Source organism: Vombatus ursinus, unplaced genomic scaffold (assembly GCF_900497805.2).
Source record: "Vombatus ursinus unplaced genomic scaffold, bare-nosed wombat genome assembly UNPS02010284.1, whole genome shotgun sequence".
NCBI classification, from domain to species: domain Eukaryota; kingdom Metazoa; phylum Chordata; class Mammalia; order Diprotodontia; family Vombatidae; genus Vombatus; species Vombatus ursinus.
The window spans coordinates 7493667-7565755 of NW_020950062.1; the positions used below are offsets into that span (position 1 = coordinate 7493667).

The 72089-nt window shown below is 36.1% G+C and overlaps 1 protein-coding gene across 1 annotated transcript; it reads right to left on the minus strand.

Annotated features, from left to right (window-relative positions):
• Window positions 1-19521: 19521 nt before the first annotated feature.
• Window positions 19522-52556, minus strand: MED30 (mediator complex subunit 30). The gene is made up of 4 exons (XM_027854051.1): window positions 52107-52556; window positions 43666-43824; window positions 42135-42245; window positions 19522-19886 (listed from the first exon to the last, which is right to left on the minus strand). Exons 1-4 carry the CDS (start codon window positions 52278-52280, stop codon window positions 19791-19793), a joined length of 540 nt encoding a protein of 179 aa, XP_027709852.1. The 5' UTR covers window positions 52281-52556; the 3' UTR covers window positions 19522-19790.
• Window positions 52557-72089: the final 19533 nt, after the last annotated feature.

A 72089-nucleotide genomic window follows, 5' to 3' on the forward strand; every position in this document is an offset into this window, starting at 1 on the left:
CCAGGGCCAGTGCTTTATCTACTGTGCCACCTAGCCTCCCCCACAGTATCACTATGTCTAAATTAGGTACCCATTTTGACCATATCTTGGTATACGGTGTAAGATGTTGGTCTATGCCTAATTTCTGCCATACTATTTTCCAGTTTTCCCAGCAGTTTTTGTCAAATAGTGAGTTCTGATCCCACAGTCTTTGGTTTATCAAACAGTAAATTACTATAGTCATTGACTGTGCTTGTGTACCTAATCTATTGCACTTATCCACCACTCTATTTCTTAGCCAGTACCAAATAGTTTTAATGATTGCTGCTTTATAATATAGTTTTAGATCTGGTACATCCAGGCAACCTCCCTTTGCTTATTTTCCCATTAATTCCCTTTATATTCTTGACCTTTTGTTCTTCTAGATGAATTTTGTTATTTGTCCTAGCTCTATAAAATAGTTTTTGGTGTTTGCTGTGATAATGAATAAGTAAATTAATTTAAGTAGAATTGATATTTTTTATTATATCAACTTAGCCCACCCACGAGCAATTGATATTTTTCCAATTGTTTAGATCTGACTTTATTTGTGTGAAGTATTTCTTAATTGTGTTCATATAGTTCTTGGGTTTGTCTTGGCAAATAGACTCCCAAATATTTTATATTGTCTACCATTATTTTAAATGGAATTTCTCTATCTCTTCCTGCTTGGCTTTGTTGGTAATAGACAGAAATTCTAATGTTTTATATGGTTTTATTTTATATCCTGTGACTTTGCTAAAATTGTTCATTATTTCAAATAGTTTTTTAGTTGATGCTCTAGGGTTGTCTGAGTATATTATCATATCATCAGCAAAGAGTGATAGTTTTGTTTCTTCATTGCCTATTCTAATTCCTTTAATTTCTTTTTCTTTTCTTACTGCAAAAGTCAACTTTTCTAGTACGATTTTGAATAATAGTGGTAGTAATGGGCATCCTTGTTTCAGCCCTGATCTTATTGGAAAGGCTTCTAGATCATCCCCATTATAGATAATGCATGCTGATAATTTTAGATAGATACTACTTATCATTTTAAGGAAAGCTCCATTTATTCCTATGTTCTCTAGTGTTTTTAATCAGAATGGGTGCTATGTTTTGTCAAAAGCCTTTCCTGCATCTATTGAGATAATCATATCATTTCTGTTGGCTTTGTTATTGATATGGCCAATTATGCTAATAGTTTTCCTAATATTGAACCAGCCCTGAATTCCTGTTATAAATCCCACCTGGACATACTGTATTATCTTGGCGACAAATTGCTGTAATCTCATTGCTAATATTTTAATTAAATTTTTTGCATCAATATTCATTAGGGAGATTGGTCTATAAATTTCTTCCCTTGTTTTGGCTCTTTCTGATTTAAGTATCAGCACAATATTTGTGTCATGGAAGGAATTAGGTAAGACTCCTTCTTCACCTATTTTTCCCAAATAATTTATATAGTATTGGAATTAACTGTTTTTAAATGTTTGGTAAAATTCACTAGTAAATCTATCTGACCCTGAAGATTTTTTCTTAGGGAGTTCATTAATGGCTTGTTCAATTTCTTTTTCTAAAATGGGGTCATTTAAGTATTTTATTTCCTTTTCTGTTTATCTGGGCAATTTATATTTTTGTAAATATTCATACATTTCACTTAGATTGTCAGATTTATTGGCATATAGTTGGGCAAAATAGCTTGTAATTATTTCTTTAATTTCCTCTTCCTTGGTGGTGAATTCACCCTTTTCATTTTTGATACTGGTAATTTGGTTTTGTTCTTTTTTAAATCAAATTAACCAAAGGTTTATCTATTTTATTGTTTTTTTTTCATAAAACCAGCTCTTAGTTTTATTTATTAGTTCAATAGTTTTCTTAGTTTCAATTTTATTAATCTTTCCTTTGATTTTTGGAATTTCTAATTTGATATTTAATTGGGGATTTTTAACTTGTTCTTTTCCTAACTTTTTTAATTGCATGCCCAATTCATTGATCTGCTTTTTTTTCTCTATTTTATTCCTATAAACATTCAGAAATATAAAATTTCTCCTGAGTGCTGCTCTGGCTGCATCCCATAAATTTTGGTATGTTGTTTCATTACTGTCATTCTCCTTGATGAAATTATTGATTGTTTTATGATTTGTTGTTTGACCCACTCATTCTTTAGAATTAGATTATTTAGTTTCCAATTAATTTTTAATCTATCTTTTTATAGCCCTTTATTATGTGTAATTTTTATTACATCATGATCTGAAAAGGATGCATTTAACACTTCTGCCTTTCTTCATTGGATTGTGAGGTTTCTATACCCTAATACATGGTCAATTTTTGTGTAGGTGCCATGTACCACTGAGAAAAAAGGTATATTTTCATCTTCATTCAATTTTCTTCAGAGGTCTGTCATATCTAACTTTTCTAAAATTCTATCCACCTCATTAGCTTATTTCTTATTTATTTTGTGGCTAGATTCATTTAATTCTGAGAGAGGGAGATTGAGATCCCCTACTAGTATCGTTTTGTTGTCTGTTTCTTCCTGTAACTCATTTCATGGCTCCTCTAAGTGGATGCTATAATATTTGGTGTATATGTGTTTAGTATTGATAATAATTCTTTGTCTATGGTTTGTTTTGGCAAGTTGTAGTTTCCTTCCTTGTCTCTTTTAATTAGATCTATTTTTGCTTTTGCTTTGTCTGAGATCAGCATTGCTACCCTGGCTTTTTTTTTTTTTTACTTCAGCTGAAGCATAATATATTCTGCTCCAGCCTTTTTACCTTTACTCTGTGTGTGTCTCTGTGCTTCAAATGTGTTTCTTGTAAACAACATATTGTAGGTTCTAGCTTTTAATCCACTGTGCTATTTCCATTTTATGAGCTTATCCCATCCACATTCACAGTTATGATTATTAACTGTGTATTTCTCCCCATCCTACAATCCCCATTTATACTTCTCTCTCTCTCTCCCTCTCTCTCTCTCTCTTTTTACCCTGTCCCTCCTCATCAGTATTTTGCTTCTGACCACCACCTTCCTCAGTCTGCCCTCCCTTCTGTAACTTTCTACTTTTCTCCTTCCCCTCCTACTTCCTTATGGGATAAGATAAATTTCTTTACCCAACTGAGTGTGTATGTTATTCCCTCTTTGAGCCAAATCTAATGAGAGTGAGGTGCACACAGTGCTCACCCTTTCCCTTCTTTCCCTTTCATAGATCTTTTATGCCTCTTCATGTGATATAATTTCCCCATTCTGCTTCACCCTTTCCTCTTCTCCCAGTACAATCCTTTTTCCTACCCCTTAATTTTTTTTATCATCACATCAAAGTCAACATACTCATACCTTCTGTCTAAGTATACTCCTTCTGACAGCCCTAATAGAGATATAGTTCTTAAGAGTTACAAGTATCATATTCCATGTAGGGATGTAAACAGTTTAACCTTATTGGATAACATGTTTTTTTTTCCTTTCTTGTTTACCTTTTTATGCTTCTCTTGAGTCTTGTATTTGAAGATTGAATTTTCTATTCAGCTCTGGTCTTTTCATCAGGAAAGTTTGAAAGTCCTCTGTTTCACTGAATGTCCATCTTTTCCCCCTAAAGATTATGCTCAGTTTTTCTGGGTAGTTGATTCTTGGTTGCAATCCAAGCTCCTTTGCCTTCTGGAATATCATATTTCAAGCCCTCAGGTTCTTTAATGCAGAAGCTGATAAGTCATGTGTAATCCTGACTGTTGATCCTTGATATCTGAATTGTTTCTTTCTGGCTGCTTGCAGTATTTTCTCTTTGACCTGACAGTTCTGGAATTTGGCTACACTATTCCTTGGAATTTTCATTTTGGGCTCTTAAGAAGTGATTGGTGGATTCTTTCAGTGACTATTTTATCCTCTGATTCTAGGATATCAGGGCAGTTTTCCTTGATAATTTCTTGAAAGATGCTTCTCAGGCTTTCTCTCTCTCTCTTTTTTTTTTTTTTTTTTTGGTCATGGCTTTCAAGTAGTCCAATAATTCTTAAATTATCTCTCCTGGACCTATTTTCCAGGTCAGTTGTTTTTCCAATGAGGTATTTTACATTTTCTTCTGCTTTTTCATTCTTTTGATTTTGTTTGACTGGTTCTTGATGTCTCATAGAGGCATTAGCTTCAACTTGCCCAATTCTAATTTTTAAGGAATTATTTTCTTCAGTTGGTTTTTATACTTCCTTTTCCATTTGGCCAATTCTACTTTTTCTTTTTTGCAAGGCAATGGGGTGAAGTGACTTGCTCAGGGTCACACAGCTAGTAAGTATCAAGTGTCTGAAGCCAGATTTGAACTCAGGTCTTCCTGAATCCAGGGCCGGTGCTCTATCCACTGTGCCATTTAGCTGCCCCCCCAATTCTACTTTTTAAAAAGTTGTTTTCTTCAGTGGATTTTTTTTTCTTATTTGACCAGTTCTATTTTTTAAGAAGCTGTTTTCTTCAGTCAATTTTTGTGCTGTCTTTTCCAAGCTGTTGACTCTTTTTCCATAATTATCTTGCATAATTCCCATTTCTTTTCCCAATTTTTTTTCTACCTCTTACTTGATTTTTTTAAGGCAATTAGGGTTAAGTGACTTGCCCAGGATCACACAGCTAGTAAGTGTCAAGTGTTTGGTCTGAGGCCGGATTTGAACTCAGGTCCTTCTGACTTCAGGGTTGGTGCTCTATTCACTGCGCCACCTAGCTGCCCCCTTACTTGATTTTTAAAATTCTTTTTGAGCTCTTCCAAAAGGACTTTTTGGGCTTGAGACCAATTTATATTCCTTTTTAAGACTTCACACGTAGGCATTTTGACATTGATGTCTATTTCTGAGATTCTGTTTGGATCTTCCCTGACACCATAGTACCTTTCTATAGTCAGGGATCTTTTTTTGTTTTTATCTCATTTTTAAAAGTTGAGCTCTGCTCCTGTGGTGCAGAGGACACTGTGCCAAGCTTCTTGTAACAGGGACCAGGAGCTTGGTCACTGGCATTCTGTCCTTAGGCCTCTGGGGCTGGTGGCTTGCTCATTGTCCTAGGATGGCCCAGCCAATTTAGGCCTATTGTGCCCTGGACTCTGGGCCTGGCAGTTGGCATGTTGTACTTGATCTGGAGGCCTCACAGATGGCCTGCTGTACCACTGGCTGAACCAGGACCATGGGGACTCGGGTGCTGATCTGTGCTATGGCTAAGAGTCTCCTGCTAGCTTGCTCAATCACCACCTGCATTGGGCTCTGCTTCCTTTTTACCCAAGTGAGACAGACCTCTTCTGAAGCCCTTCTAAGTTATCTAGGGCTGGAAAATTATTTCACTCTGTCTTTTTGTGGATTCTCCAGAATTGTGGTTGCTCCAGAATTCTTTTTGAGGCTTGATTTAATGTTGTTTCTTAGGGAATTTGCTCCCCCATCTTGGCTCTGCCCACCAAAAAGCAATGGTTTTAATTTTAAATTGCTTTTTGCATTATTTTAAAAAATAGTAGGAGGGGAAGAAGAACAAAGTAAAAAGTGCATAGTAGAGAACAAAAGAAAACTTGCAAGGAAGCAAAGAAAAGATGGACAGCTCTCAACACAACATGTAGTGTTTATTACTTAGATTTTCCTGAAGTGGAAATTTATTGCTATATATTTTGAATCTTCTCTCACATTGTGCTGTGCACATAACATGCTTTTTTTCTTTTCTTATTTTTTCTTTAAGTTTTAATATTTAAGTTTATAATATGTATCTTTATCTTTTCTTATTGTGTATTTTTTAGTATTTAAGTCTAAAATTAAAAAAAAAAGATAAAAAAGAATAGTTCCTTGCACATAGTTGAATATTAAATGAATGTTTATTGATTGCCTGATTACAGGTATTGTTATTGTCATTTTATGGATAAGGATACTGAGGCTTATTCTAAGTTACAATTCGATGTCAGAGATAATATCTGAACCTAGGTTATGCCTTATTCCAAACCCAGTACTCTGCAGTACACACCAGTACAATATACCCACTTCATTGAGGAATCAAATTAACAAGTCCAGCTGAACTACATCTTAGGATACTCAGAGAACTTTATGAATGGGGCACTGGAGTTTGAATCCTGCTTCAGATATTCACTAACAAGACCCTTCACCTCTCAGCCCCTTACCTAACCTGCAAAATGGGGATAAAATAATAGCACTTCACAGAATTGTTGTGAGAATCAAATAAGACAATGTATGTAAAATGTTCGTAAACCTTCAAGTACTGTATAAATGCTAGCTATTCTAATGCTGATGATGTGATTACTATTAATTTTTGAAAGAGCTTGGAGAAATATTACAAGAATGGAGAAAATCAAACATTGTCCCTAATTTTTAAGGGAAAAAATAATGGAGATTGGACACTGTGGGCCTATGAGCTTGACTTCAATTACTAACAAAATTGAAGATTTTATAAAAGAGATAGTGAACACCTAAAAAATGATGTGATTATGAGGAGTTAGCATTGCTTCATTAAGAATGTCATTTTAGGCTAACACCATTTCCTTTTTTGACAGTTTTAGTAGATAGGTGAATTAGGAGAATGTTAAGAAGGTTGACCTAGATATTGGAAAAAAAACATTTGACAATATTTCTCATACTACTCTGCTTGACAAGATGGCTATATGTAAACTAAATAATAATAGTAGTATTGTAGTTGTATTCAAGTTACATACTTGAAAAGTTTGACTAAAAAATAGTTAACTTTTGATTTTATGTCAACTTGGAAGGAGTGCCCCAGGAACTTTTGCTTAGCTTTGTGCTGTTTAGTATCTTATCAATAAATTGAATAAAGGTATAGATGGCATAATAATTAAACGTGCAAATGACACAAAAGCTACTATATACTGAATAACAGTCAGCAAATAAAAGACACAGAAAGATGTTGAACTGAACTGAATAAACTTAGATTTAATGGCAATGAACACAGTCTTATACTTGTGTCCAAAAAAATAAACTTCACAAAAACAAGACAACAGCAATTCATCTGAAAAATAATTGGAGGGTATTGAGTAAATGGTAAGCTTAATGTGAGTTATGACTGTGATATGGAAATGGAAAACATAATGCAATATTAAGACGAGAAGAAGCATAGTGTGCAAGGATGAGAATATAATTTCTTTGTATTTTTACCTTAATCAGACCACATCAGCAATATCACATTCAGTTCTAGACACTCCATCTTAAGTATATTCTTATGCTAGAGAGCATCCAGAAGAGGGCAAATGGAGTGAAAAGCCTTGAGGGATCTACCATATGAAGGAAGGTTGAAGGAATTAGGAATATTTTCTCTATAAAATTATCTTTTTTTCATATAACCTTCATCTCACAATATATCCCTTTGTTTCCCTACCACCTAGGGAGGCAATCTGTTATTACCAAAAATAAATAAATAAATAAATAAATAAATAAACAAACAAACAAACAAACAAATAAATAAATAAATAAATAATAAACAAACAAACAAATAAATAAATAAATGAATGAATAAATAAATAAATAAATAAATAAACAAAGAGGTGGAAAAAACAACAAATTAAAATATCAACTAAGTATATGTCAGTCAACTAAGTATAATCAGTGCTCCACACCCATAGCCTACCACCTGTTCAATGAAAAGAGGAAGGTGCATTCTTATATCTCTTCTTCAGGACCAAACTTAGCCATTATATTAGTGTCTGGTTTTGAATTTGTGCATTTTTTCCATTTGCATTGTTGTAGACATTGTATAGTTTTTCTGGTTCTGTATATTTCACCTTATATCAGTTTATGTCCTGTTATTTTGATTCTTCATTGTCATCATTTCTCACAGGCATTAATGCTCCATTATATCCATGTTCCAAAATGTGTTAAGCATATTCCCATTCAATAAGCATCTAGGAACTGGGTATATTTAGTCTACAAAAATTGAAGCTTGGAGGGTGGGGTGCAAAGGATGATAGCTTCGTAGGATAGCTCTGTCCCTGGCTATGAAGGGCTTTCATGAGGAATAAGGACTTCAATTCTGCTTGACCAGACAGAAGAAATAGCAGCAATGGGTGGAAGTTAAAAGGAAATTTGGGCATTAAAGCTTTCTAAAAATTAAAGTTATACAAAATTGAAAGGGGCTGACTCAGGACATGGTAGATTCCCTCTCTTTGGAAGTCTTCAAGTAAAAATTGTACATTATAAAGGGAATTTTTATTCTTATCTAAGCAAGACTAGATGGCAGATTCTGCATGTGACTCTTTAATATATTAATAGGTCTTTGTCAACCTACAGGTTGACTCTTCTACAGGGAGTCTCTAGTGGAGTTCTTAGCTTTCTTCTATTCAACATGTTAATCAATGATTTGGATGAAATCATTGATAGCATGCTTAATCTAAGGGTTGGGGAAGTAAGAAGAGAGAAGAATGGATGGGTGGTGATACCAACTTGGAAGAGATAGTTAAGAAATTGAACCAGACTGAAATCCTCAAATATTTCTACTTCCTAAAATAAGGATTAAAATTTGCTAAAAGGCAACTTAATATGGATATATAGATTCAATAAATCCCATGCACAAGAGAAGGGAGAGGAATGGCTACACAATAGTTCATGTGAAAAATATTTAGGGATTTTATTAGACTGCAAGGTCAATTTCATCAACAGTATATCATGACAGTCATAAATGCTAATATAATTTTAGACCGCATTAATTTAAGGAGAGTAATAGTCCTGGTGCACATTACCCAGGACAAACAACATATAAAATACCATTTTCAGTTCTGGGAAGTATGTTTAGGGAAAAACATTGACAATTTGGAATTCATCCTAAAGAAGGCACCCAGTATGGTGAAGGAAACTGGAAGCCATACAAGAGCTTATGAAGATAGTTAGTTTGGGGAGTAGATTGAAAAGTGACTGAACACAACTGTCTTCAAGTTGTTAAAGAACTATTATTTGGAAGAGCTTAGACTTAATCTCCTTGGCTCCAACAGGCTGACCTATGAGTCAAGAATAGAGGGTATGTACTTTGTATGAGTGAATGATAAAGCATTTATTAAGCAAAGACAGTCATTGCCCTTATATTCTAATGGGGAAAACAACCCACATGTGAAGTGATGGCTGGGATGGTGAGTGGGGGCCATAGAGGAGTAGATTGATATTTCCATCCAAGAACAATGGAAAAGTGAATTTGATCATAGTTTATAATCTCAGGATTGGGGGGTGGTGGAGTTGAGCAGGAGAGAAAGGATTCGAGAAAAGGCAGTTGAAGAGGTTGGGGAGGAGGTGTCTGGAGGGAAGGAAGTGAAGTGAAGCATGGCTGAAAATGTTTAGGGATAGGCAATGACTAATCAGGACAGTGATATCATAGGTTGTTCATAAGCCACATAACATCATGATATCTATTATTATTATTAATTTATAGAGTAGTATATTTTCACCCAATAATAGGTTAAAAAACAGCAAATAACTAAGGATTAAAACTATTAAAAGATTGAATGAGCTACCATAACGAGTTTTCTCATCACTAAAAATTTAAAATGGAAGCTAGATAGCCTCTTGCTGAAGATATTGTAGAAGGCATTCCTATTTAGGTATATATTGAGCTAAATGACTTCTGAGGTTCTTTGCAATGCTTAAATACAAATGCTTTGAAATAATTTAACTAAACAATATGCATGAAATTAGAGCAACCTACTATCATGCTTAAACCTAAATCCCAGGGATACAAAATAGTTTTTAAACTATTGCTTTTTTTTAATCCAAGACTTGACAATTTCTTGAAAATCACTCTAATGGTGTTTTTAGAAACTTGACAAAATTAAGATAGCAAACTATATAGCCAATATAATTTGGTATCAAAGTTCAAATCACATACAATTTAGCTTAGGATCTAAAACATTCCTCTAATAAATGTTGAGCATTATAGTGCTCTGGCAACTATTATTAAGCATTAGTGGAAATTTTGGGAGACAAAATGAATTATTCAAATTGAAAATGTTTATTTTGGTTTCTTAAAATGTCAAAGAATCCAATGATTAAGTAGTCAAAAACTCAATTTACAAATTGTCTAAAATATAGCATCATTACCAATACGCTAGAGCACTAGGTTCAAACACAATAAAACTTTGTGAATAGCAAACATTGGCATTTAATAACTTATGTCATTGTAAAAAGAAACTGATGGGATGTGAGAATGATGAATGCAATGTGTGGTGCAGAGTGCTGGACAGATTATAGACTTATCCTTTCAAAGCTAAACACTCCCATTCAACAAAAGTGGTGGCCCCAAAGAAAGACAACTACCAGAAGAATTAATGTCAACAGATTAGAGCGTTGTTCCATATGTGAACAATTTGTTACTAACTTGAAGGGAAGGCTGAGCCATCACATGGTTGGAAACAGTGGAGAAGAAAAGGAGTGGGCAGCTTTCAGAGATTTGAAGTACAGAATTGTATTTACTCATCTGGGCCAGAATACTCATAAACATCAAGATTAATTTGATGAAAATGATGGGGAAATTCAGAAACTGATAAATGAAAAATGAGAATTCCACAGAATTTACCAGCAGGATAGTTAATCTGTCTCTAAGAAGACAGTATTTAACTCCATCAAAAGTAAAGTACAAGCTTAGAGAGATGCAAGATTCTTGTTTTAAGCTGGTAGTAATAATCCAAAGCATTTTTATGATGCCCTGAAGGTTATTTATGGGCCAAAGATCTATGGTGCATCTCAACTACTCAACACTGATAGAGCCACATTGTAAGGACATGATCCTACAGAGATGGGCTGAACACTTTCATAGTGTTCTCAATAAACCATCATCAACCGCTGCTGAAGCCATGACCATATACTAATATGCTAGAGCAGGTTGAAGTCAATACCACTCAAGGTGAAGTTACAGCTGAAGAGTTTTGAATGCCATTAGGCTCCCCTTGTGTGACAAAGTGCTTGGTGCTGACTCTATTCCAACTGGGATTTATAAGGCAGGAGGTCCACTGCTCATATAAAAGCTGACTAAAATCTTCCAGATTATGAAAGGGGAGGTTATCCTCTAGAAGTTCAAGGGTGTTTCCATTGTCCATCACCAAGAAAAAAAATAGGCTGTCCAGTGGCAATCATGGCGGGGGCTGGGGGTACTCTCTCTTAGTCATTGCCAGCAAGATTCTTGCCAAAGTCCTCCTTTATCAGCTGATCCTTTGAAGTCCTAGAAGATGGTCATCCACCCAAAAGTCAGTGTGGCTTCAGAAAGGGCTGAAAAATGGTTGGTATGGTGTTTGCTGCCCAGCAACTTCAGGAGAAATAGCAGGAGTAGAACAGAGGTCTGTACACAATGTTTGTAAATCTGATCAAGGCCTTTGACACTGTCAATCATGAAGGCTGGTGGAAGATCATGGAAAAATTTGGTTGCCCAGAGAAGTTCATGAGAATTGTGTGCCAGTTTCATAATGGCATGCTTGTATGGGTTCTGGATAATGGATGATGCTGATGGGCTTTTACAGTCACCAAGAGAGTGAAGCAGGATTGTGTGATTGCTCCCATTCTTTTCAGCATGATGTTTTCAGTAATGTTGTCAGACACCTACAATAAGGATGAAAATGGCATTAAGGTCAGCTACTGCACTGGTGGTAAATTATTTCACTTGAAAAGGCTGCAAACTAAAACTAAAGTGGAGAAAGAGTCAGTGCACAACTTTTTTATTTGCAGATGATTGTGTACTCAGTGCAGCCTCTGGGGCTGAGATGCAACAGAGTATGGAATATGGATCGATTCTCTATTACTTATGCTAATTCTGGCCTGAAAACATCAAGAAAACAGATGCTCCACCAACCGGCACCAACACCATCCCTACATGAAACCATTGGTTACAGCAAATGGAGAAATTTCAAATGCTGTAGATAAATTTACTTGCCTTGGCAGTATACTTTCCAGTGATGTGCCCATAGATGATGGAGTTGACGCACGCATTGCCAGAGCTAGCTTGGAGTTTGGGAGTCTCTGAAGGAAAGTGTGGGAGAGAAGAGAAGAGGATGCCTACCAGACTGAAGGTCTGCAGAGCCATTGTGCAGACCTCATTGTTGTATGCTTGTGAAACCTGGAATGTATATCAGTGCCATGCCAAGAAACTGAATTGCTTCATTTTGAATTGTCTTAGGGAGATTCTGAAGATCACCTGGCAAGATGAGGAACTGGACACTGAGGTACTTTCTCAAACTGAACTTCTGAGCATTCAAACTCAAATTGGAGTGCAACTCTGATGAGCTGGCCATCTTGCTGAAATGCCAAATTTATATTTACCTAAAAGATTATTTTACAGAAAACTCACACAAGGCAAGCACTCACATGGAAGTGAGAAGAAGTGACACAAGGACTCTTGAGGTCTCTCTGAAGAACTTTAGAATCCATTGTGAGACATGGAAAAGACAGGTACAGGGCTGTCCAGCATGGCATGCCCAAATCAAAGAAAGTGCTGTACTCTATGAGCAAAGCAGAATTGCAGTAGCCCATCCTGTGGTAACACATTCTGAACTCATATTGGCCTGATCAGCCACATTGTACCTTGACCCCAACATAGTGATGTTATTTTGGTCACCTTCAAGTATGAAGGACAACTTTTTCATCACTGCCAAATACCACAACTTGTTCAGATATTCCCCCCAATTGAGGGGCAACCCCTCAATTTCCAATTCTCTGCCACCACAGAGTTGCTATATTTTTGTACATATATGTATGTCCTTTCTCTCTCTCTCTCTCTCTCTCTCTCTCTCTCTCTCTCTCTCTCTCCCTCTCTCTCTCTCATATGGACCTAGTAGTGATATTGCTGGGTCAAAGGGTGTGCAGAGTTTTATAGCTATTTGGGTATAGTTCCAAATTACGCTCCAGAATGGTTGGATCAATTCGCAACTCTACCAACTTTGCACTGGTGTTCCATTTTTTTTCCATATGCCCTCCAGCATTTGTTATTTTCCTTTTCTGTCATATTAGCCAATTTGTTAGGTGTGAAGTTGTATGTGAGAGTTGTTTTAATTTGCATTTCTCTAATCAGTAGTTTTTCAGAGCATTTATTCATATGACTATAGATAGCTTTGATTTCTCCTGCAAACTGCCTGTTCATATCTTTTGACCATTCATCAATTGGGGAATGACTTATATTCTTATACATTTGAATCAGTCCTCTATATACTTGAGAAATGAGGCCCTTATCAGAGAAACTTGCTGTCAAATGTTTTCCCTCAGTTTCCTGCTTTCCTTCTAATCTTGGCTGCACTGGTTTGTTTGTGCAAAGACTTTTTAATTTAATGTAATCAAAATTATCCATTTTATTTTCCATGATCCTCTCTGTTTCTTGTTTGGTCATTAACTCTTCCCTTATCCATAGATCTGACAGGTAACATTTTCCAAGCTCTTCTAATGCGTTTATATCACCCTTCAGGTCTAAATCATGTACCCATTTTGACTTTATCTTGGTAAGTGATGTGAGATTGGTCTATACCTAGTTCCTGCCAAACTGCTTTTCAATTTCCCCCCAATTTTTATCAAATAGTGAATTCTTCTCCCAAAAGAATAGATCTTTGGGTTCAGCAAACATCAAGATTATTATGATCATTTACTACTGTGTATTGTGTACCTCCACTGATCTACCACTCTATTTTTTAGTCAATACCAGATTATTTTCATGATGATAATACAGTTTGAGATCTGGCACTTCTAGGTTACTTTCTTTCATTTTTTTTTTCATTGATTCCCTTGATATTCTTGACCTTTTGTTAATTCAGATAAGTTATTTTTTCAAGCCCTACAAAATAATTTTTTGGCAGTTTGATTGGTATGGCACTGAATAAGTAAATAAATTTAGGTATAATTATAATTTTTACCATATTGGCTCAGTCTACCCATGAGCAGTTAATATTTCTCCAATTGTTTACATTTGTATTTGTGTGAAAAGGGTTTTTGTAATTGTGTTCATATAGTTCCTTGTTTTTTTTGGCAGGTAGACTCTCAAGCATTTTATATTGTCTGCACTTATTTTAAATGGAATTTCTATCTCTAACTGCTAGACTTTATTATTAATATATAGAAATGCTGATGATTTATGTGGGTTTATTTTACATCCTGCAACTTTGCTGAAGTCAATTGTTTCAACAAGTTTTTCAGTTGATTCTCTAGGATTCCTTAAGTATACCATCATATTGTCCGCGATGAATGATAGTTTTGGTTCTTCAATCCCTATTCTGATTCCTTCAATTTCCTTGTCTGTTTTATTGCTATGGTTAGCATTTCTAGTACAATATTGAATAGTAGTAATAATGGGCATCAGTGCTTCACCCATGATCTTGTTGGGAAGGCTACCAGCTTATCCCCATTATAGATAATGCTTGCTGATGATTTTAGACAGTTACTACTTATCATTTTAAGGAAAGCTCCATTTATTCCTCTGCTCTCCAATGTTTTTAAGTAAGAATGAGTGTTGTATTTTGTCAGTTTTTTTCTTTCAGTTTTTTATCTATTGAGATAATCATATGATTTTTATTCTTTTTGTTACTGATATGGTTAATTAAGTATGGTGACAATTTCTCTAATATTGAACCAGCCTTACATTCCTTATATAAATCCCACCTAGTCATAGTGTATGATCCTTGTGATGCATTGCTATAGTCTTCTTGTTAGTATTTTAATTTTTACATCAATATTTATTAGAGACATTGCTCTATAGTTTTTTTTCTGCTTTTGCTCTCTGATTTAGGTATTAGCAGTATATTTGTGTCATAAAAAATAATTCGACAGTACTCCTTCTTTACCTTTTCCCAAATAAAAGTTTATCTAATATTGGGATTAATTGTTTCTTAAATGTTTCATAAAATTCACTTGTGAATCGATCTGGTTCTGAGTATTTTTTCTTAGGGAGCTCATTCATGTCTTGTTCAAGTTCTTTTTCTGAGATAGGATTAAGTATTCCTTTCTATTAATCTGGGCAATTCATCCATTTCACCTAGACTGTCACATATATTAGCATATAATTGAGTGAAACAGTTCCTAATAACTGCTTTCATTTCATCTTCACTGATGGTGCATTCACCTTTTTTATTTTTGATAATGGTAATTTCATTTTCTTCTTTTAAATAAACCTAATTAACCAATAATTTCTGTTACTTTTTTTTCATAAAACCAGACCTTAATTTTATTTATTAATTCAAAGTTTTGCTGTGGTTTTTTTTTAATTTCAGTTTATTAATCCCTCCTTTCATTTCAGGATTTCCAATTTGGTGTTTAATTAGGGATTTTAAATTTGCTTTTTATTTTTTTCAATATTGAAATGCTTTTCAGTTCATTGATCTGCTCTTTCTCTTTTATTGATGTTTAGAGATACAAATTATCCCTTAAGTACTACTTTGGCTACATACCATTAGTTTTGGTATGTTGTTATAGTGTTACTGTTCTTCAATTTTTGTTTCTATGATTTGTTCTTCGACTCACTTATTCTTTAGTGTTATATTGCTTCTTTTCCAATTAATTATTGATCTGTTTCCATGACCCTTTATTGAATATAATTTTTATTTCATTATGGCCTAAAAAAGATACTTTTAAAGTTTCAACTTTCCTGCATTTGAGATATTTATGCCCTAATTATACATGGTCAATTTTTTCTGAAGGTAACATGTACAGCTGAGAAAATCATATATTTCTATTTCCATTCAGTTTTCTCCAGAGATTATCTAACTTTTCTAAAATTCTATTCAACTCTTAATTTCTTTGTTATTTAAGGTTAGATTTATCTAGTTCTGAGAGGGAAAAGTTGATGCCCTTGCCCCCACTAGTAGTTTTACTATTTCCTCCTCAAGAATTTGGATGCCATGACATTTGGTGCATATATTAATATTAATAAGTATTAATATATTACTTCACTGCCTATGGCACCTTTTAATAAAATGTAGTTTCCCTGCTTATCTCTTTTAATTATATCTATTTTTGCTTTTGCTTTGTCTGAGGTCATGGTTGTTACCCATGTTTGTCTATTTGTTTTTACATCAGCTGAAGCACAACAGATTCTGTTTCAGTCCTTTACCTCTACTCTGCTTCAGCTGTAATTGTTGTAAACAATATATCATTGAATTCTGGTTTCTAATCCATTCTGCTATCTGCTTCAATTTTATGGGTGAATTTATCCCATTCACATTCATAGTTATAATTACTGTGTATTATTTCCCTCCATCCTTTTCCCATTTATCTTTCTTTTTATTCTATCCATCTTCAAGTGTTTTGCTTCTGACCACTGTCTCCCTTAATTCACTCTCCACTAAATCAGCACTCCTACTTCTTTCAGTTCCACCTCTCCCTACTTCCCTATAAATTTCTGTACTTGAGTGTGTATGTATATTCTTCCCTCTTTGAACTAATTCTGAGACTAACCTTCAAGAGTTTCTGCCACCCCCATTTTCCCCTCCACTATAAAAGCTCTCCTTGTCAGTCTCATTTATGTGAGATAATTTTCCCATTTTCTCTTTCTCCCAGTGCATCCCTCTTTCCCTCCCACCCCCTTTTTTTAAAGATAATCCCATCATAGTCAACTCACACCCATGCCTTCTCTCTATGTATACTCTTAACTGCCCTAATAATGAGAAAATTCTTAGTAGTTACAAGTATCATCTTGCCATACAGGAAGTTTAACCTTATTGAGACCCTTATGATTGCTCTTTCACATTTACCTTTTTTATGCTTGAATCTTGTATTCGATAGCCCCATATCTTTCATCAGCAATGCTTCAAATTTTCACTAAATGTCCATTTTTTCCCCTGTAGGATTATACTTAGTTTTGCTGGGTAGGTTTTTCTTGGTTGTAATCCTAGCTCCTTTGCCTTCTGGAATACCATATTCTAAGTCTTCTGCTCCTTTAATGTGGAAGCTACTAAATCTTGTGTTAGCCTGATTGTGGCTCTACAATATTTGATTTTTTTTTCTTTCTGGCTACTTGCAATATCTTCTCCTTGACCTGGGAGCTTTGGAATTTAGTAGTATTCCTAGGAGTTTTCATTTTGGGATTTCTTTCAGGAGGTGATTGGTGGATTCTTTCAATTTCTATTTTACTTCCTTGTTCCAGGATATCAGGACAGTTTTCCTTGACAATTTCTTGTAAGATGATGTCTAGGTGCTCTCTCTTTTTATCATGGCTTTCAAGTAGTTCAATAATTCTTAAATTATCTTTTCTTGGTCTATTTTCTACATTAGTTGTTTTTCTGATATTTCATATCTTCCATCTTTTCATTCTTTTGACTTTGTTTTATTGTTTCTTGATGTCTCATGGACTCATGACCTTCCACTTGCCCAAATTTAACTTTTAAGGAATGACTTTCTTGAATGAGCTTTTACATTCTTTCCTCTTTTGGCCAGTTGTGCTATTTAAGAAGTTATTTTAGTGGATTTTTGCCTCTTTTACCATTTGGCCAATTTTGTTTTTTAAGGTGATTTTTTTTTCAATACTTTTTTGTATCTCTTTTACCAAGCAGTTAATTCTCGTTTCCTAATTTTCTAGCATCACATTTCTTTCCCCAATTTTACCTCTACCCTTTTGATTTTTTAAATATTTTTTGAGCTCTTCCAGGTGTTCTTGTTGGGCTGGTGTTCAATTCACTTTTTTTTTCCTTTGACGCTTTGCTTGTAGCTGTTTTTGACATTGTTGTCTTCCAAGTTTGACAATCTTCCTTGTCACCATGGCAGCTTTTTATGGTCAGGTTCTTTTTTGTTGTTTGCTCATTTTCCAGCCTATTTCTTGATTTTTAACTTTATGTTAAAGTTGGGCTTTGGTCCTGGGGTTAAGGGGGTACTGTCCCAAGTTTCAAGTTTTTTTGTGGCTGTTTTCAGAGCTAGTTCTGGGGCTGTTCTCAAGTTTCCTGTGCTTCCAAGGTTGTATGATCCAAGGAGAGGTGTGGTCACTGCTTTTCTGTTCTATGCTCTGGTCTTTACTCAGTAAGGGACCTTGCTCCCCTGCAGCCTCAAGTGCTCATGCTTCTCTTGGCCCTAGAACTGACTAGGGTCCCTGTACTCTTGCAGTCATAAGTGCCTGGGCTCATTTTTGCCTCAGAACTGAAATCAGGACCCCTACTCCCTTGTCAGCGACCACAAGCACCCTTCTCAACCCTGGAACTGTGACCAGGGTCCCTGCTCTCCTGTAATCACAAGCACTAGTGCTCTTTGCCCCAGAACTGTGTATAGGCAATGTAACAGGGTCTTGCAACCAGTGCCAGCAAAGGGTCCCCTGTAATCTCTTTCTGACCAGTTGTCTGACCCCTTATTATCTCTGCACTAAGAGTTCCCAAAGCTGCTGTTGTTATTGCAGCCACCTCCAAGGCCTGCTGAGGGTGTTGCTGCTGTGTTCGTTCTTTGTTCTGGGCTGGCTTCCACCCTGGTGTCACAGACCTCTTCTGTCAACCTCCTAAGTTGTTTTTGGGTAAAAATGTCTCACTTCATCTTTTATTGGCTCTTCCACTCCACTCAATTTTTGGAGTTATTTTATAATTCTTTGGAGGGGATTGTTGTGAGCGTTCAGTTGAATTGCTTCGTGTGCTCTCCATCTTGGCTCTGCCCCCATATTGCTCATCTGTTAACAAATCTGCAATCCACTAAACCCCCAAGTCTTTTTCAGATACACTGATATCTATTCCATCTTGCATTTGCGAGACTGATTTTTTTAACTACAACTTTAAGACTTTAGGTTTATTATCCCTATTGAATTTTATTTTATTGGATTCAGTCCACATGTATATCCACCAGGCTACATCTTTTCAAGAGCCTATCAGTCAGTATGTTAATTATCCTTCCTAGCCTTTTGTCATATGCAGATTTGATAAATATGCCACTTAAGCTTCTAACCAAGTCATTAATAAAAGTGTTTAACAGCACAGAGTTAAGCAAAGATCCTTGAGGCACTTCATTTCCTGACACATCTAGTAAAGTTACATTTAGACCATTCCACCGTAACATTGACTATATAGCATTGACTGTAACACTGTCAAAAGAGGAAATAAGGTTAGTCTGGTATGACCTATTCTTTATGAAGTCACTCATATTCTTTGTAATCATTTCCTTCTCTGGGTTCATGAAGCCACACAAAGCCCATAAAAAAAACTGATAATTTCCATGACAAAAGAAAAGTTAAATCAAACTTACAGGTTTAGGTACTTAGGGACAGATTTCTTAAATATACACTAATACCCCCCCCCCAATCCTTTTCTGTTCAATAAAAGACCAACTAAATGTTATGAGGGTCCATTATATCATATAATGATAGTTTTAAATAAACTGTTTGGATACAATAGGCAGCCTCCCAACAAAAATTACTATGTATTTACATTTATACTAATTTGGAGGATTAAGTGTTTATATATTTATATGTATAAATATATAGGGATAGATGGCTTAAACTCATTTTTTTTTCATTTAGAAATAAAGGATGAACTTTTTAACAGTTATTTAAACAAAGGATACTAACAAATGGTTACTAAATTAATCCTTTCAATATAAAAATAACAAAATCAAGAAAAACAATTCAAGAAAAATACATTTTAATAAAAAAATTGGATCTTTTATCTTTTCACCTAATTGCTGAATTATAGAACACTAAAAAAATTAAGAGCTGTCAATAAGTTACTATATTTAACAGGGAGATGTTACATTGCTTATAAACTATAAAGCAAATATTTAATGCATATCTGAGATAATGGAATAATTTATATTAATTTTTGCAACACTGCAATGAAGGCAAGTAAGCTACTGTTAAAAAAAAGAAGGAATCAAAACCAAAGAGAACAAAATAGCTATGCATAGTCATAAAGTATAAATTTAAAATTCAGTTCAGTTCCTCATTGCCAACATGGCATTTATGTCCCAGATGAGATTCCGTAATTGGTCCATAATTTGTTTCAGCTGCTGATTCTTCTGTTTGAGTTTCTAGAGAAAAGAAAGACAAAGTTTATCGGAAATGTTTGATGAAATATATTAACTTACAATATTAATTTAACTAGAGTGATGACTATGATAATAATACAATGAATACTATATAACAGACTCATGCAACTAGGTGAAATAACATTTAATTGTTTGTGGAGGAAAATGAAACACAGAACCTGATATAATTAATTAAACTAGAAATTATAAATAATGAAACTATAAGTAACTAACTCTGACCCACAATATTCCTTAAAACTAAGCATGTTCTACTGACAGCAACATAAAGTTGAGATGCTTAATATAATGGTCTTCATCAAGTAAGAGTTATTGAATGCCCTCCGTGTGTATAATATGGCAATATCTCTATACTCACATGTTTTTTCCCTCTAGAATATGGGATAAAACAAATAGCCTTGGTTTTTACTAGGCTAATAACTTACCTCTAGCACACTAAAGTCACTGGGTTTCCCATCTAAGATTTAATCAATTAAGGATGAGTTCAACACAAACATTTATTAGGGCCAGGTATTATCATTATAATAGTCTAGTAATTCATTGTACTGTTTTCTGTGTAGACCATTATCTTTTTCGTTGGGCAGAGTCAATGCCTGATGTGGACATTCTACCAACAACTGCAGTTCAGCAATCATTTTACATGTGATAGTTCTGACTCACCTGCAACTCTATAAGGTGAAGGAGTTTGTTCTTGGCTATGGGGTTAACATAATCAGCCAAGGGTCTGAGGGAGAACTGGTATTCAGAGCTTCCTGACTTCAAGGCCAGTCTTCTCTTATGCCAAAATGACACACACTTTTTTAAATGTTAAAAGTTTTTACTATCAATTAATACTAGCTTAAATAGCATAGGATATGAGTGGCACATCAATCTTTCCTAATACCTCACTTTCTAAATACTTAGATCTATGGTTTCACTAATGTGGGTATTCCCTACACTGGTGCTTCCTCATCCTGTGAGATTCTTGCCTATTTTTTTCCAATTATCCTTCCTCTTCTCCTCCTCATCCTTCCACCCTCCAAGGATCCACTCAACACTCTGGAAGCCCTTTCCTTGGCCTTGTAATATGCCTGAAGAATTGATGGAACACATGGGTTTCTCATCTGCTATCCCTCATTCACACCAAATGATCAACTCATTCTCTTTTCTAACAAGATATTTCCCCTATGATATCCCCTACACAACTTTGTGAATATAGGTTATCGCTGGAAGTAGGTTAAAGCTTAATCAATACCTACTGTATGTCTGTTTGGGGCCATCTACAACTTTAACTCCTCAAAGACTGAGGTATCTCTACAACTACAAAGGTCTATTTGGAGAATATTTAAAAGTATGTATAGGCATACAACATGAAGCAGTTTAGAATTATGAAAAGCTGTGTAATATCAATTCAATCCACTCTCTTCCTTCTCAATTCTAGGCCTAATTCACTATCCATCTGCACTGCCTATCCCTAAAAGATAAATATATTGAGATACAAATTCAGGGGACTGACCATTTGCCAATATACTATAATCTGAGCAAACAGATATTTTTGTCTTTGTTTTTCCTATTTTAGATGATTAAGCTGATTTTCTTTTGAATAATCATCAATCTCACTGCAGAAACTCTGTAAAATTATGGAACTTGATGCAATCAGCACATTATCATCTACAAACAGTTAGATTAATATGGAGGATCTCATGGTGATGAACACCTTTAGTAAAAATATGCCTCCCTGTTTTAGGCTTCATTTGATACTAACAGAGAGTCACTGAAAGGTTATCTTTGTGATTGCATTTGTTGAGGAATCTTAATATAAACATGAGATACTTCTTGTGGGAGGAGACCTTTTAAGGTTAGTTGTTTGTATTGCCAAATGCTTTTTTGTCATCAGTATACAATAAACCTAGAAGAATCTTATTTTCTCTGGAACTTTTAATCAAATGTGTGGCTAAAAACCTCATCTGCTGTAGATAACTATTTACAAAAGTTCTTTCTCCCTTTGCATATTTTTATCGAGTATATTCCTGGTACACTTATGGTTAATTCTCAGAAACAGCTGCATAAAGCTCAGAAAGTAGGCAGAATCATTAACCTGACAGAATGGAGAAGAGAACTGGAAGAACTGAATTCAAGTCCTGACTCTGACACATGGATATAAGGAAGGTGGGTCAACATTGATGTTCTCTTGAGGAATCATCACTGCACACTTGATTTATATTATTTCAACTACTAGGCCAGTACCTTCTAAGATATACTCCCTTGGGCATAATTGTGAAAATCTGAATGTGTTTTTCTCTTATAAAGAACTATTTTTACAACTCTTGAAACAAAATAATTTTTATTTATAACCTGCACCAGGATTTAAGCTAGAGGCATCCAGATGTGTAACATTAAAAGCATAAATCCATTGTGTCAACCCACTACTAAGATATGTGTTCCTCTCTATACTCTCTCTATATGGTTAAAATTTTGAGGTGCTACCTTAAAAAGTTACCATTGCTCCCAACAAACATTTTTTGATACAGTGATCACATCAGTAGTGACAGAAAGAGGCCAGTCAACTGCTAGAAAAGGGCTGCTTTCCAAGCAAAAGAAATACCCACAGTGATATAAATGTTAATGCTGCTTCAGTAAAACTTGCACTATGCTCAGAATATGACTTATCACAAAGAATTTCAATCTATGTTATACTCTATTGATGAGTTTTTAAAAAGCATAATAAAAACTATCTTCTACAAAGAGTAAACTAACATTCTGTTCACTCCCAAAGAAAAAGATATTTAGGTTACATTTAAGAAGTTATCTTAATTTCTGAATTTCACGAACGTGGTGAATGAGAGTGGAAAGAGGAGTCAGGAACTCTAGGTTCTAAACCTGGTTTGATACTTTAGACTGAGCAAGTCACTTAAGGACTTCAAGCTTCAGTTTTCTCATCTACAAGATGGTGATAAAAATGGCTTGACATGGCTCACAGAGTTGTTATAAGGATAAAAGATAATTATGTGAACATTATTTTATAAAATGAAAGCACGATACACAGTAAAACATTATCGTTACAAATTAAATAAAACTTTTCATACTTACTGCCACTTATTTTATTATTAATCACATGATACTGCCCCTGAATCACTGGGGTACTTCATACCTCTCATATTATACCTTATAATTCTTTGTCTACAGATTTTATCTCCCTCATTGGACTGCAAGATCCAAAAGAACAAGGATTGACTTTTTGTATCCCTCACTGCACACAGATTACATACCATAGATGCTTAATATATACTGAATGACATTAATAACATCTGACTTTGTAAAAAAAAATTCTTTACAAATCTTACTTCTTTTATTCTTAAGAAAAATCCTGAGAAGCATTATTTACTAGCTCATGGTCCCACAATTATGAAATGTCACAGGTAGGAATCAAACCCATTTCACTCCTGATTTCAGGTCCCTTACTCTTAAACATGATTCCAATTGCAACGTTAGCAAAGAATATATTAGATGAGCGAATGGCTGATCTAAAAGAGTACTGAAGTCAGAAGACCTGAATTCAAATCACGAATCTGATATTTACAAATTATATGACTATAAGTGAATTCCTTAATTTATCTGAGCCTCCATTTCCTCATCTACAAAATGGGAATAATAATATTTGCACTGCCTACTTCATAGATTTGTGAGGGGAGGCACTTGGAAAAATACCAAGTACTAAATAAACAGATATTATTACTGGCTACAAATACTGAAAGATGCCCTACTAAATGCCCCAATTCATGGATGTCTAAATTTAAGATCACCTAGTGAGAAAGAATCAGAAGCCCCTAATGATATGATGAGAGTCTTGGCAAAAAAGCCCAAAGACTTATAATCTTCTATAAGAGAGGAACTGGACCTGTAATGTCCTTGGTATAAGGAATTCTCAGGTGAGGAAGATCATACCAATTCATGTATGAACTCTTTATATATAAACATATAAAGGCAAGGCTTTAATATAATTAAGGCAAAAAGACACTATCCTAGAAACATTTAAATTTATTCCTTAGTTATTGACACATTTTTACGCATATATCTTGACGGTTTAGTTACATTTTAGACTTGTCAGCCACACTGTCAGAAATAAAAGCAAAATACTAGCATGTAGAAAAATAAGCTTTTCAATGACAGACAGAAAAAAAAGTAAATTTAAAATCAGATAACATGAAAGGAATCCATGAGAAAATGGTGGATTTTTTTTATATTACTGTAATATGATAGCTTCTAGTATTATGAAAGTTAGTTTATCTTTGAAATATCTTTCTAAAGAGCTTATTTGACAAACATTGTACAATAGCCAAGAGTTTACATCTATCTATTCACCTGTGCCTAATCCTCAGAAGCTGTGAAACCTCTTTCCCCCTCTTAAATCAATCTCTACTCTTCATATTTTGCTCGTTACACCTTAAAGAAAGCTCCCTCCAATAAGTGAGGTCTTCTATTGTGGGCGGAGGTAGAGCCATGGTAAATTCACCTTCTTCCCTATGCCAAAGAGACTCAATGAATCAGAATCCCTGAAATTTCCCTTTCACAAGCCTCTGGAGAAGGCTTCAGGGCACACAACTTCATGCTCTCCACACTTTCCAGCTTATCACCTTGGAAACTCTACCCCAGTATCTAGTACAGAGCCCTATACACACTAAGCACTTTATAAATGTTTAAGAAATGAACAACAGAGGAAACCATTCCCAAAACCCAAATAAGAAGGCTACTGTTTTAAGGAGTTTGTTTAAAATGTGGGAAAATGTGGGACCCCATGTTGTTCCCTGAAAATCAGGACTGCTTATACTTGTGCAATTTATAGGCAGATATTTCTTCAATAAACAGACATTTCCCTAATTATATGAAGAGTACTTTGAAGCAGCTGAAGGAGAAGAGCAATTTTTAAAAGGGTCTTGGAAACTATTCTGCCCTGAACTAGGCACTGCATTATCCTACGAGCAGTCTTCCCAAATCTGCAGTAAATCTGAAACTCTCCAGAACAATGCAAACTCTTCACTGGTTGTTCCATCAGACTGGCCTGAAATAAGAACCTTTTGGAAACCCTATGAATGAAATGAACAAGAGAGCTTTCTGTGCAGCCCAGGACGTTCCAGATGCCAATTTAATGTAAAACAACAAAAAACAGAACAGCTTTTAGGATGAATGGGAAGGAGAAGACAATATACTGGATTATACTACCCTATAGAATTTACACTAAAACTTTATACGAATTAATACACACGTGTAATATTCATTTGTAACCCTAGAGGAAAATAAGCGGCAAGCTTCAAAATCTTAACTACTGATCTTCCTCAATATGACTTTCATGAAAGAAAAAAAAAAATTAACTCCACAATTTGACTCAGAAAGATGCGTGTACCTACTTCAGCATACTGGTACAAAGAGTAAAATGGAATGCAGCTCATGACAACTGCAAACGTGGACAACATCAAAATATTCTGTGGAAAAGTAAAATGCCTATTTTGAGTCTTTAATTATCCTAATGTATAATATGTATTTTAATTGCAAAGCATAAACAAACTAAGAAGAATTACATAAAGCATTGCCATTTATACGGAGAACTCAATTGTTAATGAAGGCTCAAAATAACTTATTCCCACAGAGATCCATATTACAGAGTGACATACGTGAAACCATCTTTTTTTCACAAGGTTCTTTTCAGGACTTTTGAAACATTTTCAAAATCTTTAAAAAACTCCACTATGGCTCGGAGTCAGAATTCTAAAGCTGGAAGCTATCCCAGTGGTCATCTAGTCCAAGTCATTGTGAAAAGAAATCCCCAAAGCAACATATATAACAAACGCTTATTTGGCTTCTGCTAAAAGACCTCCACTAAAGGAGAACCTACCACTTCCCAGGGTAGCCCTTTCCATCTAACTGTTAAAAAGTTTTGTTTGTTTTTATTAACATCAAATCTAAATTTGCCTTGCCACAACTTCATGCATTGCTCCTGACTCTGATTTCTGGAATGACCCGATTCCTCTTTTACAAAATAGCCCTTCAATATCTTGTCATATTTGGAAGACAATTTCCATATCCCCACCTCAATCTTTTCTTTTCCAGGATTTTCTAGTCAAAAGACTTTGTCTTCAATCATGACTTTGTTACTAACTTTTTGTAAGCAGATTATCCTACGAGCAGTCCCCCTAAATCTGCAGTAAATTTAATCAGAAACTCTTTCAAAAGAATCCAATTACACATCATCATCATCATCATCATCATCACCATCATCATAGCTTACATTTAGATGTAACACTTCACTAATAGTCTTATATCAGACTGGCCTGCAGTGGGCACTCTTTGGCCCTCAGTTCTTTCGTTTTTAAATGAAGAGGGTGAAAGTCCCTTTCAACTCACAATTCTAGACCCAACCCTACTTCAGTTTTGTTTTTTTGTTGTTGTTTTTTTTCCCTATAGTGAAAGGAAGTACAGTGAAATTTTGGCACATCATACAATTTCATATATCACACAGATTTTGCTATGTATTAGCTGTATATAAAGCAGGGTGTACATAAAGTAATGAATGCATTTTGTTCTGGATTAGAATTTTTGATAAAGATAGTGACTGGAAACTGAACCTCAAATCCATGAAGTCTCTGTTATAATAGAAACCAATAAACCAACACTTTCCACAGTTATTAAGCATGACAATAAGTTTTTGGATGGGTATAACTTACCCAGATAAAAACCATTAGGAAGAGCTAGTCTTTCTATTTGCTTTTTTTCTATTATATCAAACCAGTTCAGAGTTAGTTGCCCCCTGATCACAAGTCCCTATTTTACTACTGACAGATACGTCATTCCTTTAGAAAAGGATCATTCCAATTACTGCTATTCCCATTCTAATTTTTGTAATAATTTGCATAAACTGGTAGAATTTAAGAAAAGGGAGTGAAGGAAAGTAGAGAAAGGAACACAGTAACAGGGGAAAGAGAAAAAGGGGGTAGGTGGCTAGTGATAAAATACAGATTATAGATTTACAGATATAAAGGACTTTGCAGTGCTTTAGTAGAGTATAACTCCTCTCATTTTTCAGATGAGGAAGTCTGAAGCCCAGAGAGGTTAACTGACTTGTCCAAGGTTACAAAGTTAAGTGACAGAGCTAGGATTTGGAACAAGGCCCCTGGATTTCAAATCCAGCATCACTTTTCACTGTGCTATGCCTTAACATTTTGGAAAGCCTAAAGAAACACAAATAACATCTGATCAAAGAACAGTTTTAAAGGACTTCAGAGGCAATATACAAAATAAAAATAATTTATACAAAAAATACTAAAATTAATGAAGTCATCTAAAAATATTATCTCTTACTTGAGGAAAACTAGATCAACTTGTATTCAAACAAGAATCCTGTCTAGAATATTCCCAAAGAATGGTCATCCAGTTTTTCTTTAATGACCTCAAGTTCAGGGGACCCACTACCTCTTAAAGCAGCCCTTTCTATTTGTAGAGAACTCTAATTGCTAGGAAAAAATGTCATTATATTGAGCTTAAATCCACCCTACAATTTGCATAAATCTATTGGATTTATGGGAGGAGGTGCATTTAGAACTGTATCGAAGAAAAAAACTATATAGTACCTACTATGTGGCATGTACTATGTGTACTAATTTACAGATATCACCTTATTTAATCTTCACAAAAACCCATATGTGCATTTATTATCCCATTTTACAGTCGAGAAAACTGAAGGAAACAGAAGTTAAGTGACTTGCCCAAGGTCACACTGCTATTAAGTGTCTGAGGTGGAATTTGAATTCAGGTCTTCCTGATGCCAGGCTAAGTGCTCTATCCATCGTACCATGTATCCATAGTTATTGTTGAATGAAAGGTAAGGATTAGTTGTATTTTGAAAAAGGAAAAAAAATATATTGGCTACATGGAAATTGCACACTTTGGGCCAAGTTGCAAAAGCTTAGCACTGAATGGAGTGAAACCATAAAACAAATTAATATTTTAAAGTTATCATTATCTTTCCCCCAAACCCTTCCTTCTTCTTACCTTCTCCATTATTTCAGAAGGCAACACCATCCTCTCAGTCCCTCAGGTTCCCAAACTAGGAGTCATCCTAGAGTCGTCACTATTTCTCACCCTTCATACGTCCAAGCTGTTGCCAAGGGCTGACATTTTCACCTTTGTAAAACTGCACAAACACCCCATCTACACTAACACTGTCATCAATCCAGTGTGTGCGGGTCCTCATCACCTCATACCTTGATCATTGCAATAAATAGTCTGATGGTGAGTCTACCTGCCTCAACTCTCTCCCCACTTTAATCCATTCTCTATCCAGACACTAAAGTGACTTTCCTAAAAAAAAAAACAAAAACAAAAAAACAAAAAACAAAAAAAACAGTTCTGATCATATCACCTCACTATTCAATAAACTCCAGTGGTTTCCTACTGCCTTTAGAAGCAAATACAAAATGTTCTTTTTCAAAGCCCTTTATAATCTAGACTCCTATCTTTTCGGTCTTCTTACACTTCACTCCCCAACATATAATTCTTTGATCCAGTGCCACTGACCTCCCGGTTATGCAACAAACAAGACACTCCATCCCTCGGCTTCCAGAATTCTCTATGGCTGTCCTCCATGCCCAAAATGCTCTCTCTCCTCTGTTTCATTTACTGACCTCCCTCGCCTCCTCTAATTCCTAAAATTCTACCTTCTACAAGAAGCTTTCCCCAACTCCTCTTAATTCTATTGCTTTCCCTCTGTTAATTATTTCTGTCATATATATTTGTTTGCATGTTGTCTCTCCCATTAGATTGTAAACTTCTTGAGGGCAGAAGCTGTCTTTTGCCTCTTTTTTGTGTCTCCAGTGCTTAGCACAGAGCCTGGCACATAAAAGGCATTTAATAAATGTTGACTGATTGAACTTATGGCCATGAATTATATACTTTACTTACCTTTGCCTTAGGAATAGATAAATTTGGAAACATTTTCTCAGGAACTATCTTTTGACTTTTCCTACTATTTGCTAAGATTTTTCTTTTCTTCCTTCATTTGCCAAAATTATCTGGGAACTCTTGCTCTCCTTAGTATCTTATGAATATGGAGTAATCTGGGCAACACTCTACAGAGTGTAAATCCAAATGAAAGGTATAACGATTCACACTAAAGGCACATCAAACTGTTATATTTTTACTCTGGTGCTGCTTCTACTACTTTGGGTATAAAAATATACTGCATGTCTAATAAAAGCCCTTCTAAATTGTCACAAAGAATGAAATTCTTTTAACATGAGTTCATTACTTTGTGTCCAATCTTTTCCAAGTTAGGTGAAATATCAAGAATCTTTCAAAACAAAACCTCTTCCCTAAAATTAGAACTCCTTTTCCAGACTTAAAAAAAAAAATCAAACTGAAGTCCTAAATAAGAAATGTAATCATAAAATAATCGTAATTGTCAGAGTCCTTAAATGACCATGAAAAGCAGGGGTTGGCACACAATAAAACTTTATATAAAAAATATAAAAACCATTCTTAGTTTGTGAACTCTACAACAACAGGTATTAAAGCAGGCAATCATGTGGGACGGATACTGATTCTGGATTGAAACGAAGTATAAGTTTTTAAGCGAAAAGACAGTTTTTGTGTGGCGCAAACTAATTCTGGAAGCTGTTCACAAAAATATTCCAAAAACATTTTAATAGTGACAGCATTGTCAGAATAAATAATATAGCCTTCAAAGGTCACGGAATCAAAGTCACAGAATCAGGGTTTTTGTGCTAAAAAGGATCTAAAATATTGTTTACTTTGAAAAACAATGCTCACTTATATATATTTTAAAGCTCTGGTATATGTGAAAATGCTCTTATGATTATATATATGTTAGAAAACATGAAATATTCCAAGAATAGATTTGAGCATTTCACTCTCTTCACTAAGTTCCAGGGGCTTCCTTTAGTCTTCAGGATCAAATACAAACTCCTTTATGGCTTTTACAGCCCTTCATATAATCTGGTCTCTTCCTATACTTTATTCCCTTCCTCATACTGTATGATCCTGGAACACTAGGCTTCTTGCTTTTCCTCAAACAGGACACCCCATACCTTTTCACTGGTGGTCTCCAATGCCTGAAATGCTCTCTCTCCTCACCTCTGTCTCTTGGCATAAAGACTCCACACAAATCTCACCTTCTGCAAGAGGCTTTTGTTCCCCAGTTCCATCCAACTACTAATTCCTTCCCTCTGAGACTACATAAAATTTATCCTGTATTTGCATGCTACATATGTGTGTGCGTGTGTAAGTCTATCTATCTGTCCGTCCATCCATCCTTCCATCCGTCCATTCATCCATGTTTTCTCCCATTGGAAATGAGAGCTCTTTAGGAGCAGGGACCCTATTTTTGTTTTTCTTTATATCCTCAGCATCCTTCATATAGTAAGTGCTTAATAAATGCTTGCTGTATGATGTTATAAAGCTAAGTTTATGTAATTTGTTACTGATGTTCAATTTTGCATCCCACATAGACTTATTTTCCAGGATAACACTTAACTCCACTCAAGTCACACCTTGTTTTTTAAAAAGAAAGGCTTATATTATCATACATTCAATGTGTGATTCTCAAAATATGATTATGGCACAGAGAGTCAAAAAACAAATTAGCATACAAGTAAAATATCAAGAGCCAAAACATGTCATGGAACTATCAAAAGTGAAACTGACAGTTATGCTTATTAGTGGTTAGAAAATGTAAATACATTTTCTTGACTATCTATGATTTAAATATACAGTCTTGCCATTGATTGATTTAACAGAGCTTGACAGTTGCTATTTTAAAAATTCATCAGCTGTGTTTAATTTGATACTTTCACAGGTGAATGTGTTAAGTATAGAAGACACTTTAAAATATATATATGCAAAGTCATGGAAAGCTACTTGATATTCATGCCAAATGTGACACTCCATCCAAATGCTTTAATTCTTAAACATGTATTCTCAATTACACCTCAAGAAAATAAAAACTACTCATACACCTTTTCCATCACAAACAGCAATTTAAAAGAATTTGTAAAATAAAATTGCCTCCATGTGGTTAAGGTTACCTTCATTTAACCTCAGATGACAAACATGCAAGGGGAAGAACAAGGTTAATATGCCAATGACCAATATCCTTACCTATTTATTAAATGTGGACTACATGTTGTCTCCAGTAGATTGTGAGCTTCCCAAGGGCAAGGAGCACGTCTGTCTTTTGCCTTTCTTTCTATCTCCAGAACTTAGCACTGTGCCTGGCACACAGTAGGTGCTTAATAAATGTTTACTGACTGACTGAAATACCTAACCTTTAAAATCCACATTTTTCTATTTTATTCAGGAGAGGGCAAGGTGGTAGAAAATTTTTAACATTGAGCACTACATAGCAGTCTGTTTCAAAGTTTTATTTTCCTCTAATTTTAAATACTTAATAACCATTTAATCTAGAGGTTTAAACACAATCAAATCAACAGGTATTTATTAAAAGTACTTACTATGTGACAAGCACTTTGTTAGGCCCTGAGGATACAAGAACAAATGAAACAATCCCTACTTACAAGTAAAGTATTCTAATGTATGTATATATGCATTTTTGTATATGTTTAAAAAACAACAAAGGAGAAAATAAAAGATTTACAGAAAGGAAAAGAATGTATCAACAAATATGCATGTGCAAAACATTTTGAGGACTAAAAAACAAATTCTAAGAAACTTATAGTTTAGTTAGAAAAATTCTTCTAAGAACTTGGCAAGACCCACCATATTATCATCTATTTTCCTACTTAGTGAAAAACTGAGTATATATGGTTTAGAAGTAAGATATAAGAGGCCAATGTTTAGAGACTATGCTGAAGTCTCACATCTCTACATCATGAATACTTTTTCAAGAAGAGTCAAGAGGCACTAGACATTATGAATACCAAATAACATCACAAAAAAATTAACAGGAAACATGTTACTAACAAAAGAGTCATTTCCAATTGGCCATTTGTATATAATCAGATCACAGAGACATTAGATCAAATAAAAAAATCAATACCAAATTAGAAAATGAAAGATATGGAAAACATACAAGCTGGTGATAGTGAAAAATGGAGAATGAATAAAATAACAAACATTTACACAGTCTATCACCATTTCTGAAGTCTGAAGAAAAAAACGAAAGCTTAGATACTGCCTCAGTCAACCAACTCTTAATCTCTGACAACTGAAGTGATCTGGCAGACCAAGAGCAACACAGGCTTAGAGAGTAAAATCTTACAGAGTAGAATGGTGGAAGAGTATGAGCAGCATTGCCTTATAAAACACGGAGAGGGGGCAGCTAGGTGCCATAGTGGATTGAGCACCGGCCCTGGACTCAGGAGGACCTGAGTTTAAATCTGTCCTCAGACACTTGACACTTACTAGCTGTGTGACCCTGGGCAAGTCACTTAACCCCATTGCCTAGAAAAAACAAAAACAAACAAACAAACAAATAAAACATGGAGAAATGATGAAAGAAAAACAAGCCTAGGAAAGCCCAGTAAGAGATCTAAGTCAAATAATCCCAGGGCATTTATGGATGAAACTCCAAGGAGGCAAAAAAATGTATGGAAAATAGGAACAAAGAGATGTGTAGTGGGTATGAATAGGCTCCAACATACTACTCATTAAAGATAGTATCAAAGATAGAGGGTGTGCTTCCTGGTTTCCACACAATGGGGGGAAAAAAAATCTAGAGCAAGCTCCCAACCAGCTAGGAGGAGTCTCAAGAAATAATTTAATGAGAGAACATGAATGAATAAGTGAATGAATGAAAACGCATTTTTTAAGTGTTCACCGTATGTCAACCACTGTGCTAAGAGCTGAGGATACAAATGCAAAAGCAAAGACAAGCCTTGCCCACAAAGAGTTCATATTATAATAGGGGAATGAATGGACAAGGAGGGGCACTTTAGTCCAAAAAGTTACCAGGATGTGAGTGTGGCCAAGGGAGAGTAGCCTGGCACACTCCTTCCCAATGCAATGGCAGTTTATTTGAACATGGTTACAAAAAAGGAGGGGGAGAAGGGGATGTGGAGATACATGTGTGGCAGCAAGATGTTAGGTAGGCTGTTGAGAAGATGCTGGAGAGTGGTAGGTGGTGAAGCATGACTGGGGCTCACCTGAAATAGTGGGCCAGATGGGGTAGTCCTCAATCAAGTGAGCTCATAGGGAACTTACAGTCTATCTTAAATGTAATAATGCTAACAATATTAATGATAATAAATAACTAAATAAATGATGGAAAAAATAAATGCTATAATAATTCAGAGGAGTTAGAGAGGATTATGGGTTGAAAGAGAATAACATAACCCCTTCATTTTTTACAGATGAAGATTCTGAGGCTCAGAGTGACTTGCCCATTTATTTACACAATCAGTAAATGTCAGTAGTAAAAGATCAGTAATTTGGCTGCCTGGAGAAAAGGGTGTTGGAGTGAGCAGTGTGAAGAACATGGAGGTAGGAATATGCAAAGCCTGTTCTGAATATACTTAGGAGACCAGCTAGGATACAGCAGAGGATTCCTTTTGGTAAAGGTAGTGGGGGATAAAGTTGAAAGGGTAGGACTGTGAATGCTAAGGAATTATGACTAACTAAATGCTAAATTTTGAAGGTTATGAGTAGAAAAATGAAATGATCAAAGCATTATTTTAAGATTATTATGACGATGGCATGTGAGATAATGGTTAAAAAAAATTTAGAAGGTAAGAAGTTGGAAATGAGAGAGCACAGAAGCAGGGTGACAGAACTTGGGGCCAGAGGAGACCTTAGAGATCAACTGATCTAATCCCCTTATTTTACAGAAAAGGAAATGTAAGCCCAAAAAACTTAAGTGAAATTGTCCAAGACTGCATAGGTAGCAAAACAGAAAGTTGCACACTGGAGGAAGATGAAATTTCTACCTCATACCATAGAAAAGAGCAGGTAATATATAGGTAGGTTAGGGGAAAGTAATGTCAGTGTGAAAATGAATCCTTACCTAGAATAAAAGGGAACCCCAATTTGATTATATGAGGGGACAGGAGAGCCTGCTTCCCAGCCCAATGACTATAACTCTGTACTTCTTACTAAAGGAAGGGAAACAAGAGAGTGATGAACTTGTGCACGCACACCCACACACACAGATGTTATCACTGTTCCAGTTGATCAAGGTACATTTTTTCTAATGAAACGGGGACACAGAAGGAAAGAGATCTTATGACTTCTCACTAGCATTTTTAGCACTTGAAAAGCAGTGTCAAAGAGCAGAAAGTACACTCAACTTGGAATGCTTAACTTGGTGTCACTGGATCTGAATTCAGATCCCAGTTCTGCCATGTGCTTGCTACCTATGAGATCTTCAGCAAATCAACTAACTTCTCTGGGTCTCAGTTTCCTCATGTATAGAATGAGGGGGTTGTAAAATGTCTTTTACAACTCTAGAGCTATTATCTACTTGAGGATAATTTCTGAATTTCCAACTCTAAATCTTTTGATCCTATGACCTCTTTATTATTACTCCTGCACTTCAGGTACATTATCGCCAGGGTCACTAAAATGCTACAGGGAAAAATAATGGGCATGTCATGCTTAATACTATTAACTGGCTCCAATAAAATGTTATGTTAAGCAGGACTGTCAAATCAGCTTTTACTCACCACTAATCAAACAAAGGTATTTTTCTACTCTATTTTTTGCTCAATTTTATATACTGTGGTTCTCCAAATGAGCTGGAGAAGGAAATGGCAAACCACTCTAGTATTTTTGCCAAGAAAAACTCCAAATGAGTTCACAAAGAGTCAGCCATGACTGAAAATGACTGAATTACAACAAAATGTTCCTATCTACAGGAGATAGGATGCTAATTGCATTAAGCCCTGGAGTAATACAAAGCCACCTCGCAGAAATTCACAATGACATCAAAGAAATCAAGCTAATCCTCTACAAAGTGGAGGAAAAAGACCAGTGCATGAAATTACATATATGTACACACACACATACACACACACACACACACACACACACACACACACAGATACATACCTGCTTAGTGTGCTGGTAGAATTAGCACATTCAGTGTATATCATGAAGAAGTTTTGAGACAAATAATGATGAAATCCAGCTAAATTACATTTGGAAAACTAGTACTTTCAATGATCTTAAACTACCAGCCACTGCAAGTCTGTCAATTTAACAATTACCATGTTATGTTCTATTATCAGGGGTCAGCAAACTTTAGTCTGAAGGCCAAAACTGGCTCATGAATTGGTGTTTTTGTTTTTTTTTTCCATCCTGCATGCAGCTAAAAATGGTTTTTTACATTTCTAAATCAATAAAACTTAATTTAAAAGGTAAAAATGATTCTTAACTCATAACAAAAATAGGTGGAAAGACAGATTTCTGCCTGCTGGACATAGTTTGCCAACCTCTATTCTATATGACTGTGGATCTCAGGAGAAGAAAAAATAAAAATAACTCAAAGGGCACAAGTAAACCATGACATATTACCAATGACTATATGTGAGCAATAAATGGTGTAAAAACCATCAAGGCTACATAATGACCAAAAAAGATCAACTTTTCACATAGCAAGAATGAGAGGTTACAGATGGACAAGTAATTAGTATTTTATTGGAACCATCAAGGTACTAAAAGAACAAGAGGAAGTCCTCCAACAAGACTGGGTCACCACTCTGAGAACTACATGGGATAGAAGACTTGAGGAATTTGTATTTTTTTTTTTTTGTGAGGCAATTGAGCTCAAGTGACTTGCCCAGAGTCCCACTGCTAGTAAATGTTATGTGTTTGAGGCCGGATTTGAACTCAGGTCCTCCTGACTCCAGGAGCCAGCTGGTGCTCTATCTACTGCACCACCTAGCTGGCCCAATTTGTATTTTAGAAGAGAAAAAAAAAGAGTACTCAGATGAAATCATAACCCAATCAATGAGCAATTTCTTAAGAGTCTACTAAGTATCAAGGGACTGTGCTATAAATTGAGGATACAAATATAGAGAATGAAATAACTCCTTCACTCAAGCAGTCTATGTTTTGTATCGGTAGAGAAATACATATATAATTATATACAAAATAAATAGAAAAATAGTTAAGGGGAAAGGTGCAGTTGGAAGACATTCAGAAAGGTTTTTTGCAGAATGTGGTGCCTGAGCTGTGACTTGAAGGAAGAAAGAGAATTTATGAGGTGGAGGTAAGAAAGGAGTGAATTACAGAAATGGGCAATGGCTAGTGTGAAGAAGAGACAGAAGGTCAATTTGGTTAGACAGTTGAGTGTGGAAAGGGGAATTGTATATAACGAGGTTGGAAAGATAGGTTGGGGACAGGTAGTAAAGGATTTTAAAAGCCAGAGAGGAATTTATATTTTATCCTAGAGGATAACACTAGAGTTTACTGAAGAGGAGAACAGTCATATAGTCACATCTTCAGATAAGCAAAGTAACATTGACATCTATGTGGAGAGTGGACAGAATGGGGAAGAGGTTAAGGCATGGAGACCAAGTAGGAGAACATTTCAATAGTTCAGGCAAAAGGTGATGAGGCCCAAAACAAAAGTCCTGACTCTAGGAGCAGAGAAGGGGTCAGATACAAGAAATGTTGTGGAGGTAGAAATGGCAAATATGGGATGAGGGGGAATAAGGAGTCAAAGATAAATGCTGAGGCTGTGAACCTGGGACACTAGAACGGTGGTGTCTTTAATAAAAATAGATAAATCTGAAGGAAAGATAGCCCCCTCTTACCTTTCCAGTCAACACCTTACTCCCCAACACATACTCTTCTATCTGGTGACACTGGCTTCCTAGCTGTCCAACAAGACACTCCATCTCCCAGCTCTAGGCATTCTTTCTGACTGTCCCTCATGCCTGGAATACTCTCCCTCCTCCACTCCACCTACTGACCTCCTTGGCTTCCTTCAAGTTCCAACTAAAATCCCTCCTACAGGACCTTTCCCAACCACTCTTAGTTCTAGTGCCTTCCCTGTTAATTATTTCCTATATATCCTGAATGTAGCTTGCTTTGTTTGTTTGCATGTTCTCTCCCTAATAGATTGCAAACTCCTTGAGGGAAGGAACTGTTTTTGCTTCTTTTTGTATCCCCAATGCTTAGCACTGTGCCTGGCACATAGCAAGCATTTAATAAATGTTTACTGAATTCAATTTCATATGAAACATCAGTTCTAATCTGGGTATAATGAATTTGAAACACCTCTAAGACATTCACTTTGAATGTCCAGTAGACAGTTGATAATGCAGGACTAAAGTTCAGAGAGACTGATGGGACTGCCATCTGTAAGTTACTTGCATAAAGATGATAATTAAAATCCATGTGAGCTAATGAGTTCATGATCAAAGGAGAGACAGTATAGATAGGAAAGAGAACAGCGCATAGGACAGAACTTTTGGGAATACCACAGGGGAAATAATATACATAATGGTCTAGCAAAGAAGACTGAAAAGGATTGGTCAGACAAGTCAGAAGTGAACCCGGAGACAGTGTCATGAAAACCCAGAGAAGAAAGAGTATCTGTGAGAAGAGGGTGATTAACAGTGGTAAATGCAGCAGAAAGGACAAGAAAGATCAGGACTTTAAAAAGACCATCAAATCTGGCAATTAAGAAATCACTGGTAAATTTGGAGAACGCAGTTTCAACTGAGTGACAAGATCTGAAGCTAGCTTTAAAAGGGCTGAAGGGTGAAAGGAGAGAAAGAGTCAGTGAGAGAAGATAACTTTTTCTCTAATAATCATAGAATAACAGGAGTAAAGTTTTTGAGTATGGAGGAGACTTGGGCATGTCTAAAAGAAGTAGGGAAGGAACCGAAAGGGAGAGACTGAAGACCAAAGAAAGGGAAATGACTAGAGAGCAATCTGCTGGAGAACATGAGAGAAGAAGAGAGGAGATTTGGCCATCAGCCCACGTAGAGCTCGGCTTTGGAAAGAAGGGCCAGCTCATTATCAGAGACAAAGGGAAAGGAGGAGAGAGTGGGTAATGATGCTGAGAGGTTTTGAGGGGCAGCATGGTGATAGTGAGTTAGTCTTTGAGTCAGTAAAACCTGACTTCAAATCTTGCCTTGGACATTGTGTGATCCTGAGCAAGTCTCTCTATTCAATGGAAATGTTTGTACAGACAAGGTCTGTACCTGGTAGAAACTCAGTTTCTTCATCTGCAAAGTGGAGAATAAGGAGGAGGAGGGTGTTAGAAGAAAAGGTCTCTTAGGTACATTTTTGCTGTAGTTCTATGATCCTAAAAGAAAGGAAGAAGATGAATGGTCCTGATGATGAATGGTCTCAATTTTCTTAGTCAAATAAAAGGTTCTCAATTTAGAGGGTGGGAGATGGGGAGGTATGAGAGCCTGGGGGGAAGGGAAGAATGTTTAGAATAGTTTTGTGAGGAGTGAACAAGTCAATCAATTAAGGATCCATCTAAGTAAACATTCTTTTTTAGAAGAAATCACTCTGATTTTCCCTTAGGTACAGAACTTGTTTAACTTTAATCTACATGTCTTATATGAAAGCTATCTTTTACCAGGGAAATATCTGAGTTGTGCCTGTAACACTAAACTATAAAATGAACTGAAGAATATAGGTGCATAGAAAAGTAATGGAAAAATACTTCAAAATCAAAATGAATTATATCTCCCTGATTTTTTATTATAACGCTTTCAAAATACTACACAATCCTCACAGAAGTCTCATGAAATTAGAAGGCAAATTATCATTTATTGTATTAATATAGTATACTGCAAACAAAGTTGGAAATGAAAAGGTATTTTATTTATATTAAGTTAATATATACCTAGTACATGGAGGAAAACAAAAACAGAAAAAAGCCATTGGGAATTAAACCCACAATGTTCTATGTCTAAAGAAATCTACAGATCTGCCTATTTGGCAGAATAAGGTTGAAAAATATCTCAGATCACATCGCCCAAACAACTACAGTCCTAAAGAAATCCCTTTTTGACTCCTGAAATGATTTTTATACACCAATGAAGATGAATGGGCTTCAATATTATCTTCTCTAATAGTCTTTTAAAAACATTATGTCCAAAAAGACAAGTCATAAAAAATAAAACATACTTACACAATTTAGAATGATAGGTGTTAAGAACCATGTTTCATATATTATTAAGTGTTATCATCAATAAATATTTATTAAGTGCTTCCTAAGTGTGTGGCATGATATCGTAACTAAATATATACAAATAAGTATAAAACAATCTCTTCCCTCTAAAGACCCAGTATTAGGTTGGGGGATATAAGATAATCGGGGGCAAATCAGGGTTAACTTACTTGCCTAGATTACCCAGCGAGGCTATAGAATTCGTGCTTTATTCTACAGAAAATTCAAAACATAAAAGTTTTTATTTATTTGTTTGGTTTTGTTTTGCGGGGAGTTGTAGAAGGATATGATAGAAACAAAGTATAATTTTAGGTACACTGATCTGACCACAGTACTTGATATGGATTGAAGTAGGAGAGAGAAAAGCCAGTTAAAAAGACTACTGCAATAGTACAGGCATGAAATGATAAGGATCTGAACTAGAGCAGACACAGAAGAGATGGCCATTACTATAAAGGAATTGAAAAACCTAAATTTCCCTATAATATCTTTACTGTAGTCAAAAAATAGCTGCACTGTATCAAGGTTTTTTAGTCATTTTTAGAAAGAATAAAAAGAACAGGTCCAGAAATATAGGAAACATTATTAAATGAACAAAAAGTAGAAGAATTTAAGTTAGGCTAGGGAAAAGTCTATGAACAACTGGTTCCAACTACATTAGAGAAAAAAGTCAATAACCAGTCATTTTGTTTTCATCTTCACAGAAGACCGAATAAAAAGGTTTCAACTGCAACAAAAAACAGATATTAAATAAAAAGCCAAACTTTCTGACTGTATGGTTAATTAAATACTAGAATAGGTTACCAATAGCAGGTAGAGAAGCTTCATCCTTTAAAATTATTAAAAACTAAATGGACTCAAAGTTATAACTGTTAAATCTGACTACCTGTAATCTCTTAAGTATATTATGCAGCCCCATGTTCAGATAAATATATAACTGGTCTATGGAAAGCGAATGAGCAGAACCAAGAGAACACTGTATACGGTAATAGTTATGTGGATACAAATGGTACCCTAGGGGTTAAGAAGAATATTAAGGGTTGCTTTTCCAGAACTTTGTGAGGCCTCTTCTGAGGGGGGTGCTCATTCTGTAGCCCATCCTGCAACTTAAGAGCATCCTAAAGGTCCTTTTCCCCTTATCTTGAACTACCATAAAACTTCTCCTTAACCTATACCAAAAGAATTGCTTTTGTCTCCCCCATCCTATGCTCCTCCTGTCCCTAATCTTTAACTTGTGTCACCTTGTCCTGTCCTTAAATCTTTGTCCCACCATAAAACCCTAAAAACCTTTCTATCCTTAATCTTTAACCATCATAAGACCCTAAAAATCTATAGGCTGTATAGCTTTTTGTCTATATAAGCCTAGTCCCCCAAATATCAGTACCTCTTACTACCAAAAAGGTCCATGTAGCTTTTAAGTAATAAAGCTAAAAGAGAACATTGTCTAAGTGAATTCTTTCACACTCAAACCACTCTCCCAAATCTGACCTCAACAATAGCTATACTGTTTTAAGAACAAGTTTGAGCAACTACATATTTGTGTTTAATGGTAGCAATCTCTATGGGGGGGGGGTTAGGAAGAAAAACAAAGAAAACAAATTACGTGATAACTTTATTATATATTTAAAAGTAATAGCAAATTGTACATAACAGATTTGCAGTTTCATGCACAATCATCCTTTTAATTCTATTAAAACTTAAATTATGAAAATGTTTATTTCATAAATCAAAAATAATTTTTAAAAGAAATTTAACAGCAATAAATATAGTCTTACAAGAAAATATGTAGCTGGTTTAACAAGTCTTTGTGAAGAGAAACAAAGACTTAGAAAATAGCAATGCAAATAGGTTAAGTGCCACAATCTTAAAACAAAAATGAAATCTAGATGGGATCACTAAAATAGACAATCTTGGGTTAGCTGATTGAATAGAATTATTCAGTATAGTTCAACAGAACTCTTGAGTCAAGCTCAAATAGAAATGGATCCCTAAAGCTAGCATACTGATTTAGAAAACCACAAATTAACATTATCTATGTTGTATAGTATTTTTATTTTGTTAAATCTTTCCCAATTACATTTTAATCAGGTTTAAGTAGCACTGAAACGTTTTGCAGGCCAGGAAGTTCTAAAGCTCTGGTTTAGAACTTCAGTTTATTAAAGGCACTTTGACAGATGTCCTCAAGATTCCCTCCCAATTTTATCAACAAAAATCAAAATACATTTACTGAATATGTACCAACGCGGTAGTCATGGTAGTCGATACAAAATAATTGTAATTCATATAAAGTAGCTGTTTGATTTAACTGAGTACATTACAAAGTACTCAAGCACATTACCAAACAAAACAAAACAAAAAAAACCCTTTTAACCATTTTGTTAGCCTTTAAAAAAAAATCATTGGATTAAAAACTTTTAATTTTCCCACTGCAAAAGAAAATAAGTAAAATATTTAATGTTGTTTGTTCCAAATACACTTTTTTTGATAACTGATGTTTTAAAAAAGGAATTACTGGACAAATATAATAACTAAGGAAGAAAAAATAAAATAAAATGGATAATACACTTACCTGACCTCTCAAATAACATATCTCAGTATAATTCATAATCTTTTCTTGATAAGTAAAGGTCACTATTATAAATATTAATTATTATAATGTGTTCTAATAGTTTCTGTCTCCTTCCCATTCTCAAGTGTTTTCTTACAGTTATCCACCTCTAAAAAATGTATTTTTTATTTTCTACTTCTATGCTGCTATGAAACCAATCAAGATCATAGGCTTTTAATAAATGCTCATTGAGGGAGTGACAAAATTATCTAAAGCAAACAGAAAAAGAAGTTCTGTATGAGCTTCTCTCCTCTAAGTATTACATGATATCTATTTTGATCACTTAAAGACTGTTTTTGCTAACTTCCTGTTTTCAGCTATGGTACAGGTAGATAAAATTTCTGGGTAATTCATTTTTGGATAAATAAGATATTCCTTTCAATGACTCTATAATAAGGTATTTGATCCATTTTGAAATCACTTAAATATTTCACTAATAATTCTAAATTATGTAAAATATGTAAAATTATGTAAAATAATCACTCACTTCATTTACTTCTGCTATTTCTCTCCTCTCTTCACTGGCAAAACGAAGTTGGCCAGAAGCACCACGGTCATCATTCTTTGAACCATCTTCTTCCACATATGGAATGAGTTGCTAGAAAGATGGGGAAAAAAGTTAAAATGTATAGAATACAAATAAAACTCAAAGCTTAGAATAATGTTGATATTTTATAGTATGTAAAATAATATCACATTTATTTATAGCAGCACATATGTAAATTTCTGTTTAGTGATGGTTTCAAAGAAATTATGTTTTCATGAATTTAAAAACACGAAGTTTTTAAAAAATTATCATTTTAATAAGCTACTTCTAGGATCATAAAACTAAGGCTGGAAGAGAACTCGAGAGGTCATCTAGTCCAATTCCTCCATTTTATAAATGAGGAAAACAAGCCCCCGAGAGGTCAAGTGACTTGCCCAATGTCACACAGTAGTACAGAGACAGAATTGGAACCCAAGTCTTGACTCTAAAGTCCAACACTCTTTCCACCAAAAACAACCTGTTTTGTTTTGTCAAGCTCTGTTATAGACAACTTGATGTTAAGTCTCTGTTGAGCCTATTATGATTAAGTGGTAAGATTTTTAATTTAAGAGTTTAATTTAAAGTATTAAGATTATAATAACTATTAAGATTTTTCAAGAAAAGCACTTATTTTCAATAAATTTCAGAACAGAATACATCTGAATATAAACTTAAAGTTTCCATTATAACTTTTACAAGTCTCCATTTCAACAAAATCAATTTGATTAATATGATCACACCTAGTAGATACTAAGTAAATGCTTATTGAATTGAAAAAGAAAATCAGGACATTGAGAAATTTATTTCCCTACCTTTGGAAACAAAGGTGCAAACTGATATGAAAGAGCTACCAAAGTATCATATACTCAATGCAATTGAACTATACCTCTATTACTCAACTATATTATATATTTAAGCAACTAATTTGGAATGTAAAAAAGATAAATACCCAAATCTCAAATCTGAATTAATATTATTAATAAAAATCTTGAGGAGGATAATAACCAATATTTGCATAGTACTTTGAAAATTCAAAAAAAAAACAAACTTTTATGAAAGTCTGACATTTTCACATTTCTAAAAACATGTGCAATTCTATTGCCAAACAGTTAAGATTGGGGATAAAGTGGTGATAAAAAAATCACTAATAATCTAAAGACTTAAGAGCTAAAATTAGATTTGGCTCAGACTCAAAATTTAGAGCATCTTAAATTGTGTACAGATCACATAATTGATAAGATATTGCTTGACTGATGGATTTCAACATTCTTTGCTTATTAATTTTTTAAAAAAATATACATATCCTTCTGGCAACTATGTTAACATATATTTTAGTTTTCTTTAGATAAAGATTAAAATCAGCATAGTTCAGTAACTGAGACTGTACTGAAATAATAGACAGGGAGAAATAATTATTCCTATTGCCATTTCAGTCCAAGAAAAATGTCTTACTTTCTGATTACTGCCCCCATACTCTACCACTAAAACTTACCTCTATCAGAATAGGATCCAATCCTGCACAGTTTTCATTGCATTTATCATAAACTAATCTTAGTTTCCGGAAAAGGATGGAGAGTTGACGGAGATGATCTTGAAGTTTAGCTAACCTGTCCTGGTATGTTGCAGTGTGGTAAGTGACACCATTTGGTAACTGATTGATTAAACAAAAACAAAAATAACACAATAAACACTGAGTGCATTGAAAACACAAGATTTTTTCCTCAAAAAGGGCATTAAACAGAACCACTTTAACAATCATAGAATAAGAAGGCATGAAGGAATTACCATCTGTATCTTTGGAGGAAATAGCCACCCAGAAGAAACTATGGCTCCAAGAAAACTTAATAGTCAACTTGTTCCTACAAATAAACTAGGAAGATTTTCACTAGACTTTCTGCCTGACATAAAACTTACATAATTACAGTATATTTTAATTTCTGTAAATGAGTCCTAAAAGCAACTCATTTATTTGGCATGTACTATTGTTCTTAATGCATTTATTTAGTGCTGGAAGAATATAAAATTGAATATGGCTATTGCTCTCAAAGAACTTACCACCTAGTAAGAGATGTTGGTATAAAACATTATCAAGATATCAACTCTATACTCAGTAAGCTTCAAAAGATATACATCTGTCACAAAGTATAACTTTGCAGTACCTGGGTAATACAACTATACATATATATCTACACACACACACACACACACACACACATATATATTTTTTTGGGGGGGGTGGGGGACCAAGTCTTCCTATTTCACAGAGGCTATAAGTATAGTGGCCACTCATGAGCCTGAACCCACTGCTAGTCAGCATTGGAAGCTTTGACCTTCTCCACTTCTGACTTGAGCTATTTTGTCCTCCTCAGGCATCCTGGTGGTCTTCCACTCCTGAGGGATTCATTATATTGGTGTTGGCCTTACTGAGGACACTTATTTGGCTTTACCACTCTTATGGCTCAGAATTTCCAAACTCAAGATCCACCATCCTTGGCATGGGACTATGGGCATGCACCAGCACACCCAGAAGTACAATGATATTCTAAAATCAACTGCACTGGATTTTGTAACTTCTGAAGTAAATCAAAGCTTGAAAAAGTACTACTTTAACATTACATAGAGTTCTCCATATACATGTAGCTATTCTACCCAGTTAAGAATTAAAATTGGAAATGCTGAAAAATACTTGGCTCTGACTACTTAAAAAGTTAAATAATACACAGCTAAAAATACTAATTCACAAATATCTAGAAAAAACTGATAAAACAATTAAGATGCTCAAGGAAGACAGTAAAATGTAGTTTTTACCTTAACATTTTGTGCTATTTTATTTCTAAAATATACCTTTCTAAGGAACTCTGCTCCTCAAAACTTCCTATCAATTTTAAGTACCCATAAGCTATGCTATATATTTATCTTAAATGCCCATTTCCAGTAAAAGAAACAAAAGGAAAAATAAAACACAGGTACACAGGTAAACAGAATTCTTACCATGAACAAAAAAGAAAAGGAATTAAAGAGGAAAAAAAAAACTTTCTCACTTCAAGTAACATAAGAAAATGTAATCATCAAAGCTACTTGGTACTAGTTTAAAAAGATGAAAGCAGATAAATGCAACAGACTAGATAATCAAGAACGAGAAACTAAATAATCCAGTGTTCAATAAGTCTGATAACAGAATACTTGGAGAAAAATTCCCTATGTGCCAAGAACTGCTAGGTAAACTGGAATTCAAGTTGGGAAGAAAAACTAAGCATCTTATCACATTAAGTTGAAAATGGTTACAGAAAATGGATGTCAATATTATTAGCAACTATGATCATGAGAATTATTAACTAAATAAATGCTAGAAAAGATCTCAAAAATAAAATAGACATGAAATTCAAAGCTTCTGCATGTCTAAAATAAATGCAATTAGGATAGAGAAGAAAAATGTCAATGAGAAAAAAATGTATCATTTTTCTTATATAAAGTTCTAATATTCTAGATATATAGATTATTCAACAATCAATCAAGAGACGTTTATTACATTCGTCCTATGTACCAGGCACTGTGTGGGCCACAGATGATACAAGGAAAAAAAAAAAAATTAAACAATCCCTACTTTCAAGGTGCTGACATATTCTATTGAGGGAGAAAACATGTACATATATTAGCATATATAGAACTTATATACAAATACAAGGAAATGGTGAGAAAGTAAAATTAACACAAATACATATATGACCAAGAACATGCTCAAATGTAGTGGTTCTGAAATTTTTTGGTCTCAGGAGCCCTTTACTTTTTTTTTGCGCCTTTGTTTGCTCATGATCCCAGCCAATTACTTGAGTTTTAAACTCTTTGTTGAGGTAGGGGTCTGCTTCCAGTGTGGAGAACGTTCTGTCCCAAGCTTCAGGAGTTTTGTGCTGCTGTTGTCAGAAATACTTCTAGGGAGCTGTAAATTTTCAGTTCTTCCTAGGTGGTATGATAAGGGGTGAGGTGTTTACTCCTTTCCTTTGTCCTCTGGTCTATGAGTGACCACGAGCACTCTCTGCTACCTTGGAACTATGAGGAAAATTTCCTCTCCACCACCACTACAAGCTCCACCACACCAGCATTCCTCCTCGCCCCAGGACCACCACCCAGAACTGTGATCCAGATCCAAGCAGGGCAAAGCAAGAGATTCCTGCCTCAGCACTAGCAAAGAGATCCCTGCAATCCCCCTTTGACTAGCCACTCGATTCCCCCTCAGTCTGTGGCCCTGAAGCTCCAGAAGCAGCTGTTGCCCCTGGGCTACACTATGGGACTGGGGCTGGGACCTCCTTCTCTTCACACCACTCATAGACTTTTCCCACTGACCTTCTAAGTTGTCTTTGGTGTTCGTGGGTTGAGAAGTCTGGAAACTGCCACAGCTGCCCGTGATTCAGTCCTCTGAGGCCTGGTCTAGGACCCTTTTACTTTTAAAATTTATTGAGAACCCCTTTCCCTAGACGTTTTATGTATATCATACTAGAAAAGTAAATGTCTAAGTATTATTATGAAAATAGTTCTGACCTCGTAGAGCTCCCAAAAAAAGTCTTGCAGGCCCAGAGAGGTCCCAAGACCACGCTTCGAGAACTACACTATTCAATGAGTAAGTGATCAAAGGATATAAAAAACAAACAAACAACAACAACAAAAAAAAACAGTTCATGGACAGTTCTCAAAAGAATTGCAAACTTCAAACAACCACAAGAAGACTGCTCCAAATCACTAGTAATATAAGAGAAACTCAAATTTTAAAACAATGACAACCACCAAGAGGCTTCACCTCATATCCAGCAAAAAATAAAAATAATGTTGAAGGAAGAGAGGCTCACTCTCATCCTGCTGGTGAAGCTGTGAATTAGCTTAACCAGTCTTTAAAAGCAAATAAATAAATGGATGAATGAATGAATGTCATTGATTTTTTTATGGCCTATATTTCTCAATGTATCTCCCTCTCTAGTTATTCTTTCCAGAGAGTCCTCTCTTACGACAAAGAGTAAAAGAAAAACAAAACCATTAACAAAACTAAACAACACATGAAAAGGTCGGACATACATGCAGTATTCAGTATTCATGGTCTCCCACCTCAGCAAAGAAGCAAGAGGAAATGTCTTCTTATCTCTTCTCTAGGGCCAAACTTGATCATTACAATCTCACAGCATTCAGTTTTAACTTTTATTAATGTTCTTTACATTTGTATTGTACTAGTCACAGTGTATGAGGCAGCTAGATGGCTCAGTGGATAGAGCACTGGGCCCAGAGTCAAGAAGACCAGAGTTCAAATTTGACCCCAGACACTCACTAGATATGTGACCCTGGGCAAGTCATTTAACTTCTGTTTGCCTTAATCCACTGGAGAAGTAAATGGTAAACCAGTATATTTGTCAAGAAAATCCCATATGGGATCCCAGAGAGTCAGACATGACTGAACAACAAAGTCATAATGTACATTGTTTTCCTGGACCTACTTACTTCTTTATATTTATCCTTTCGGAGGGCACAACATTCCATTATATTCATGTATGACAATTTGTTGAGCCACTCCTCAAACAACGATTAACTACTTTGTTTCCAATTCTTTGCTACCACAAAGAAAGTACTGTTATATTTTGGTATATTCTGAGACTCTTTTTATTCTTGACCTCCTTGGGATATATGTCTGACATGGGATATCTGGGTCAAAGGATGTGGACATTTTAGTCACTTTCACTGCACAATTCTGGATGACTTTCCAGTGTGATTGGACAAATTCATTGCTCTATCAACAGCATATTAGGGTGTCTCCCTTTCCATAGCCTTTTAAATATTATCTATTCCTACCTTTTATTATCTTTCCCAATATCCTGGAGGTACAGTGAAGCGGTGATTTTTAAAATCTGAATTCACTTAGTGATGCATCAAACCAACTGGAAGAATAGCTTTTATATATATATCAATGTTAATTCCCTATTACCTTGGATATCAGATTCTTATCAGACATGTCTGATGAAAAAAAATTTTTTCCCAAAGATATTACTTTCTTGCACTGACAGCATCAGTGTTAAAAGCTTTTTGATTTTATGTAACTACAATTGTCTGTGTTATCTTTTTCTGGTTGACTACATCCATGGCTTAATTAAGAAGACATCCTCTAGCCTAGCATCTAGCCACAGCTATGAAAGATAGCTCATCTGGTTGTCTTTTTAATTTTATATAGTATGATCTTTAATATGCAGATCACATTTCAAGTTTATTACAGCATGGGCGGTACAATGTTGGCTTCAACCTAATTTCTGCCAAAAGTCCTTCCAATTTTCCTAACACTTCTTTTCAAATAGGGAGTGCTTCTCCCAAATACATTATGTTCTTAGATTAATCAAACACTGGGCTGCTGAATTCAATTGTTTCTCAACCATCATTATCTAGGTTGTTCCATTAATCCACTTTTCTGTTTTCTAAAGGAATAGCAAATAGTTTTGATGATTATTGTTTTATAGTAAAAATTGAGCTCTAAAAGTGCTATTTCCCTACATTCCTACTTTCAAGTCAACAAGCATTTATTAGGCATTCACTATGTGTGCCAGGCACCTTGTTAAGCAATGGGAATAAAAGAAAGGCCAAAAAAAAAAAAAAAAAAAAGGTCGTTGTTCTCAAGGAGCCCACAGTCTAATGGGGGACACCACATAAAATAACTATATATAAATAAGATATATAGACAGCATAAACTGGAAATAATCAGAGAGGGAAGACACTAGCATTAAGTGGGATTAGGAAAAGATTATTGTAGAAGGTGAGATTTTTAGCTAGGGCTTGAAGGAAGCCTGGAAAGCCAGGAGACTGAGATGAGGGAGAGAATTACAGGTATGAGGAACATCCAGTGAAAACGCACAGTCAGGAGTGTCACTGCAAAGAACATCAAGGGGGTCAGTGTCACTGAAGTGCTGAGTATATAAAGGAGATTAAGGTGTAAGAAGACTGGAAATGTAGGAATAGGCCAGGTAATGAATGACTTTAAAAGACTTTAAAAGCCAAACAGAGAGGGTTTTTTGGTCATGGAGGTAAAAGGGAGGCACTGAAGTTAATTAAATAGGGGAGTGACAAGGTCAGGAAGATCAATTTGACAGCTGAGTGAAGGACTAACTGGAGTGGGGAGTGACTTAGAAGAAGGGAGACCAAATAGCAAGCTATTTCAATAGTACAGACATGAGGTGATGAGGTTTTGCAGCAGGATTGGATGGGGTGGGGAGGTGAATGAGAGTGAGTAGTTGAGAATGACAACTAAGCTGAGAGCCTGGGTGACTGGGAGGATGCTGTTGCCCTTGACAGTAATAAGGAAATTAGGAAGAGGACAGGGCTCAGGGAAAACTATGAGTTCAATTTTAGACATGATAAGTTTAAAGTGGCTACAGAACACTGAATTTAAGATGACTAGTTGGAAGATTCGAGACTAGAAGTCAGGAGAGAGGTTAGGGCTGGATAAACAGATCCGAGAATTATCTGCATAAAGATAATTGAATCCACAGGAAATGGTGAGATCAATATGCAAAATAGTATGTAGTGAGAAGAGAAGGCAGCATAAAGCCTTGAGGAACACAGTTCCTCACAGTTAGCAGGTAAGACCTGGATGAAGATTCAGTAAAGAGGTCAGACAGACAGGAGGAGAACCAAGGAAGAGCAATATGAATATCAAGAAAAGGGGGATTGGAAGTGTCACAGGCAGAGAAGATGAAAGATGAGGATTATTGAGAAAAGGCCATTAGATTTTGCAATTAAGTGCTCACTGGTAACTTTGGAGAGGGTTGTTATTTGTCCTTGGATTTCAAAGACAACTAACGACATCACAGGGTGATGTCTTGACTCATTTGTGAATTGGGCTTAAGAGAGGCACAGTTGCACAAAGTTGTCAATCCCACTCTCTTACAGAGTAATCAAAGTCCAGTGGCAAGATAAAAGTCAAGATGGCTGGCAATGGCTCCCAATGCAGTGGATGATTTTGGCATCTTCAATATCTGACCAAGCTCTAAGCGCTCCACAGTGCCTGCTTCAGCTTTGGAACAAATTGTTCTTATCCACCCATTCTGCTGGGAGAAGTCTTCACATGCTAACTCACCAACAGGATTGAGGACTTCAGTTACCCTCAATCTAGTTTAGCCCATCTGCTGAGATGGTTTATCAGGGTGTGGCTTGGAACCACAGGTGACAATTGGAGGACAGGTGGACACCAAAGGCAGATAAGCAGCCCTAAAAAGGGCTTGGTAAGCTTTCACAGCAGAGGTGCTAGTCCTTGAACAGAAAATATACCCTGTCATGAAGTAGCAATGAAATGACAAATATTTGCAGGATAAGCAAAAGTACTGGAAAGACTCTTGGAACTAAACTGGATGACAGACGGTAACAGACACAAGAAAATAAAAACAAAGCACGGGGAAAAATGAAATAAATGTCATTTGAAAGCTTTATGGATGAAACAAAATCTCAGATTTTAAAGTCTTTTAGTATGTAAAGTGCTTTGGTAATACATTAAATACTTTAATGTATTAAATTTACATAAACTTTAACACTAGTGTCAGTACCACAGGGAAATAAATAATATTACAACTAGAATCATTTTTGCTTTCCCTACACCTCTCTGACTCCTGACTTCCCTGGTTTTCTTCAAATCTCAGATAAAAACCAACCTTCTGCAAGCCTTTCCTGGACTCACTTCAAGCCAGTGCTTCTGAAATTACCACCAATTTCCTCTGTATATATCCTATAGGTACATAGTTGGTTGAATGTATTGCTTACTAGATTGTGAGCTCCTTAAAGGCCAAGGACTTTGTCCCTCTCCCCCTTTCTTTGTATTTCCAGCACTTAACCCAGTGCCTATCACATAGTAAGTATTAGATAGCTAAATAGGTGGCAAAGGGCCTAGAGTGCTAGATCTGACCTCAGAAAGATCAGAGTTCAAATCCTGCTTCAGAAACTTAGTAAGTGTGTGACTCTGGGAATGTCATTGAAACCCTTTTCTGTCTCAATTTCTCATCTGTACTGGCTGCACTACTTTGGGACTTTTCTGAATGACTTCTCCACTATCTCCTTTTTTGTTGGTATTCAGTCGTTTTTTTCAGTCCAGTCACGAGTCACTTCACACTCCATTGGAGGTACTGTTGCCAAAGACACTGGAGTGGTTTGCCATTTCCTTCTCCAGCTCATTTTACTTATGAGGAAACTGAGGCAAACAAGGGTAAGTGACTTGCCTAGGGTCACACAACTAGTAAGTGTCTAAGGCCAGATTGGAACTTGTTTCTTCTTAACTCCTGGCTTGGTGCTCGATCCAACTAGCCATCATCCCAGGAAGCTCATTACGGGGATAAACTCATCATCCAGTACCCTCTGCCTCTCTGATTGGAGGGTGGGTCCATCAACTACAAACTTCCATTTAGGAATGGACCTCAGGCCAGGTATCTCCTCATTTCTCACCTGGCTGCACTACTTTGGAACTTGATGACTGCCTTTTCCACCATGACCCCGGATTTGGTACTCCCCTTTCCCCCTTTCAGCTTCCGTTTGTGGTGTGTCTTCTCCCATTAGATTTTAAGCTCCTTGAAGGTTGGAGTCTGTCTTTTTTTTTTTTTCTTCATATATTCACCCCAGGAGCTTTTGGCATAGTGCCTGGAACAGAGCAGGTGCTTAATAAATGTTTATTTAATAAATGCTGACTACAGTAATAGACTAGAGTTGTCAAAATGTTTTTCTAATGTTTTGTAATTTGACTAGAGTAGTCAAAATGTGTACCTGCCTGCCTGGGTGGGTGGAGGATCAAAGGAGATACTGGAAAGCGCTTTGCAAACCTTAAAGCGCTACGTAAACGCTAGCTTTCACTTAGTATCCATAAATGCTTGCTGACTCGGTGGGCGGTCCCCCGGGGACTACAGCACAGGATCCTTCCCCGCGCTCCCTCACCTGCATGTTCCTGAGCAGCTGAAAGATCTCCATGGTGCGGTACACAATGTCCTGCACGGTTTCCTGGCCAATCCGGCAGAGGGACGCGGTGTTCACCTCCCGGGCAGCCTGGGCCTGGGGTCCCGTAAAGGCCCCGGGCGGCATCCCGGCCCCGGCCAGCGGCGGGGTGGACATGTGGGCCCAGCGAGCCTGGCCGCGGAGGAGGAAGGACGGAAAGCGGTGGGGCTCACGCCTCGCCTTGCCGCGGAGAGGAACGCTTCGCTTTATTAAGCCGTGGCCGGCAGGGCGCCGGGGAGCGGCCTAACCTGAGGGCCTACCTTCCCTAAATGCTGTTCATTTGGGGCGCGGGACAGAACTGCGGGGGTGCGCACGCGGGGCTGAAGGTACTAGGGGGTGGGAGAGTTGAAAGCAGCCCGGGAACAACTTCAAAACAGTAGCCTAGGCTTCCGCTTCTCAGGGACGCTAACGTCACCGTGACGTCATCACGCCGCAGCCCGGGCCAACGTCGCACATGGGTAAAGAGAAACTGACTTGGAGCCGGGCCAAGGATGCTGAGGGAGGTGTCTGTGTGGGGCGGGCTGCCTGGGCTCGGGGCTGGCTGTAATGGGAGCCTTGGGGAACCAGTCCCTGGGAGAAGGAACAAATCGATGAGCATTTAATCAGCGCTTACCATGTGCAGCAGAGAAGGCGATAGGAAAAATTAAGGAAATTGAAGAACACAGAGTCCAAATTTAGCTTGGGTGTTTCTGACTCCAGCCTGGGCATTTGATCCACTGTGCTGCCCACCTGGCCTCCCTCTGTAGAATCAAAAAGTCACACAAAATCATTATAAGTACCACTGTTCTCACTGTCATCTGAGAGCTCAAATTTTAGTCCTGTATCGGGACCCAGTTACCCTTAATAAAGATCCCAAGGTGCTACTACCAGTGATGGGGGGGGGGGGCACTAAATGAGACCAGGCATCATGGTAGAGTGGAAAGAGAACTGGCTGTGAAGCCCCAGGCCTGAGTCCAAATTGCACTACTAAGGCTTACTACCAGTCTGAGTTTGGGCATATAATTTACTATTCTTGGGCATCAGTTTTCTCATTTGTAAAACAGAGGGGTTAGCAGAGGTGGCATCTGAAATCCCTTTTAGCTCTGGATCTGGGATTCTAAATTTAGAGTTGGAAGGGACCTTGAAGTCTGTCTAGACCAACCCCTTCATTTTTTTTTTTGATGGTTTCTTATTTTGACCTTTTCAATTAAGCATTTTTTTATCACACCTTTCCCTTCCATTAAACAAACCAACAAAAACAAAACTCTTACCACAAATATATATATATATAAATATAGTCAAACAAAATAAATTCTCACATTAGCCATGTCTAAAAATATATCTTTGAATCTTGAATCCCTCACCTGTTGTTAGAAGGTGCATAATATACATCATCTGTTCTCTAAAATCAAGGTTAGTCTTTGCACTGATGTGAGTTTTAAGTCTTTTAAAGTTTATCTTTACAGTGTAGTTATTGTATTAATTGTTCTCCTGGGCCTGCTCACTTCACTCTGCATTAGTTCATATGAGTCTTTTCAAGTTTCTCTGAAACTGTCCCCTTCATCACTTCTTAGTACAATAGTATTCCCTCATATTCATATGCTATAATTTTTCAGCCATTCCCCAATTAATGAGCACCCCTTAATTCCCTGTTCTTTGCCACTACAAAAGTGCTATTATAAATATATTTTTGTACATAAGGGTCCTTTTCCCCTTTCTTTGATGTCTTTGAATGTTACCAGTATTTCTGGGTCAAAGGGCATGTACAATTATATGACTTTCTGTGCATTAATATGCCTGTTTTCTCACAGCCCCTTCAACATTTGTTATTTTCCCTTTTTTTAGTCAACCTTGCCAATCTGATGCCAGCACCATTTTACAGTTAAATAAGCCGAAGCTTAGAAAAGTTGTGACATGCCTAATATCATCCACATAGTGAATGGCAGAAGTGGGAACTGAAACAACATCTAGTGACTAAAGCAACCTGTATATCAAGCTTTACAATTTACAGATTATTCATCTGGCAATAGCTCTGTGAGTTATCAAAATAATATTTTAACCCTGTTTTACAGATAAGAAAATTGAATCTGAAGAGCTGAAGTAATTGGCCCAAAGTCATGGAGTAATAATAGCTAGCATTTATACAGTATTTTTTTAAAGTTTGGAAAGTGCTTCATTAATATTATTTCATTTTATCCTCATAACAACCCTGGGAAGTTAGTGTTATTACCAACGCCCCCTCCATTTAATAGATGGGGAAATTGAAGCAGACATAAATTAAGTAGTTTTCCCAGAGCTACACAGCTAAGTGGCTGACGCAGGATATGAACTCAAGTTCCTAACTTCAGGAATTCAATCCACTAAGCCATCTAGCTGCCTCTCTGTAGTATACTTGCATTTCTTTCCCAGGGTATTCAATTTGTGAAGTGTTTTCTTGTGAGGTTGAAGTACATGTTGATGATAGTACATTTTCACAAATGTATAAGCATACAGTTTGAATATTAGAGCAAGAATGGACCCTAAGGATTACTGTGTCCAACTCCATTTTGCAGATTGCACTTCAAGAAGTGCTTTAAGATCATCAAATCATAAACATGAATAAAATAACTGTGAACTTGGTTATCATGCCCCAGGGTGCCACAATAAAGGGGTAACAGGTGCTGGTGATCTTTATACATACTGCTTGTTTGTTCACACATCCCTTCCCCAAATCTAGGCTTCATAAGGATGCCTTGGATTTCTGTGTCAGTCTGTCCAGCACCTTGGCCAGGGCCTAGCACGTAAAAGATGCTTTAAAATATTTGTTGAAAGAAGGAATGGATGGATGGACACAATTTGAAGCCTGAGTAACATAAGTTTGGGAAATAGAAGGAAGAAATACAATTTCAACCCAGGTGGTAATGAAAAAAATTGCAATCATTACCTTGAGAAAAAAAACTTTTTTTTTTTTTTTTTTTGGATCAGGTTAAGGAAAAACACATACTTGAAGCCTTCTCAGAAGTAGTCCCACCTGGCTCTAACCATCCCAGCAAGTTTCTCTAACACTTATGTGGATCTTCAAGATTGTGCTTGTTTAGAGAGCTATTATCATTTGTTTTGTGCTTATGCCATATGATAATTGTACTTTCTCACAAGAGATGTGCACATATATAATCATAGACTTAGAAATAGAGGAAGCTTAAAAGTTGATCTTGTCCAATCCCCTCATTTTACACATAATAACTTGCTAAGTATTTACATAGTGATTCACAATTTACAAAGTGCTTTCCTCACAACAACCCTGTGAGGTAATGTAAGTATTCACATTTTACAGATGAGGAAACTCAGTTCAGAGGAATAAAGTCAATTATACTTATAGGAATACTGAAACCCAGAGAGGTGGAAATAACTAAGTATGGTATTGACTGCTTCACTCTTCATCGCAGCTGTTCCACATCTTTTCCTCAAGCTTCCTGCACCACCCCCTTCCCCTTCTCCTAGCAGAGTAATTCAGGTCCTTCACTGTGAAAATAGAGAACACCTGTCATGACTGGCTTTTCCATTACTCTACTTACAAGCCCTCTTGATCAAACCCTATTCTCTTTTTTGCTCTAGTCTGATGAAGTGGTCCTTTTCTTTGCCTACTTGTGCTTTTTATCCCATTCCCTTTTTCATCTTTTAGAAGGCTTGCTTCTTTGATCAACCTTACTTTTTCATCTTCAGTCTCCCATCTTTGATACCTCCTTATCTATTGGCTCCTTCCATGTTGCCTTCAAATATTACCAGGTCTCTTCCCTCCTTGAGAAAACATTCATTTGACCTTTGTGTTCCCCAAGCTATCTTCACAACTCTCGCCCCCATTTCCATATCTCCCCCTTAATTATCAGTCTCTTGTAATTTGGCTTACAACCTCACCGGTTGACTGAAACTACCCTCTACAAAGTTACCAAATGCTCTCTTAACTGCTAAATCTGATGACCTTTTCATAATTCTAATTCTTCTTTAACTCTTTTCAGCTTTTGACACTCTTGACCCAGCTGACTTTCCCTAACCACATATAGCCGATTGATTGTCAAACCTTTACATTTTTACCTCCCCATATCTGACTTACCACATTGCTGTCAAACTGATTTTCTTCAAGTGTAGTCGTGACCATGATGCTCTCCTACTCAGTGCATCCCAGTGGCTCCCTATTGTCTCTAGAATAAAATATAAACTTTTTTATTTAGTTTTGCAAGTCCATCACAACCTAGCCCCAAACTATGTTTGTAGCTTTGTTATTCATTATTCCCCTTTCCTTGCTCTTTGATCCAGAAAACTGACCTTCTCTCTGTTCTTCATACATGACGTTCCATTTCCTATCTCTGTCCTTTTCTAGTAGCTATTTCTTAAGACAAGAGTATACTCCTTCCTTATCTTTACCTTATAGAATCCATCTCTTCCTTCAAGATTCAGCTCAAGTACCACCAGTTCTATATTCAGCCTTTCTTGACACCCCCACCCCCAAGTTCCAGGGCCCTCTCTCCCTAGTTGCTTTGTATTTATTTTCTTTATATTTATTCTGTATATACTTATATATGTACTGGTATCTTTCCTGTTAATATATAAGTTCCTTGAGAGAAGGTATTGTTTCATTCTTTGTATTTGTTTCTCAAATGCCTTGTACAATACTAGTTACGTAGCAAGGAATTAATAAATGCTTGTTGATTAACTCACTACCACTTGCTCCAGATATTTTCTTCCCTTATGGACATCATTCTCTCTTTGTTCTTCCACCTGCCCATCTGGCCATTCATGAGTCTTATTTTCTGAATTATCATCATCCATCTTTCCTCTTCCAAAGCAACCCTAAGTGTCTCCAAAGTCTCTGTCCTTTGTCTTCTTATCCTCTTTCTCTATACCCTCTCTCTTGATCATATCATCTCCCATTGATTAAGTTATCATCTCTGAAAGTATTCCCAAACATACATGTCTAGCCTTTATCTCTCTTGTGGTCTTCAGTCTCACATAAAGATCTGGAGCCCGGAGAGCTGCTGAGATACCTCCCAGATTTCAAGTTCTGTAACTCTGTAACTGAAGCTTAGAATGAGACAATTATTTCTTAACATTATCATTGCTATAATTCTGGTTAAGCAAATTGACAGGGGAAAAACTAAAATTTAAGCTTTAGCTTGACTGTTGAATTTGTCTTTGTTTCCAAGTTCTTATAAAATTCAAGAGAACATTGGTTATAAGGTAAAGAATTTCAGTGAGAAGGAGAACACACTATTTTTTGGTTCTTTCTCTAAGCAGCAATCTTTGGAGATAATTAATAAAAGGTCTTTGCTGAACTTGTGTTTAAAAATTGAAGAGTGTGGAATTTTTTTCTTCTATGGGATTATGGTCATTAATGACAGAGAGAAAGCAGAGCTATCCAATTTATTTTGTATATACTTATGTAGGTAATAAAATATATAGAATAGATTTGTATATATGTATATGTATATATATACACATATCTGTATGTTTGAACTGGGAAGAACAGGGAAAAAACAGTTAATAAGACATTGAACCTGAAGGTGAGTAAGGTAGGAGCTGCCCTCCATAAATGCAAGTTACCATATTTAGAAGAACTATATCTCATGTACTGAGATAATAATTGTAAAGTACTTAGCACAGCCTGGCACATAATAAGTACTTAATACAGTAAATGCTTGTTTTTTTTTCTTTTCTTTTCTTTTCTTTATTTAATTTCTGATGGCACAAACAGAAACAATTCCAATAAGGAAAAAAGTGGAAAAGCTGTTTAAAGAGAAAAAAAACATGACTCTGTGTGTATCTTTGTGTGTGTGTGTGTGTGTGTGTGTGTGTGTGTGTCTGCATACCCATATCTTTTGGGGCAAAAGAAAATGAAGGAGGTGGTGCAGAATTAAGGGTAGACAAGTGAGGTGTCTTGATTTTTCAAAAGAAATAAAAGCTCAGTTTCTTTGAACTATAGACCAGAAAATTTGAGTTTGATTTCTGGCAAAAATTTATAATGGGATTAAAATGGTGGTTTGTGAGCCTTTAAAAAAGGAAAAAGGTGATCCCAAAGAGCCAGCATGCTTCACCTAGAACAGGTAATGCCAGACTAACCTTATTACTTTTTGACCGAGTTAATAGATCCAAGGGAATTCCATGGGAATCCTTGGATTCAACAAAGCATATCACAATGTAAAGTGGTTTCCAAATTTTGTGTAGCAAAACCCTTCTTTTTTGTTACTTAAAAATTGTCACTGCTCCCTTACTTTTCATAAGAAAATCTATAAAAACAACTTTCTTAGTATATGGTTTATTCAAATAAAATAAATTTGTTAGTTTTATAACATACAAAAACATCTTAAGCATAATAAGCTAATGTAATATATAGATGTTTATTAAAACCATTTAGAGTTTTATGTGTAAAAAAAATAATAACAATAATGAATTCAATGAATGTGCTGCATGGACTTAATTTTGGGCACAGAATTTCTCAAAATTGCTACTTGTAATTCTTTTTCAACCACTAATCAAGATGTCTCACAAAACAAATATTACAAATGAAATGAAAATTGGTAGCATTTTGTTTTACAAACCAGAGAACTCTTTATGTGCCTATAGCCAAACATAAGATTTTCAGGTTCAAACACTTGTTCCAACATACTATCATAAGACAATCTCTTAACCATTGATGTTCAGATGGCCTAAGATGGCAAATGTATTGTATCTGTCCATATAAAACATATTTAGAAATATCTGGATACCTGAAATAAAATCAGAATTGCTTCTGTAAATCAGTCAAGTGGTTGATAATTTCTTTACTTACTTCTACTTTATTTTCAGGAAAAGTATTTTCTAAATTGGGAAATAATTTTTTTCTTAAATTCAGCTTTTTCATAATGTAGTCATTTTACATTTTTGTAGCCAAGTATGAATCTGAAGAGCTTACACCGATCTATGCAGAATATAGCACTCAGTTTTTTCAAAAATTCTCACCAAATACAGATTTTTCAGGAGGAAATGTTTATTCTAAAATGGATTTGTATCATTATTACTATTATTGTCCATAAAATAACAATTTCTTTTAGCTCAGACATCCTTTGAAGTAATTTGACATGAGGAAGTCAATGTGCTTTCCCTACATATAGAAATAGCCTATGTTCTACCCTCATACCTTTGTTAAAATGTTCAAGGAACTTTCCTTTTAATGCACTAATTAATAAAAAATAAAGTTTATTATCATTGTCACAAATTGAATTGTATGCAGTTCTTTACTCATATTTTTTGAAACAGATGATTGTCTCTGAGTCATGCAATGTGTCCAGATTGAATGAAGGACCACATTGTAAAGCAGTGATTATAGACTTGCATTTCTTCCTGACATTGATTGAGTTCTGTCAGTGCAGGGTCCAATCCAATTTTCCCACAAGATGTCATCTTGATTTTTAAAAAATCTGTCAATCTTATACAAATTTTCTCTTGATCTGGCATTGCCACCAATAGATTTGCCAAGTAGCAGATCTCTAAACATTGAATTCAGCACCATGTCATACATATATAATCAGATAAGAAAATTTTCCCACCTGTATCTTTCATCCTTTTGCTACACAAAATAAGATTTTTGTTTCTAAAATGATCAATAGGATTTTTAGACATACAAGCAATTCTCCTTTCTATTCTATTGTCTGCAAATAGAATCATTTGAAGATGCTTTGTAAATGATTAGTCAAGTACTATTTCAAGAGTATCAGAGGCTGCAGTTAGCACTAACATTTCTTTGATCTAATGAGGCTTTTTACACTTAACAATTCTGCAAATAATGATTCAAGCCATCTTTTTGATGGCACAGATATGGTTTTTGAAAATTTTTTCCTGCTTATTAAAAGCATTTAATTTTCTTTGGAAAAGTTCTCTTGTCTTGCCAACATCTTCTGAATTTGTACTTTAAAGACTGCATTTCAATGTATTAGGTTTCATGCTATCTACAGATAGTAGCACAGTTGAATTAGCCCCCACTAACAGGGCACAATTCAAATTAACCTTATTTGATTTCACAGGATTTTTCTTAAAAAAAATAAGATTATGTTCTCTCACACATTTTAATTCCACATTTGACACCAAATACTTCTCCAAATGAGCGATCAATAAGAATTCAGCATTCCTGTTAAATGAAAAGAAAAAAAAATACTTACATCTATATATGTATGTATGTATACATGTATGTATACACATATAAATGTGTCCAAATGAGAATTATTAAAGAATATTCTTTATAGTTCATTGAGTTCTCAGAATGGATTTGGAAAGGAAAGGGTGAGTAGGTACTGAAAATCTCCAAATCACTGTGAAGGGCAATTTCTATGGCTACATGGAGGAGGTAAATGGTAAGATGGAGTAGTAGCATTAATAGAATTACCAAAGATGGTTTCACAATTATTTCCTTTTATTCAGTAGAAGTCCCATCTCTGGTTGAGATAGTCGGTTTTCCTCATTTACCAGAGATTCTAGAGCAGTGATTGGTGGGGAAACAAGATATCATTTGTTTTGTCTGCTCAGAAATCTACATTTTGGAGTGTGAGCTTTGTAATTAATTTAAGAGACAGGAAATGTGATGGTGGAAAAGGGGACAGGAGAGAGGACATTCATGCTATGGCTAAATTTGAGTGTGTAAGATAGAAACCATCTTCATGGCCTTGATTGGACTTTGGAAACATCCCTAAAGCCCAGGAGCTCATCCCTCAAACAATTGGCCATTAAAAAGGACTAATGACAATACAAAGAACAAAGCTGACATTAAGTTTCTTCCTGGCTTGAATTTCTGATTGAATGAGCCATTCTCTAGTCTCTAAAATATACAGTAGGTGCAGAGAACAGCTTAACATCTACTCTCTGTATTTTGTTTAGTATTTTGTAGCAAATACTCTTTGGGCTTACTCTCTAAGCAAGACTAACTACATTTCTCACTCAAAATCTTAGAGATACACCTGAGTGGTTTCAGTGTTTCTAATATTATCAGCTTGAGCCCCCATTCCAGTATGTTCTCCACCACTGGCAGTTGCTATTACCTAGGGCCCTAGTTCCATTTGGCCAATTAACATCAATTAGCTATTACAAAAAGTCATTTACTTAAAAGATACAGCGAAAACAGAAGTTCAAACCCCAACCTCCACCTTGTGCCCCTAATACTGCAGTCGTATCCAGTTATAACACTATAGTCCCTGGGGAGCAGCAGACTCAGACATAAGAGTTTTTTACATAGCACTGATCCCACCAAGGGTATATCTAAAATATAGCATCACTGCTAGATGAGCCCTTGTCTCAACTACAGTTGGGCTGAATCCCAAAGGCTAAAGTCTTGTTCCTCAGTTCCTCAAAGTCAGACTAATGAACTGCAAACCCTGGAAAGGGTCAGAAGAGACCAGTCTGCCATTATAACTTCATACTTTGGAATGTATTGCATATATTATTTGGGGCAGAAGACAATTGCCAAGGGTTAGTATATTCCCTAACATAGTTGTGCTTACCGTCAGTGGAAACTGATAGGCCATATTAGGCTCACTTTTGTTGACTTTGACTTGAACTTTGTATTCACTGAAAAGGTAATTCATTTATATGAGTTTTGTATTAGAAAATGTCTAATAATTTGTGCCCTATAAGAGGGTCTCATACCACAGAGGAGGTAGGGCAATATACTTCACAGTTTAGAAAACTATCTCATGTTATTACATGGGTTGTATTTTGAACAGGCTGAATGACTAGACACAAGGAGCAACCATTTACTTTACCCTCCCCAATCCATATTCCATATCGCTGCCAAATTAATATTCCTAAAACACAGGTTTGACAACATCAGTCTTCTATTCAATAAGCTGCATTGCTTCCTTGTTTCTTAGAGAACAGAATATAAACCCTTCTTGTGTCATTTAAAACCCTTCAAAATATGGCTCTGACCTATCTTTCTAAGTTTATTACACGATTCCCCTTAGCATACTCGAAGGTCTAGCCAAACTCATTTTCTTGTTCTTTGTGCACAATACTCTTTCACTTTTGTGCCTTTGAACAGGCAGCCCCCAAGACTTAGAATACACTTGTCTTTGCCTCTTAGAAATGCTACCTTCTTTCAAAGCTCAGCTCAAGCACCCCCTTCTAGATGAGGTACTTCCTGAGTTCATATCCTGCCTGAGACACCTCCTAACTGTGTGTTTCTGGGCCAGTCACTTAGCCTCATTTCCCTCATATATAAAATGGGGATAGAAATATCACCTACATAACTGAGAACCAAGTGAGATTTTGTGTGTGTGTGTATATATATATATATATATACATACACATATATATATGTGTATATATATACACACACATATATATTGCTTTGAAAACATTAAAGTGACATATAAATATTAACTTATATTAACTACAAACCCAATGCAAGGCCCGAAAGATTAACATTTTGATGTGCTGTTAAGGAAGACGTAGATATCAGGTAAACAAAATCGCTGATCTGGAACAAAATGTCAACTCAGAAACAATCTTTTAATTTGCTGACTATTATCAGATGATGGCTTACAAGTACAAGCCCTAGAAAAGATGATAGGACCATGTCTCATTGCTATGCCAGGAATGGACATATCAATCCTAAATGTTATATCTTCCAGAAGTTAATTAGTCACAGAAGGCATTCAGAAAGGTGATAGAATTAAGTTGGATGTAACTTTTAAAGTATGAAAACATTAGTGGCTGGTGAAAATCAGAAAAAAAAATTAGAGATTTATATCTTTACTGTGGGAACAACAAGACTTCATAGTAATCTGATTATCACTAAATTAATTAACACCCTCTTCCCCCCTTTTTTTTAAGAAAAGGGTTTCTAAAATTGAGTATTTTAAGTAAGTAATCTCTATTAACATTTTAATTTATATTTATTTTTGCAGTTCTTGAAGCATGTTACTTTTAGGATTATATGAAACAGTTGTTAATATGCTAAGAATTATAATAAATAGAATTCAGTAGCTAAGCATGACTCACTAAGCGAAAATCCAATGTACGGCGTCTTTGGCATTTAAAGTCCTTCACAATCTGGCTCCAGCCCAGGCACCAGAAATAATCCTTTGCAAGTTTATTTCATATAACTTCCCTTCATACACTTCATGTTCCAGCCAAACCAGCCTACTTGCTGCTGCCCCAAGTCAGCATTCTATCTCCTATGCCTAAAATGCTTTCCCTCTGAGAATCTTAGGATTACATCAAAGAACAAGCTCAAGTGCTACCCTTCTATGGGAAGTCTTTTCTGATCCTGAGATTTGTTAGTGATATCTGCCTTCTCAAATAACCAACTATGGAATCATAATAACAGGTAACATTTGTATAGAGCTTTTACATTGGAAAGCGTTGCCTCATATGTACTTTGTATCTTATCTTGCCCTATTGTCCTTACCCCAGAACAATGGCAGTTCCTTGAGACCAAGATCTAACTTTTGTTTTGTCTTTGTATGCCCTGAGAGAATCACTATGCCTTGCAGGCTAATAGGGTGCTCACTCAGGGAAAATTTGCTCTTCTGCTGTGAGGGCTTGCTGAGCCCTTTTCAGGGATGCTTATCAACCTTTGGTGTCTACCTGCCACCCAACTCTCACCTGTGGCTCCAAGAAGCTGTAGCATGCAGATGCCATACCCCATCCTGGTAGATGGGCTAAGCTAGGTTGAGGGTAACCAACAGGCTTCAAACTTATTGGTCAGTTAAGGGGATGTTTACCCCCAAATTACAAAGACTTCCCTGGTGGAATGGGCAGATGAGAACTATTTGTTCCAATGGGCCATGAAGGGGGTGGAAGCAGGCTCTGTGGAGCCCTTAGAGCTTGGTTAGACATTAAAGATGCCAGGGTCATCCACTGCAGCTTTTGTCCTGCCACTGGATTTCCATAATTCTGGAAGAAAGAATGAGGCTGACAACTGAACAATTCTGCCTCACTTAAATCTAATTCATTGCAAGTCGAAATATCACCCATTGTCCAACTATTTTTATCTCTCAACATTGTGATCATTGGTCCTTTTCAAAAGGAAGGATGAACAACAATAGTTACTGAATAAATGATATTTGCGTGAAGAGATTGGATTTCAGGAAGACATGCTTTCCTCAGGAGGATGATAACTGTAATGCAAGCAGGGCACATAAGTCCTGAGGGGAGCAAAGTTTTCCTATGAAAATTAAGATTTTTTTTCAGAGCTTTGAAAGGGAGGACTGAGGAGGAATGGTGAAAAGGGTGGGGAAGACCAAATTGAAAGATAGTGAGAAAGAAATAAACAAATTGAGTGTGGAGGATAGCAAACCCACTGACAATCCAAATGACAAGGTTGAAAATGAAAATTAGAAGAAAACTCTTATTTAAACATTTCTTTCAGTATGTCTCTCCCCAGATGAAAATCTTCACTGACTCTGGTCATGTCACCTACTCTCATTGCCCTAGCTCAGAAACTTTAGTGCTTCCTCGTGGTTTATTGGATGGAGTCCAACCCTCTCAGAGCCATGAATATTCCTATCCCCAGAACTTTTCTCATGGCACTTCTTCAGCCAAAAATGCCTTTCCCACATTTTCTTTTAAGTCTTTTGCTTCCTTCAAGGCCCAGCTCAATGTCCAAGTCTTCATGAAACCTTACTCTATATCCTAAGATCTAATAGATCTCTTTCTTCTGGACCTGCAATTCTGCATGAATTGTCTGTGCTATTCATTAGCACATATATAAGCTACATTCTATTATTACCTTCTGTACATGATAGAATATTGGAGAGAGAACTGGCCTCAAAGCCAGGAAGTCATGGGTTTGAGTCCTGCCACTGACACATACTGGCAATGTCAACCTGGGCAAGTTACAGTCTCTCAGTGTACTTTTAGACAACCCTCTGAGATTATGTATTGTAGATAACATGACAATCTTCATTGATAGAGGGAGTTTCCTCATCTGGGAGTTCCCTAAACCAACAAAATCACAGATCCAGTCACTATATCTATCGCTATGTACAAGCTGCCCTATATCCCTAGATTTTAAGCTTCTTGAAGGAAGAGATCATATCATCTTTGTATCTTCAGCACCTAGGAAGATGCTTTGTAATAGTATTGTGCTTTAAAGTTTGCAAAATACTTTATAGATTTTCTCATTTGTCACAATAGCCCAGGGAGGTCACTGCTCCAGTAATTATTTACTCCCCTTTTATAGCTGAGAAGATTAAGGCAAAGAGAGGTTAAGTAAATTGCCCAGCTAGGTCACTTAGCTAAGTGTGAGGAGTAAGATTTGAACCCAAATCTTCCTGACTCCAAGTCCAGTATACTCTTCCTCTTTCTCTTTCCCTTTTCAGCTTCCCTTTGTGTTTTGTCTTCCCCCATTAGAATGTAAACTTGAAGACAGGACTTGTCTTTCTTTTTTGTATTTGTATCCCTAGCACTTAGCATAGTACCTGGTACATAGTAGGCACTTAATAAATGTTTATAATCTGACTGACTATACCATACAGCCTCTTTACAGACAATGCTGAATAAATACTTGAAATTAGTATTACTACTATGACTAATAATGACTTTGGGAACCATTTGGAGTGTAGAACATTTTCATACCATCTGTCCCTAAAGCACAATCACAATCTTTCAATTGAGACCCTGGAATAAAGAAACTATGAGAGTAACTAGGATAATCAAAAATAAATTCACTTCAACAAATAATTCAATAATAAATGTTTGGTGAATCGAATCATATAGGGCTTAATAGATTATTTAACACTTTAAATTGTACCTCCTAGGAGACATTGTAATAACCTGAAACCAATTACCAGCTTGTTTTCTGTCCATTGATTTGCATTATCTTACAAGCATTTTTTTTTGTTTCTTTTACGATATTTCTTACAAACAGAGATTCTTTTCAATTCAATTCAGCAAATATGTGTTATTTGTCTACCAGGCATTGTGCTACGTGCTAGAGAAACAAAGGTGAAAAATAACTAGGCATTGAGGTTGCAGCATGGATAGAGTAATAAACTTGAAGTCAGGAAGACCTGACTTTGAATTCTGCCTCAGACATTTACTAGCCATGTGACTCTGGGTAAGCCACTTATTCTTTCTCAGCCTCAAGTTTCTTCACCCATAAAATGGGGATAATAATAACACTTATCTCCCAGAGTGCTGGGAGGATCAAATGAGATAACATGTGAAAAGTTTCTCAAACTGTAAAGTACTATATTAATATTAGTTAGTAGTGGTATCTTAAGAAACTTAAGCATATACTACATAATAGTATGGTACAAGGATAAAACATAATATTTACAGATATAATTATAAGGCATGTTAGAATGTGATAAAGGCACAGGAAATAGAACAGAGGAAGGCATGCAATATTGGGGAAAGATGGGTCAGTTTGATCTGGGGTCACTCACTTCATAGAGGCAAGTGTTAATTAAGCTGGTTCTTACAGGAAAAAGAGAATTGCAACAGTGACAGAGGGAGTCAGGTGCAGACATGGGGAACAGTATGTATGAATGCACAAAGGCCAGAGAGAGCAAGATAAGATTGAGGGACAGCTAGTAACTCAATTTGTCTGGAAAATAGAGATCTTAAATCCTAATATTCAAAGTCAGAAGGGCAATTAGAGTTCCTTTAATATAACATTTCTCATCTTACAGATGAAAAAACTGAGGCTAAGAGAAAGTGACTGTCCCAAGATCACACAGAGAGTAAAGTTGCAGAGGCAAGTGAGAAGGAGTAGAGAGAAATCAATGATTTCTAGGTACTTTAATCAGTCTTAGTATGGCATGAACTAGAGGTCCTTCAGTGTCCTGGATGCCATACTCTGGATGTTTCCAGATAATTAATGTTCTTTCTAAATTGTGGTATCCAAAACTGCCCACAGTACTTCAAATGTGGTTTGACCAGGAAAAAGCACAGAGGGATTATCATCTCTCTACCTATGGCTATTAATTGTGTTTTCCTTAAGCCAGTCAAAGATGACATTAATTTTCTTGGCTTCCATGTCATACTGTGGACTTAAATTGAGCTTGCTGTTAACCAAAACCTGACTTTTTTTTCATACAAGCTATTGTATAGTCACATATTCTTGTTCTGGCACTCATAAAAATGATTTTTTTAACTCATCTATGAGACTTTACTTTTATTCCTATTAAGTTTTATCTTACTAGATTTGCCCCCATATGATTTTATTGACTTCTGATTTTTCAACCAGCATTTTAACTATTGCCTCCCAGATATATATCATTTGAAAGTTGAATAAAGATGTCATTTTGCTGTTATTCAAGTCATTGACAGGTTAAACAGCACAGGGCCAAGCACAGATCCCTGGGGAACCCTACTAAAGACTTTTAAACAAATTGTCATCAAATCACAAATGACTGCTCTTAGGATCTAGCCAATAAACAATTCTAAACCCTCCTACTTACACTATTTCTCTAATAGAACAGCATGAAAGAGTTTACCAAATGTTTTACTAAACATTCTCCTGATCCCAGAGGGGATCTCCTGATCTTCATGAAATTGTAGTCAGGCATGGACAGTTCAAAGGAAAAGAGTTCCCAGCACACATGCAGAGTAATTCTAATTGGCTGATGGTAATCTGAGTCAGCCTAAGTCCCAACCCAGGCACCAGGCACCTTTCATTATAAAAAATGCAAGAATATTTGATAAAACTCTGTAGTAACTGGACCTACTCCTTCACACATGGTCTTTAGAAAAGCCCAGGTTTGAGACACTCAAAACCAAACCAAAACAAACAACCAAAAAACTCAGGAGCCCTGCTGATGTATTTAGTTATATCATGCAGTCAGAAGAAGTTATTCAAAATAAAAGACGTTTTAATTAAGCAGTAGAGCAAAGAAAATGACAAGAGAATATCTTCACACCATATGCACAGGGGGTACATGATCCCACAGGCATCTAGGTGATCGATCTGGGGTCAGGAAGAGTGGAGTTCAAATCCAACCTCAGACGCTTCCTAGCTGTGTGACACTGAGTAAGTCACTTATCCTTTGTTTGCCTTAGTTTCCTCAATTATAAAATGAGAATAATGATAGCACCTACCTCTCAGGGTTGTGAGAATCACATGAAAAAAAATTGTAAAACATTTATAAGGCACAGTGCCTGGCACTTACTAAGTGCTCATTCCTTTCCCTTTCCCGCAGTTTGTATCAGCTTCAGTTGGAAAGGGAATACACACAGAAAGTTCACAACTCCTGAATTCTTGGGGTCATAGTTTCTGATTTGTTCCCCAGAGGCTAACTGCCCTGGTGCAAGATTCTGACTCCTTATTGAATACTGATTGATTGATTGATTAGTCTGTTTGCAACTGGAGTCAGGAAGATGAATTAAAATTCTGCCTGACCAGCTATAAAATACTGTGAATCAGACTTAGTTTTCTCATCTACTTCCTGGAGTAGGGCAGCTAGGTGGTGTAGTGGATAGATTGCTGGGCCTACTCTCCAGAAAACTCATCTTCATGAGTTCAAATCTGACCTCAGATATTTACTAGCTGTGACTTTGGACCTTGCTTTCCTCAATTTCTTCATCTGTAAAATGAGCTAGAGAAGGAAATGGTAAACTACTCCAAGTATCTTTGTCAAGGAAACGCCAAATGAGGTCATGAAGAGTTGGATATGACTGAACAACAACAAAAACCTCCAAGAGTCACTGTGAAGATCAAATGAAATAAAATGTAAAGCACTTTGTAAACCTTAAAGTGATCTAAAATGCTATTTGCTACTATTACAGTTATTGTTGTTGTTTTTATTATATACTACCTTTTTACTGGTAATATTTTCTCTCTCTAGCACAGAAGCATTATGAAAATGAGTATTTTAGAGTCACTTGAGAGATTCTAGCTCACATGCAAATACAAATTCCTGTGAAACTAACCCAAAAAATAAAAGGAAACATAAAGCAGCTCCTTCAATATATTTTTAGGCACACCGATTTTTGAGAGGTAGAACAAAGTAATATACTAATTTGCCTAGCTGATTTAGGTAGATAGGGATACAGGGAATCCTTTCAGTTAGAACACTTATAATTTGGGAGCTATTCCATGTATAGTGAGTTAAAGGTTTTTGATTTTCTTTGAAGAATGTTGATTTCCATATGGCTAAAGAAAAAAGCACCAGTGTCAATCTTGCCTTTCATTCCCTGTGAAGACAAAAGCATGTTTTGAGGACGCTGAAAAAAAATCAAAGTTCTTGTTTTTCCAATTACCTTCATTACTAGGACTGGGGTGCCTGCTTTCTGACAGTGCCTACCCAGAAGCCCAAAAATGGGGAAGAACGCCAGGACATCAGTCCCTTTGTACTCATTTAACATTGTTGGATCCAATTGTGTATTTAACGGGGATTGACTACTTAAAATTAATGACATATGACAAGTTTCATGTAAAATGTGTGATGTTTAGAGATCCTAGTAAAAAAATAATCAAAGGCCTCGGAATACGTGAAGTTTCTGAAGAGTGTGAGAAAAAGCAATCAGGAAATATTCAGGGACAGGGAGACACATAAACCTGCCATCAAAACTAAGCCTCCAAAACATCATAGCTTTCCCTCCTGAGTCCCAAGAATAGATTAATGAAAGAAAAAAGAAATTTGCAGTATTGTGGTGGGTTAGAAAAAAACATTAAAAGCTCAGTACCACTTGAATAAATAATAATTTTATTTATAAAAGACCCTTCAGCCATGGCACTACACAATTACAATGATTGCAAGTCACTGCAAACTTTAATTAACTAAGCTGTGATATGCAACATTTCTTTAGCTATACATATAAGCATTATGTGCTAAAAACCACTTAGGAATGGAGTACCCCAACTTAATTCTAGTAATCAAATTAGTGCCTAAGAGATCCATGGAGTCTTATCTTTTCCTCCACTTTATTAATGGTTTGTGCAAAAGCTCACCATGCAAAATCACCGAATGGTTTCTAAATTATAAGCTGCATTCTTAATTGAATGAGATGAAAACAAGCCACAAATGAAAGATCCATGTAGGGAAGGAATATAACCGGGGCATATATGGTCATCTGGAACAGGTTCAGGCTGAGTGATTCCCTCTCCCATAGCTATTTTAGCTTTAACCCTTTAGAAGTTGGGAGAGAGCTAAATTAGGTAGGGAGGCTAAATTTGAATTATTAGTTAATAATTTAGAATGCGTTTTTAAAATCTTTTGAATTTGATTACTCTTTCTCCCTAAAACTAGGGATAGGGGTAGGGACCAGTCTTAAGAAATGCCTAAAGCACTAAGAAGTTAAGTGACCTGCCTACAGTTACATAGTTTATATGGTACTTGAACTAGGTTTTTTTTTTTTTCCTTGCTGGCTCTCCCTTACTCCTAATTACTTTGCATATATTGTGTGTATGTTGTCTCTTCTAACTCTAAATCTATGTTCCAATCTCTGGTGGTTCACTGCAGTCAAAACCAAGAAATTTCTAGCTAAATTGTTGCAGACCCATAGTTTCATTGTAGAGAACTTCAGGTGAGGAAAAGTCAAACCAGTCAACCAGCATTTATTAGCCTCTAATATATGCCAAGCACTACGCTAAGCTTGAAAACACAAAGAAAGGCAAAAATATGCCTTGCCCTCAAGGAGCTTACAGATGAATGAGGGAGACAATATGCAGACAGCTATGTGTTAGCAGCTAGGAAGCTAGGTGGTGCAGTGGATAGAACACCAGGCCTGGAGTCAGGAAAACCTGAGTTCTAATCTGGCCCCCATACATTTACTAGCCGTGTGACCCTGAACAAGTCACTTAACCTTGTTTGCCTCAGTTTCCTCATCTGTAAAATGAACTGGAGAAGGAAATGAAAAACCACTCCAGTATCTTTGCCAAGAAAACTCCAAATGGGGCCACATAAAATCTGAAATGACTGAACAACAACAAAAACATATATTAACAAGAAAGATATGTACAAGATATTAAATCGAAGATAATCATAGGGGGCAGCATTAGCATTAAGAGAGATCAGGAAAGGTCCTCGCACAAGGTAGAATTTTAGTTGAGACTTAAAAGAAGCCAGGGAATCCACAAGGCAGAGATAAAGAGGGAGAGAATTCCAGACAAGGGGTCCAGTCAGTGAAAATACCGAGTCTGGAGATGGTGGGTTTTGTTTGAGTAACCGCAAGCTCTCAATTGGAGATATATGCTGGGATGTAAAAAGACTGGAAAGTTTGGAAGGGACCAAGTTATGGAAGACTTTAAAAACCAAACAGAGGGTTTTCTATTTGATTCTTGAGGTAATAAGGAAGTTTGGAAAAGATACTGTGTTTAGTGGGATACTGAATTAATTAGAGAGATGCAAAAGCATTACTTTGCTGCAGTGATGGCTTTTTAATATTATATAACAAATTTGTAGTTGAACTAGTCAGCATGATTTCCTGATTTTTCTCCACCTTCATTCAGTAGCACATGCATAGGAATGAAGGCAGGTAATGGTCAGGATAATTTAAATCTGGGGCTTGGCAGGACAAGATCAGTGATAAGATAAGGAGGCAAAGGACTTGAGAGAAGAAGGAAGTACAGAGTTAGACTGGGAAAGATGGTGAAAGAAGAAAGCAAGTACAATGGCTTGGGAAAGAACTGGAAGGACTGAAGATCATGGTGAAGATAAAGATCAGTGGGATATGGATAGGGACTGGTCCTAAGATAGAGGAGGAGTTATAAGGCAGAGGGAAGGTGGACTGGCAAAATATTATGATCATATAAAAGAATTTCAAAGTTCATGAACATGAAAGTGGAACACATTGTTGATGGCAAAATGAAGGGTATGGTCATCAAGAACATGAGGTAAGTTAGAGGTTGTGGTAAATGATTAAAATGAGGAACTATGAAGGTTAGGTGTTTGAGAGAGTATAAATATGTGTGCTGACATCCGCTAGTATGATGGCATGTGTTATGGAGGAGAGAAAGACTGTGACCTAGCCACTGAACTCCTGGAGGATGGAAAGAGA

What these genes read in the sequence shown, in the direction of transcription:
- MED30 (XM_027854051.1), bottom strand. Translation starts at nt 52,280, where the DNA reads ATGTCCACCCCGCCGCTGGCCGGGGCCGGGATGCCGCCCGGGGCCTTT. An exon ending in TGGATCCTATTCTGATAGAG is followed by an intron (nt 42,246 to 43,665) that starts GTAAGTTTTAGT and finishes CCATCTTTCTAG; the next exon opens with CAACTCATTCCATATGTGGA. An exon ending in AAATAGCAGAAGTAAATGAA is followed by an intron (nt 19,887 to 42,134) that starts GTGAGTGATTAT and finishes TCTTTTCTCTAG; the next exon opens with AAACTCAAACAGAAGAATCA.